The sequence below is a fragment of the Rousettus aegyptiacus genome, unplaced genomic scaffold, assembly GCF_014176215.1.
Source record: "Rousettus aegyptiacus isolate mRouAeg1 unplaced genomic scaffold, mRouAeg1.p scaffold_m13_p_12, whole genome shotgun sequence".
NCBI lineage: Eukaryota > Metazoa > Chordata > Mammalia > Chiroptera > Pteropodidae > Rousettus > Rousettus aegyptiacus.
In genome coordinates, this window is record NW_023416287.1 from 35,511,456 (window position 1) to 35,572,403 (window position 60,948).

The following is a 60,948-nucleotide window of genomic DNA, read 5'->3' on the forward strand; positions in this document are numbered from 1 at the left end:
CTTAAATTCGATTTTCCCACATTGCACCAGGACCGGGCCCAGTGCTCAGGAGCTGGAGAAACGTGGCTTTGCTCCTGGACAACATCTTCACCACTACCTGGTCCCACCTCCACTCTGAGAGGGGAATGATTTACCTATGCTCACAGTGGCCAAGCTGGGCTGGAAAACAAGTCTATTTTTGATTGGTTAATTGGCAGTGGTTGGGGACTCACCTTTTTGATTTCTTGAGGGAAGCAATGCTTTACATTCTTAAATATTTAATAATAGCCACATTGAAGGAATTGAAGAAATCATCTTTCTCCTACTGATAACTGTTCATAACATTATGAACTTTTTTTGGCTGCATATTGGAAATTTTCTATTGTGACATTATTTCCACTCAGAATTTTTGAGTCTCTGGCTTTCTATACTCTTGAGGACAAAACTGTGTTACTCTTCTGATCTTTCTTTGATTGACGTTCCTCAGCAATTCTGGGAAGTTGTTTCTCAGCACCAGGATCAGGTTTTAACAGGGTTGATACATAATCAGTGGAGGAACTCCAGTTGACCTGCAAATGGTTGAAGAAAAATAACAGTGATTCTATTTTATAGGTGGGAAAATTGAGGCAATGGGAAAAGGGTAAACTATAGCACGGTCGAGTTCCAGGTGTCCCATTATGCCTCATGCATAATTCATTACCCCTATTCTTTCTTTCACCACTTCACTTTCTAAGTTATCCCATACTAGCCTTAAAGAGATTAGCATCCTTCAGGCTTTAGCTTTCTGTCTGAGAAAAGCAATGATGATGCTAGTAGGCTCTTCCTTGGACATTTAGTTTCTTCACATTCTATGGTTACTGTTGAGGGATTCTGTGATGAAATGAAAGTCTCTCTTGGTCTTTATTCGGGCTTTCCCTCCTCAACTTTCAGTATCTTTCCCTCTTCAGAAAGGGATCTGGTAAGAGAAATCACAAGGATCTGCCCTCAAACTTCCCAAGCTTATTCCATCATCATTGCCCATCTTCCTGCTCATTACCATCATCCAAATCCCACACATCCTCTAAGGCCTGGATACGTCTTGCTTCATTCATGAATATCGTCTTGACTATTCCTGCTCATACTGACTCATCCATCTATACATTTCTTTAGACTTTACATCTAAGCCAGGAATATTTAATTTATAAAGAATAGACTAACACTCAGATGAGTTCAAGTTAAGAAAAACAAAATAAAGGTGGTATATGTGAAATGGATTTAAGAATACAGAAAAGTCTAGAAGTAGTTGAATAAAAAGGATTCAGAATAGGTGTGAACGGGTCAGTTCTGAAGATGGGGCTGGACTCTACTGCATCTCTAGGGCTCACTCACTCACGTTCTCTCTCTCTCTCTCTCTCTCTCTATCTCTCTCACTTTTTCTCCTTTTCTGTTATTTCTATCCAATCTTTCCTTCCCAATCTTCTTCTGCACTTTACTTTCTCACATCTATGATGTGTAACTGGCCCCAAATAGCTTCCCTGCCTGCAACATTATGCCCATTGGCCTCCACAACCGAACAGAAATCTTCCTCTCAATCTCTTCATTCTAATTCTTAGGACAAGAAGACTTCTGTTGACCCAGATCACGCTCTTGAATTAGACATCTGGCCAGCCAATGGATCACTCCTCTTTGGTCAGGTGTCCACTCTGGCTCAATCAATTGTGACTCAAAAGATGAGGATGACATGATGTGATGTTCATCGATCTCATGTGCATGAATAAAGGCCTCATTAAAGAGATATTTGCAAGGTGAGGGATAAATTAACTCCTTTAATACAACTTATGTTCAGTTCCAGGATATAATAGTTAATGGTGTCCTTGTAATGCTTCATATAGCTTAATTTTGTCTCTTATGAGATGGGCTACTGTTGGCTTATCTTTCAAACAGTCCCTATTTGACCCACATTCTCCACAGTGTTGTTGAGAAGAACAACAGAAACATGATGTACTTTAAATATGAAATGCCAGCCTGAATGAATGTCCAATGAAGGGTGATTACTTAAATAAATTAAGGCACAACTATATAGTGGAAAACCATTCCACCATTAAAATGCAGTACTAATAGAATATGGGACAAGATGTTTAAGACATTGCTAAATAGAAAAAATGATTTCCAAATGGTATACACATCATGATCCTATTTGTGAGCATTTACACACACGTGTACTCTTACTCTCTCTCTCTCTCTCTCTCTCTCTCTCTCTCTCTCTCTCACACATACACACACACTCATATTTGAAAAGATGCTTACCAAAATATCAATAGTGGTACTACTCAGATGTTAAAATTATTGAAGATGTGAATTTTATCATATTTTCTGTGCTATATTTCTAAATTTTCTGCAATAAACATCTATCACTTTTGCAATAAAAAAGAGAAATAAAAGTTACAAAATGAAACTGAAACATAATGCAAGACTGTAATTTCCTTAAGGAGAAACTATTCTTTTAAGATCCCACTGCAATAAACAATTTTGGGCTTATGTGGAAAGCTGTGTATAGATAGATATATGTTTATGCCTGAATATGTGTGCATGTAAAAATGGATTACCTGTCAAATTACACTCAATGACTTTCTTAGGCTGAGCTTCTCAAGAGGTGGCAGTTTATTTCAGGAGTGATCTGTGGAAGCACTGATAGGAGAGTAGAGAAATCAAAGAGAGAGTGAAAAAAAGCCAATGGCATATGTGTTATTTAGCACACTGTTGGGGCACCTAGGGTTCTATCCCACCGGGGACCTCTGGAAGAGTGAGAAACATGCCTCAGAGTTATCCTTCCCGAGGAGCGAGGGAGCTGAGGCATTTGTCCATCGCTCCCATATGCTATTGGTTTAAGGCCTCTCCCAGAGGGTGTTAGCTCCCTGACATGTGCATCCTCCATATGCCCAGGCAGAACAGGATTCAGGTACCAGAGAAGGCTCTTGGTTTGGCAAAGATGCATAAGTGCTTGCAGTTGGAAGACATTGGGTTGACATACACAAGAATGATAAGTGTTGAGGGAATGTGGCCTAGGTACCAACAGTATCCACTGCAATTGCAGTATCTACTGAAATGTTGCCTTCCCTGATGAGCACCACCCACTAGGTCTTACTTGCATTTTTGTCTTGCTGGGCCTGGACTTTGTCAGGAAGACAGCAGGAGCAGTTGAGATGTTGAAGGTCCACAAGTTTGAAATCCTATGACTGGGCTCATTGCTCTTCTATCACCCACCAAATACTTGAGCATTAATTTAAAAGGCTGACTCTTTCTGGTGATGCTGGGGATATTCAAAACAAAATTTGTGAAATTCAGGTTTCAACATTAACTCACCATGGCCAGTGAAATTGAAGAATATACCAAGGAAACAAGATATCAGAACTTAGAGATGTTTATGAGTTTTGCAAGGCCTCTTAATATTTTATGATGCATTTGAACTCTTCTGGGTATAAGGAAAAATTCCATCAACCCAAGTTTATAAACTCCCTCACAATTTGCTTTATGATGTATTTGTGATGCCGCAGGCTCAACATTTTGTTGATGATTTTTCCTTTTTTTTTTTGACACTCTAGCTGGGGATTGTACTCGCAAAAATAGAGTTGCTAACTTTTTAAAGACACGTGACCACTGTTGGTTAAACTTCAGTGTACCAGGAAAAATAAACACTTATTTATTGGGGCTAAGTGGGTAGAAATAGAGTTCTAAACCTTAGAAGTTCTAGGAGGAACATAGACTTTTAAAACTATAATCCCAAACTTTTCATTTTATGGTTGAGAAGACTGAGGCCCAAGGTCACCCAACTAGTGTGAGGTAGAACTAGAGTGAAATCTCACCACCCTCTTCTGTGAAGTAAACTATACATGAGTGTTGATTGGCAGCCCACAGTGATTGTCTGAGAAACAATATGAATTCTATAAATCTGTGATACATCTGAATCAGGCCCTAGTATTAGACTTTGATGGACTCTCTCTCCCCTTGACCTCTGTATCCTTTGGCAGTAGTGTTACCTTCTGCCATTTTCTAAGCTTTTTCCTTTCTTCTTTCTCGCCTTCAGGAAATATTGACTGGTTACTTAAGGAAATTGCCAATTGGTTAGAATGAGTCATTCTGGGTTCCTTATATAATTATTTTAGAAAGTTAGGGACAGAGAGAGAAGAGATGGCTGGAAGCCTGAACACTTATGTTCTGGTCCAGTCTTCTTCCCATTGCAGTGAGGGCAATTTTGAGGATAAATTAGATAATTTGTGTGAGGAAACCACTCTATAGAGTGGTTGAGGTAATCAGAGATCAAATGTTCAGAGGGAAAAAGAGGGAAGTTGGCATTTTTGAGGATTTAAGCAGAACATTAGGTGCAATGTGCCAGGCTACCTGATGACTGGTCTAGGGTTAACACCAGGCAAGGAAAGATAGGTGGATATTCTAGAGCCTGTGCTTTAACAGTACATGAAAAAACAGGGCAAGAACTTGTAGGTTGTTAAGAGAATAACCTTTCTCATCTTCCATGTATTCATTAGTAAAATTAAAATAATTTGCATTGCTTTTTTATTTTTTGGATGTATTAATTAAGAGAACATAGAAAAAACACATAGAACAGTGCTAAGAATGTTGTAGGTGTTCAACAGATGTTATCTATTTATTATCTATCTATTTATCATCTATCATCTATCATCTATTACCATCAACAATAATCACAAAGTCATTACCAACAGACTCAGCTTCCTGTTTCACCTCCTCCCTGAGGCTTTGAATTTTCATCTTCACATCTGGCTCTGTGCTCTTGCTTCCCAGGGAATTTCGAACCAAGTTTTAGCTCACTTTCCATGTCTGCTTTCTTGATCTGCTCAGCACCCTTGTAGACATGGAGCTCAGTCCCTTAATCTGGTTCCTGCCACCCAACCACTTGGACAAGGTTTTTTGATGCCACATTACTGAAGGTTCAGGGAGGGCTTAGAGAGGCCCATGCAGTGGCAAAACTGGGCCAGACTTGCTTAGTTGCTAATTACAGCCGTTCCCTCTCCTTTGTTAATTACAGAACCTCAGTTTTGTTTGTGGTAGTGATATGCTTGAGGAGTGTGACACAGTTCTGTGTAGCAGGATAAGCCCTTGCTTTCCTAATATAAACCTCTTTCTTTGCTCCTACCTAGAAGCTAAATGTGATGCCTGAAGGTACGGCAGTCATTTTCTAACCATAATGAGAAAAAAAAGCACATGATAAAGAAAACAGAAAGACTCTTTGTTCTTGAGGTACTTGCAGGGCAGCCAGACTATCCCTGCATTGCCAACTTTGGACTTACCATCATGTGAGAAAAAAAAACAAAACAAAAAACTTCAATCTATTTAGGCCTGTGTCAAATGCTATCCTAACTTGAAGACAAATGCTGTGCTATATCGAAACTAAATTTTCTGTTTCTTTACACTTGCCTCTGGCTAGTTCTCTCAGTGTGGGATCCCGCTTCTAGGTACTTTTCTCATCTGTTTGCAGCCCCATTCTGACTGATAACTTCAAAATTTCCTCACATTTTGTTATCCAGAAAAATCTAGCACTTTTTACACCTTTATTTCCTAGTTACTTTGCTTCCTTAAAGATTCTGTGAGACTTTCAAGGAAAAGGAGCCATGCTGATATGAATTAGGACCCTTACTTTTGAAGAGAGCATTAATTAAAGCCAGTATGATTCTATATTGTGTACATTATATAAACTGGTAAGACAACTTATTGAATGCATATTTTAAATTTTTAAATAAATTTTTCCCCTGATTGTACAGTTAGTGTGCATAGGGGGAAAGATGGCTCATATTAAAAGAATAAACTAGAGAAGCATTTTAATTTTTGGCTCTGATAAATGACCAAGGGAATCAAAAAGTTTTCTTAAAAGGAAAAGAAAAACCACCACATCCTTAAGCAGAGCCTGGTAATAGTTGTGTTTGAAAGCAGAAACATCTTTTCAGAGGTCCATACTACATTCGATATTGCTTAACTCAGCTCCGTTTTGCATATAATTAGAATTATAATTATCAATATACAGAATTCTTTTAAAACAAAAATATTCAGTTTCTGAAATTCATTATAGATTATATGCCTGCTTCTCTTAGTTTTATAGTTCACAAAAAGTTATCAAATTTCTGGGCTCAGGTGTGGGTTGTAAAGTCCTCTGCTCCCAAAGGTAGAAGAATTCAGGGGCAAAGGTGGGTGGAGGGTGCTGGGCTCCCTCCACAGGACCAGCTTTAGCCCCATTGACTGATGAGTTGCCTACATCGCGATGTCAGAAGACAGGCTCCGTGTGACTCCTGATGGACTCCTAGACCCTGTTTATTAGTAGGAATGTAATGGTAGTAGCTAGCTTTTCCTGAGCACCCAGAGGGGCTAGCTGACTTGTACAGGTCATGCAACCAGTCATTGATAGAGGGGCCTAAACCTAGGTATGTCAGATTCCAAAACTTCTTAATCACTGTGGTGTGATGATCTGTTTCTCTTTTAGTTTTATTATTATTTTTTTTGGCAACCTTTTCATTTTGGAATAATTTTAAATGTGCAGAAAAATATGGGAGAAAATTTCCCATATGTCTCTCCCCACACCTCTTCTTACATTGTCATTGTTTCCCTTTTATTTTATTTCTTTCACCTTTGAATTCTAAGCTTCACTCTTTGGATTGTGAAAAAATTAGTTCTTTCTCTGCTTCTTTTTTTTCCTCTTTAACTGTGGTCTGCCTGGTCCCTTCTTTTGAAGGGGAAGCAGAATTGAAACATGGGGAACTGACCTTTTTTCAAGAGGTAAACTTACTCTGGCCTGATAAGAGGGAAGGGCAATGAGATGACCAAGCAAACCAGACATCCATCCACCTGTGGGCTCTGCCAGCATTGTATGGGCACACATAGGTCTCTTCCATTAGGAGAACCCTGGGAGTTTTCCAGTGAGAATGTTGACAAGAGCCACTTTTTTTTAAACAATTCTGTTTGCTATACACTAGATGTACAAACTTTTCAGCTGAAGACAAAAATGTGTTCATAAAAGCTAAAGTAACACCACTTTGTTCTTGTGTTGTTTATGTAAGATGGCAAAGTTCATCGAGGACATGGGAACCCTAGGTCTTATACTGAGATAAGGATGTAGGTCACTCTGAACAGCATGCCCAAACTTTTGTTTAACAAACTTAGGAAGAATGTAGAAACTAGACCTGTGGACATCATACTGGTGTCTGAAACAACTCATGCACCTCAAGTGGAGAGCCCACTGTATTATTACATTGGTTATTTTCTCCGTTCTACCCCTTTGACATGCATCAGTTACCTTTCCCAAGAAGAGCCTCACTTTTTTGCAAGGTTGTAGTCTCACACAATCCAACATGGGGTGGTAGGGCTGGAAAAGAGAGTGGCTCTGGTTCAGGTACAAATCAAATCTGTCCCATAGCCAAAATAAAATCCATATCCTTACGCCTTTGCCTGGCACCCAAGCTTTGCCAATATTATGGATTGTGCCCCACACCCATGTGTGTGTGTGTTTGTGTGTGTGTATGTGAGTGCACCCATGCACACATGCTGACTCAATAGAGGTAGGGGTCTAATGCCCCCACCATGGCTTGCAAGCGTGATTCCACACAGAAGGGGGTGTAGGTAAAGAATGCAAAAATGTGAAATTTTTAAAAATGTATGAGTTTAAGGCACAAAAACACCTTAATAAAAAATCAAACCTAGGCTTTATGGAACAGTACCCTCCTAGGACATTCGTTTAAGAACAGTAAGAGAAGTAGAGACTGTCCAATGTAATTTCTTCTTCCTAAACACACTGAAACTCTTTCTCTCTTCCGGAGAAATTACAAAGTCTTTTATTTTCTTAAAGTACTGCCAGCGAGGGGATTTCCCTCTCTTTCCTCACCTCATTTTGTGGTATTTAATAGTTCACTAACAGTCGGCTAAAAGCTTTCATTGAACAAACACCAGAAGTCTCCAGCCTCCATGGAGTGCATGGGAAAGCCTTGTGATTTGAAATATATGACAGCTTTGAGCTGGCTCCTTCCACTTCCTTCTGAAAATAGAACTCATCTAGTTAAAAAGTAATGATAATAACCTCAGAGGTCCTCCTACCTGGATTCCCACAGTGCTGCATGTTCACAGATTCCCTAGCAAGATTTAACCTGGAGACAAGTTTGCAAGAGTCACCAGGGAAGGCTGTGGTTGGGTCACTAACAGTCGGCTAAAAGCTTTCATTGAACAAACTGCCTTCCAGTCTCTCAGGTGGCAATGGTGGTAGTGCATGTATTTGTGTATATGCACATGTGCGCATGTGTGCATATGTATGTGCACACACACCTAGCCCTTGTCTCTAAAGGGCATTTGTATTTTATTGAAGCATGTACGGGGGCAACAGGACTCTTGGACTTTACAGAGACCTCCTGGGTTGGGATCATATATGCTAAATATTGGCATCTGCTTGTGGTTCTGTCTTTCAGGTTTGGGAACTTCTCATTTAGTTTATGTTCCTTGTTTTCCCTCCCTCTCTCCTATCTCCTCTCCCAACTCCTCCCTCTCTGTTGTTCACTAAGGGTTTAGGTAGTCTTCTGAAAACCTGTCTCTGAAAAGCAACTATGCTCACAGAGCATATGATCATCTCCTATAGAGCATCTGCCACATGCCAGACACCACCCGTGTGAATCCTCATACAGCTTACATAGTAGGCACTGGTGACAGGTGATGTTTAGGGTATTAATGCTATTATCAGTGCTCCACTAATAACCCCTAAGGTTTCTTCATCAATTTCATGCACACCCAGCTTGCATTCATCTCTAACAGCCGGCCCCTGTGGACCTCAGAGAAAGCAGACAGGACTCAGTGGGGCCACAGGACCAGAAATGAGATAAATATGAGGAAAGAACTGCTCCAGAATCTTGGTTACAAACAGACACTGAGGTCAGCTCAATTAAGCAGCAGAAGAATTCATTGACTGAGAAGATTAAGAGAAAAATCATGGAACTATGGCCAGAAAATAGGAAGAAGCTAAAGTAATTTAGGAAGCTGGACCCTTAGCCAAGATGTCAAAAGAGCAGCCAGTTTGGGATATTTGGTGCTAAGTGTTACAGGTGACACCAAGCCCTTGAATGCATGAACTGACACTACCACCATTGCCACCCGGGAGACTGGAAGGCAGTAGCTGACCTTTGTCATCTGTGTGAACCCTGGATGCAAGAGTTGATGTCACTGCCACTACCATCTTCAAATTCCTAATACTAAAGCTAGCTCCACCACTGCCAGGTGGCATCTTACAGCTACCCTGGCACCTTGGCTGCTGGACTTGACCCAACCACTGCCACCACGGATGCTGGAACTCTCTCATTCCACTGGCATTGGCATAATATTGAATACTTCCTTTTCCTGCCAGAATGGCTTCTAAACAATCCCTGCCTCTCTGAGCTACCAGCTCCAGACTCTAGAAACAGGTTTTCTGAGGTGAGGAACACATTTTACTTACCAGAGAAAGTGAGCATCTGATCTTCTACAATTTACCTTTTGGGAGATAAGTGCTACCACACAATATGGATTTTCATACAGAATGAGGATCACAGATGCTGGTCAGATGAAAGCACCCCAACATATAGGATGGTCACCAGAAGCTGAGGGCAAAAGTCAAATCACTCTTAGAGCAAGTTTAATTTTTTTACTACATAGTATCTGAATAAATATGATTTTAAAAAAACATAACTTCTATACAATGATCACACCTAAAAATGTACAATAATTTCTTTGTATCATGAAAATCTAGTCAGTGTTCAATTTCCATTTATTTCATAAGTATCATAATTTTTAAAAATTGATTTAGGAGCCAAAGAAGGTCCACATGCTGGTTGATAGGTATTTAAAGCCTCTTATTCTGTAGGTTTCCCCACCATACTTATTCCTTGCAATTTATTATTTTTTAATTTTTAATTTTTTTAGTATTTTTTTATGGTGACATTGGCTAATGAAATCCAATGAGTTTCAGCTATACACTTTAACAGTAAGGCATATATGTATTTACACTATGTGTTTACCTCCCATAGTTAGATTTCTTTATGTAACCACATATTTGACTCCCTTTACTGTCTACCTCCCCACTCTCCCACCCCCTACCCTCTGGTAACCACTAGTCTATAGTCCATGTCCATGAGTCTCTGTTTGTTCTGGTCATTTGTTGTTTTTAGGTTTATTTCCCATATATAAGTGATATCACATGATTTTCAACTTTTCCTGTCTGGGTTATTTTGCTTAGCATGATTATATTGAGGTCCATCCATGTTGTTTCAAAAGGCACTATTTCACTTCTTCTTATGGCTGAGTAACATTCCATTGTATATATGTGCCACAGCTTCTTTATCCAATCATCTATCGTAGGACACTTTGGTTTCTTCCATGTCCTGGCTACTGTAAATAATGCTGCTATAAACATTGGTGTGGAAATATCTTTTCGAATATGGGTTTTCAAGTCTTTGGGGTAAACACCCAGTAGAGGGATTGCTGGATCATATGGTAGATCAATTCTTAGTTTTTTGAGGAAACTCCATAATATTTTCTATAGTGGCTGTACCAATTGCAGTCCCTCCAGCAGTGTATGAGCATTCCTTTTTCTCTGCATACTCTCCAACACTTCTTATTACTTGTCCTGTTGATTACAGCTATTCTAACAGATGCGAGATGGTACCTCATTGTAGTTTTGATTTGCATTTCTCTAATAGCTAGCGATGTGGAGCATCTTTTCATATATTTGTTAGCCATTTGTATGTCCTCTGGGGAGAAGTGTCTGTTCAGGTCCTCTGCCCACTTTTTGATTGGATTGTTTGTTCTATTGTTGTTATTGAGTCGTATGGGTTCTTTGGATATTGGGCCCTTATCGAAGGTGTTGCTTGCAAATATATTTTTCCATTTGGATGATTATCTCTTTACCCTGTTGATGATTTCTTTTGCTGAGCAGAAGCTTTTTAGTTTGATGTAGTACCATTGGTTTATTTTTGCTTTCACTTTCCTTGTCTTTGAGGTCAAATTCATAAAATCGTCTTTAAGTCCAAGGTCCTTGAGTTTAGTTCCTGTGTTTTCTTCTATGCATTTTATTGTTTCGGGTCTTAGATTCAGGTCTTTAATCCATTTTGAGTTAATTTTGGTGTGTGATGATATAAACAGTCTAGTTTCATTCTTTTGCAGGTGGCTTTCCAGTTTTCCCAGTACCATTTATTGAAGAGGCTTTCTTTCTCCACTGTATGCTTATGGCTTCCTTGTCAAAAATTATTTGCCCATATAAATATGGGTTTACTTCTGGACTCTCGATTCTGTTCCACTGGTCCGTGTGTCTGTCTTGCTGCCAATACCATGCCATTTTGATTACTGTTGCTTTGTAGTGCAATTTGAAGTCAGGCAGAGTGATGCCCCCAGCCTCATTCTTTTTTCTCAGGAAGGCTTTGGAAATTCAGGGTCTTTTGTGTTTTCATATAATTCTGATGATTTTTTGTTCTATTTCTTTAAAAAAATGCTGATGCTTTAGGTAATAAGGTCATTTTAACTATGTTGATTCTTCCAATCCAATAACATGGAATATCTTTCCATTTCTTTGTATCTTCTTCAATTTCTTTTAATAGGGTCTTGTAGTTTTCATTACATAGGTCCTTCACATGTTTCATTATATTTATTCCTTTGTATTTTATTCCTTTTGTTGCAATTGCAAAAGGAATTATTTTTTCCACTTTTTTTTCTGACAATTCACTATTAGAATATAGGAATGCTGTGGATTTTTGAATGTTAATTTTGCATCCAGAAACTACTGTATTTGCTTATTGTTTTTAGTAGTGTTCTTGTGGAGTTCTTCGGGTTTTATATATAGAGAATCATGACATCTGCACACAGTGACAATTTGACTTCTTTGTTTCCTTTTTTGGAAGCCTTTTATCTCTTTCTCTTGCCTGATTGCACTCGCTAGGACTTCCAATGTTATATTGAACAAGAGTGGTGATAGTGGACAGCCTTGCTTTGTTCCTGATCTTAGAGGGAAGGTTTTTAGTTTTTCACCATTAAGTATAATGTTGGCTGAGGGTTTGTCATATATGGCATCTATTATGTTAAGGTACTTTTCTCCTATACCAATTTTTTAAAGTGTTTTGTTCATAAATGGATGCTGTATCTTGTCAGAGACTTTTTCTGCATCTATTGATATGATCATATGATTCTTATTTTTTAATTTGTTTATATGGCATATCATATTAATTGATTTGCATATGTTGAACCATCCCTGTGCCTCTGAGATGAAGTCCACTTGATCATGGTGTATGATTCTTTTAATATGTTGCTGTATTCGATTCACTAGTATCTTATTTAGGATTTTTGCATCTATGTTCATGAGAGGTATCGGTCTGTAGTTTTTTTTGTATGTGTGTGTTATCTTTACAAAGTTTTTGGTATCAGGCTAATATTGGCCTCATAAAATGTGTTGGAAAGTATTGCCTCCTCTTTGATTATTTGGAAGAGTTTGAGGAGAATAGGTATTAAATCTTTGAATATTTGGTAGAATTCACTGGTGAAGCCATCTGGTCCTGGACTTTTACTTTTTGGTAGGTTTTCCATGATTGTTTCAATTTCCATACTGCTAATTAGTCTATTTAGATCTTCTATTTCTTCTTGATTCAGTCTGGGAAGGTTGTTTTTTTCTAAGTATTGGTCCATTTCTCCTAGATTATTACATTTGGTGTCATATACTTTTTAATAGTATTGTTGTATGATCCTTTGTATTTCTGCAATGTCAATCATAATTTCCCCTCTTTCATCCCTGATTCCGTTTATCTGTGTCCTTTCTCTTTTTTCCTTTAGTGAGTCTAGCCAGGTTGATTTTATTAACTTTCTCGAAGAACCAGCTCTTTGTTGCATTTATCTTTTTCTATTGTTTTTATTTGTTGTTGTTTTCAATTTCATTTAATTCTGCTTTAATTTTGATTATTTCTTCCTTCTGCTGACTTTAGGCTTCATTTATTCTTCCTTTTCTAGTTTTTTAAGATAAAGCATTAGGTTGTCTATTTGGGCACATTCTTGTTTTGGGAGATAGGCCCATAAAGAAAAGAACTTTCCTGTTATGACCCCTTTTGCCATCTTTTAAAAGTTTTGATATGTTGTATTATCATTATCATTCATTTCTATGTATCTCTTAATCTCTCTTTTTATTTCTTCCCTGACCCAGTTATTTTCAGTAGCACGTTATTTAATCTCCATCTATTTGTGGTTCTTTTTGCAGTTGGTCTCTAGTTTCAAAGCATTATGATCAGAGAATATGGTTGGTGTGATTTCAACTCTCTTATATTTGTTAAGGCTATCTCTGTGTCCCAGTATGTGGTCAATCCTTGAGAATGTTTCATGTTCACTAAAGAATGTATGAGCAGTGATTTTGGGATGGAAGGCTCTGTAAATGTCAATTATGTCCAATTGGTCTAATGTGTCATTTAAGGATGGTATTTCCTTATTGATTTTGGATGATCTGTCCATATCCAACAGTGGGGTATTTAGGCCCCTACTACGATAGCGATTTGGTCTGTTTTTCTCCTTAGTTCTGTTAGTAACTTCTTTACATATTTTGGGGCTCCCTGAATGGGAACATGGATGTTAATAACTGTTATGTCTTCTTTGTGTATAATTCCCTTTATCATTATGAAGTGTCCCTCAGTATCTTTTTTTACCTATTTTATTTTAAAGTCTATTTTGTCCAATGTTAGTATTGCTACTCCTATTTTTCTCTGAATGCTATTTTCTTGAAATATTATTTTCCACCCTTTCATTTTATGTCTATATTTGTCTCTGGAGCTAAGATGTGTTTCCTGGATGCAGCATACGGTTGGATTTTGTTTTCTGAACCATTCCGCAAATCTGTTCCTTTTTATTGGTGAGTTCAGTCCATTAATATTTAGGATATTTATTGAAAAATGTGTTTTTTTATAGTCATTTTATCTTTTGCTTTCTGGTAGCTTGATGTTTCCATTCCTTCCTTGTCCTTGCGGTGTGTGTGTGTGTGTGCGTGTGTGTGTGTGTGTGTGTGTGTGTGTGTTTTGTGCATGTGTTGGTGTATGTGTTGTGGGTTTTCCCTCTGGTTCTTCTTCTTTTATGTTATATGCTTCAGTTCTGATTCTTTGGTGTGTGGTTACCATTATGAATATGAAAAGGATAGTTATACCCTTTTCAGTCGCTGTTGTCTCAGTTTGTCCATAAGTTTACTGAACGTTGTGCTATAGCAATTCTCTTATTATTTAAGCTTATAATGCCCTGTTCTCAGTAAAGGTTGCACTTCTCTGCTTCTATTTGCCTAATAGTTACCTTACTCCTAATTATGTATTTTTTTTCTTGTCATTTTGTTTTAGGTGAGCTAACCTCTTTCAATATTTCCTGTAGTGCAGGCCTAATAGTAGAGAATTCCTTCAATTTTTGTATGTGTGGAAACATCTTAATTACTCCTTCAGATCTAAAGGAGAGCTTAGCTGGATACATTACTCTAGGCTGGTAGTTCCTTTCACTTAATAGTTTGAGTATTTGATTCCACTCCTTTCTGGCTTGTAAGGTTAGTGCTGAGAAGTCTGACAACAATCTAATGGATTTTCCTTTATAGGTTATCGTCTTCTTCTCCCTGGCTGCCCTGAGAATTTTGTCTTTGTCTTTGTTTTGATAACTTTAATAGAATGTGTCTTAGTGAAGGCCTTTGGGAGTTGAGATAATTGAGTGTTATGTTGACTTCTTGAATTCCAAGCTCCAGCTCGTTCCTTAGATTTGGGAAATTCTCGTCCACTATTTGTCTGAAAATGCTTTCTAGTCCCTGCTCCTTTTCCTCTCCTTCGAGAATGCCCATTATTCTTATGTTTCCTCTCCTGATGGTATCAGCTAGTTCTTGTATTTCTCTTTCATTATTTTTCTTTCTTCAGTTTCTCTCTTTTTCCTTCTGATTTATTTCTAGATTTCTGTCTTCAATATCACTGATCCTTTCCTCCATTTGATCAACTCTATTTCCCAAGCTTGTTATTTCATTTTTCAACTCTTGCAGTGTGTCTTTATCTCCAGAAGATCTATTCTGTTATTTTTGAGGGTTTCAATATCTTCGCTCTGCTCATCTAGTTGTTTTTTCAGTTCCTGAAATTGTCGATATGACTCATTTGGAAACTCACTGAGTTTTTAAAAAAGTACTGTCTTGAATTCTCTGTCATTTAAGTTGCATATTTCTACGTCTGCAAGCTTATTTTCTGGAGATTTTTCTCTTTCTTTCTGAGCTACCTTGTCACCTTGGTTGTTCATGGTATTTAATGGACTATTTCTCCACCTGGGCATTACTGGAAGTGTATTATGCTTCTTTTTTTCTTCCTAGAAAGAAGATTTATTATATAATGGTCTCAAGCCTGTTGCAAATAGGGTGTTTTTCTTTCAGTTTCCAGTAGGTGGCATCTGCGCCTCTTGGAGCCCTGATTTATATAAGGTGTTAATGTCTTTTTTTCCTTATAAATGTTTAATCATGCTCGCTACCCTCAATCTCAGTTCCTGTCAGTATTAGTGACAGTTTTGGTAGCGTTTGCTCAGATTCCCCTGGGGCTCCAGGGTGCTCTGTCTCAGAGGGTAAGGGGGGAGGGGCCCTGGTGACTGGGAGTAGAAGGCTGCGGCTCAGTGTCGGTTTCGCCACCACAGCAGGTAAAAATCAACTGTTGCTTCTCTGCCATTGGCTTCTCTGCTGTCTGCACTGATGACTGAACCCTGCTGCCAGCCTGGCCGTGTGGAGCTCACAGCACTCCCAGGCTGCCTGTTCAAGGAATTCGCAGCAACTTCTCCCCTCCCTTTCCTTCTACAGGAAGCTCCAGTGGCTATGAGAGGCAGCTTCTTTGTTTCTCCCAGTCCACCACCCAACACCCGGGGTTCTCACCAGTGGTAGTTCTTATGCGCAGATCCCATGCTCAGAGGTGCTGGTGTGCAGTTTGGGTGTTTTTTGTTGAGTTTTAGATGTTCAGCTTATTATCGTTTCAAGGGGATATATCTGGGGACATCTCTCATTCCACCATGTTTCTCCAAACTCTTAAACAGATGGTTTTAAATGCCACAGTGCATTCGACCCTCAGGAGGGCATCATCTTATAGACAGTTACCATGAGCTTCACTGTGAGTTGTGGCTTCCCAAGGTCAGCCAGCAGTCGTGGGGTTCCAACTAGGTCTCAGATGTACACCAAAGAATCTGGCACTCTGGTGGGACAAAGGCCAAATCTGGACAGCCCTTATTCCTTACAATTTAGTTGAAGAAAATTCACCATATAAAATTTGGTAGTCTAGATTTTACTGACTGTATCCTCATGGTGTTGGTTAACATGTTCCTCTGTCCTCCATATTTCTTATAAATTGGTAGCAATTTAAAGGCTCAATCAGATTCTTGTTTGATTGTTTTTTTCTGGGCAAGACTACCTCATATATGGTAATGTGCTTTTCCTGGGCTGCCCTCATTTCTTACACCTCTGTTTTTGTGATATTGTTACCCACCACTGGCATTGCATAGATCTAGTAGTTCATTGTGGTTTAAGAAATGGACCCAGCTCAAATTAACCCTGATCTGGATCAGTAATCAAACAAAACTCATTACTCCTTCAGACTACTGTCTTTTGGTTCCAAAACTCAGGGGCCCTGCATTTCTGCCCACCAAGTTGCTCCTTACTGATTTACTGGGGATAAAGATAAATTCAGTTTTCTTCCTTTACCTCATGGGAAACAGTTTCTCTCCCTTGTCTATGGGCACCTTGACTGCTGCTGAGACATTGATGCCTTCTAGTAACATTTAACACAGTAGGGTAATGGTCCACAGGCCTCTGTCTTTGCTGGAGGCCCCATGAGTTGCTATTTCTGTTTCTAGTACTCCTCTCTTTGCCTGTCTTCCTCAGAGAAACACACAATGGGTCATATTGTAGGCATATGACTTCATTATGTGAAGGGTTAGCAAGATGCTATAACAGGGTATTATAGAAGGAGAGAGTGGGCTCTGTCCCTTCCTCATCCTGCACAAGAGCCTTGATGACTGAGGCTTCAAAGAAGGGCAACCATGACTGCCCCCTCTCCTAACTTCTCTGCCCTCCCTGCAGTCCTATCCATCAGCTTCACAGCCCTTGTGTCCCATCTCCTTCCCTTGGGAAATCTCATCTCCTCCTGGTACCAGGAGGACATTCCATCCCCCAGGCCCTCCTATGATTAAAACCAAGCTCTTCAGCTTCATCTAAAAGTAGATGTGGCTTTTCCTTGGTTTGAGTACTGCCCACTCCATAAGGTAGAAGGTGGGCAGGACAGGCAGTGGGGTGGTGCCTCCACCTCCAGTTTTATACTCCCAGCTGATTTCTTCATTAGTTACCAAAGAGGGAAGTGTACTCACCAAAATGGTCACTATTTTTCACCAAGAGACAACAAAGTCTAGTCCCTTACAAAGAAACGAGCTCCTCCCTGCTTACCAGTATCTGCAGCATCACTGAGCTAAGGATCATTTGGCTCTTTCCAAGCCTGGCTTACATTGTACATGCATCCGCACAGCCACAGTGGCCACACTTATTCATGTGAGATCTGTGGTCCCAACCTCAATGATCTTCTTTTCACTTGGAAGAAAGAGAGTAGTTCTGTCCACCTTACCACACTGATATTTTACAGCTGAGAAACCAAAAATGGAGGGAGGTTAAGCGACTTGAGTAATATTACAGAGCTGGTGAACAGCAGAGTCAGAATTAAAACTCAAGTCTATCTCTTCTCAAAATCCACAGTTTTGACCGCCACAACTTATGTTGTAAGTTATAGATATCTGTAATTAAGAAGGACGGGGGATTGCAGGTCAAAATCTTTGAGTTAGTGGGGTTTTTTAAAATGTATAATTAAAAGATAGACAGGCTCAAGGCACAAGTGCCCTGTGTCAAATAAAATGTAAATAGTTGAACCTGGAGTTGCAGAGAAGATGATTCTCAAGGTGAGTGGGCAATGCAAGGAGGAGCAGGGGTGCAGAGCTTTCCTGAGGACAAAGTAAGTGCTTCCTTGTTCCTTGGTGTCATAATAAAGGAGAGAAGAAGGAGGGGCAGAACTTGAATGATCCAAGCATTTGTCTGTAAGAAACTAGTGTAAACTAAAAAAGAATGCTGCAGCCCAAAGAGACGGAATTATTGTTGATTGTCAAAATTAGTTCTAGTTTACCCTGAGGGATGAGGGAAGGGAAGTTTCCTAAGCAGATTAATTATTTTATTGTTAATAAGAGAGCCATACTTTCTTTCCCCATCTAAATATAAGGTAGGTTAACTTGTGTCCTTGCACATTGTTTTATTCAGCTGAGCTCAAAATCCACACCAAAAAATGATTTTCGAGTGTCCTCTTAGCTGACTTAAAAAATGTACCCACTGAGCTGCTCTTCTTTAAAACTCTAACTGGAATTCCAATGTGGTACTTATGGGGACAGGACCCTTTTGTATCTGAGCTCTGCCAGGGATCACAGATTGAGCTATCCTTGGAGGCAGGAGGGTAGGCCAGATGTCTTTTAGTTTAATGAGTCTACAGTAGATAATATAGGGTGCCTTTTAAAAAAAAAATTGGCTTTCAATATTAGTTTAACTATTAATGAAAAGTCCATATGCGAGTAAGAAACAAGTTGTGTATATTGAGCAGAGTGTGAAATTAGGGACTTGTGGTGATTGTGGCAAACTGAAGACCACATGCCCTGTCCAACAATATTCAGATTCATTTTTTAAAAAATTTAAAAAGACACTGTGCTCACACACACAAAAAAGTGACTGTGGGCAGCGTTCAGACTACCAGTTTTGTAGCCTCACTTTTAACAGTTAATGTTTTTGCATTTTAAAATCACATAATGTAGAAATAATTTTAAAACTATCTACTGGTAGGAAACAACTTATTTTCTTTTTGAATTTGTTATTTCATGAGCCATTTTTGAACTCCAAGTGGTTTACAGGTCATAAGAACCTCAGATTACCTTAAGAAAAAATCAGTTATTTTTAAAAGTCCAGCTGAAAGAGAGATGAGTTCATAGCCTTTGAAATTGCAGTCCAGCATTTTCACTTACCAAGAGATATGGCTGAGAGACATTTTTTACAGGTATTAAATTAGAGTGCTCCCTTGTTGATCCCTGAATGCAGTAAGAAGCAGAACAAGAACAACCAAGAAAAAAAAAGAAATTGTGTAAAAAAGGCTCTCAAACTCAGAGAGGCCACATGGTGAATATGGACATTCTGCTTCCCCACCCAGGCTGCTTTGAGCTTGTGGGCTATCAAGGCCCTGGTTTCAACAAACTACTTAGAGATGGACACAATGACGCTTGGGACTTTGGGTCTCCTCATCTTTTGGAGAGATTTAGAATATGTGAGTTGTCTGAATGATGGTCGCATCTTTTTAGGTGAACATAGAGGTGTTTTGTTGATGTGTAAGATATATGGAGGCTGTATGTATAGGCTGAGTAGACAAAGGGTTGAAATATGCCAGCACAAAGCTATTGCCTCCCCGCTCCCAACTCTCCTTTCTATCCTCTGCTCTGTGGGCTGGGGCTGAGACCCATCTGTGCTTGGCCAGCCATTAGGTTCCATTAATAAAGGCATGAAACAAGAGACCACAGGCTGAAGGGGGAAAGGGCCTGGTCTTCCCTATGTGTTTCCTGCTCCTGTCATCAGTGCCACACCTTGCTTCTCCACAGTGACACCAATGATTTGTTCCTATAGCAGTAGTTAGAGCTAGTTTGCAGTTTTCTCAACACTCACAAAAACAGTCTTATCCCATCCTGCTCAGAGACATAAGCATGGGCCGCCCAGTGCTCTCTCCTCAGAGGTCTTTAGCTAGCCCCACAGGAAAATCCCTCCAAGCTCAGAGACACTAACACCAGCCACCTGATGTCCCCTCCTCAATGTCTAATTCCTAGTTAACAATTTTTTATACTAAGTTGTCTTTATTAAGTGAACCAGTTTGGTTTCTATCTCCTGGTTGGACTGTGACTGATAAGATGAGCACTGAGAGCTAAGGGAAGGATGAGCAATGCAAAGTTACTTATAATTATAATACTGTGCGTGTCTATGCCTAGAGACACCCAGCCCCAGTGTAGGTTAATTGTTAGGGAGTCTTAAAATAAAAATTAAATTAAAATGAAGACTTATTTTGAAAATTCACTAAGTAGATAAAACTATTTAGACCACATAAGTGAAACTTAATTTAACTTATTCTGCAAAACAAGTAAAATTTAACTTGAGCTGCTTCTTGTAAATGCCTTCGATAAGCATAAAATAAACTTAAGTCATCTTCCTAAAAGTAGTATAAGATAATCACTTTTAACCAATTCCCTGTCATCTGGAAACCCCATTGTAATAACCAATCATCGTAAAGGTTAAACAACTTCTTTACTTTCACTTTATAAGCCATCCTGTAGCATCATGCCCAGAGTTTTATAGCAATTTTAAATTTGAAAACTCCCAGTTTGCAAACTGTCCTTATATTCACAGTAAACTTACTAAATACTACTTATTGATTTGGTGGTTTTAATTTCATTTTTTTTTCTGAGTTTTTGACAGGGAGTATCTGATGGATGTTTCCTTGCCTTACTCCCCTTCTGCTGCCAGCCTTAAGGGGCCAACACACTTTCTCCTAATGAGAACACCCTCTATCTTGCTCAGCATGTGGTCATCAGTAACCATATGGCTCCTGAGCAAGAAGGCATTTTCTTTCTCTTCTCACAATAAGACCTATCTTTCCAGGTGATATATTCCATCCAATGTAGACCTCTTCCCAGTGGTGGAGAGTGTGAACACTCTCCAGACAAAATTTTTTTACCCATAAGAGTATGAGTTTGCTGCCTGCCTCTCATAAGACAATTGTGCCAGAACACAGTAGATCAGCATCTGGACTCACTGTGTTATGCAGGCTTTGGGATACCAGGGGAAAGATGGACCACCCAGAGTATGTTGGGTTCTCTCAGCCCAGCTCAGTTAATTCTCAGTTTTCATATAGTATAAAGTAAAAAAAACTTGCATGCCCACATTAAGTCCTCCTGGCCTGCTCATAGAAAATTACACATAACTTCAGAAGCATAGCAATAAATATGGGGCAGTTTAAATCCATGCTGGGAACATATGTATTTCTCATGTACATTAAGCAACAAATCTTACAGACACAGCTCTGCTAGAACACACATCAACTTTACATGCTCAAAAAGAACACGTAACCTCTCACTCCCAGCATCAGCACTCAGGTTAACAGTAATACCCCCTTAGGAACACTGGGAGGGCACTTGATTTACATAAGCCCAATTTACAGTGCTGTGGTGTTGACTTTCTCCTAGGAGTAAAATCACATTCTGCTACTTCTGAGTCAGAGAGTGACAGATACTTTTAAATGACTTTTTTTAGAATTATGGAAAAAACAAGTGTTTTTCTAAAGCTTGGCTACTGTTTGAGCCGCTAAACTTAGGATGAAGGTAGAATTGCTTTCAAGGGAGAGCCATGCTGCAATTCAGTTAAATAATCATAATAGGTAGATATACTGGATTAAATAATGTTCCCTAAAATTCATGCCCACTGGAACCTCAGAATGTGACCTTATTTAGAAACAGAGTCTTTGCAGATACAATTAGTTATGTTAACATAAGATCATACTGAATTAGGGTATGCCTTAATTCAATGACTTTTCTCTTTCTAAGAAGAGAGAACATAGTCACATAGGAAGAATGCACGTGACAGTGAAGTCAAATAGGGGTGATGTGTCTACAAACCGATGAATGCCAAGAATTGCTGGGAATTATCAGAAGCTGGAGGAAGCAAGAAAGGTTCCTCCCCTAGAGTCTGGAGGAAGTACGACCCTTCCCACAACTTGATTTTAGACTTATAGCCTTTAGAACTGTGAAACAATAAATTTTTTGTTGTTTTAAGCCCCATAACTTATGATAATTATTTTCAGCAGCCCCAGAAAACTGATACATTGTGTTTCATTTGGAAAGATGATATCTCTTTGAAAATAGCTGAAAGTTTAAAGAAAGTTTAAAGTTTAAAAGCTTTTAAAAAAGTCGTTTAAAAGTTTAAAGTAAAAAAATCTAGAGCTCTGAAAAATAAAGAAGTAAAAAAAATTAAGGTTTCTTTGGTAGGTGATTCAATGAGGAAGGTGAGAATGAAATCAGGTAGGGGAAAATGTGGAAGGACAGGTGACCATAGGAAGATAAATACTAAGAGAAGATCTTAGGGTTCACTTTCTCCTGGAAGACCCCGTGACATCAGGATATCATTATAGATGTAACAGCTTTTTAGTAAATGAACTAAAAGATGAAGAGCTAGATTTTTGAAAATCATGGTATCATGATCTTTTCCTAATTATCAGAATCATATATATGCTATAGAAAAGATAATAGCAAACCAGATTTGCTAACTCAAGGCATTTTGGGACCACATACTACAAACTCATGTCTAGAGAGGAAATTGTCTGTCCAGACCACTTCATTCCTTCTGTTTGGCTGAGTGTCATTGCTATAGGAGAGAAGCTACCATGTAAGTGTGTATGAAAAAGGGGCACTGTAATAAATCTAACTGAAAGTAACTTCACAGGGTCATCTGATCATGAATTCTTAACTAGGCAGGTCATGGTAGGTAATCATGCCCCAGGCATATAACTTCTTTTGAAAAAGATTTATCTTTGCCTTAAGCAACCCCTATCCATTGTTTTACTGTATCTAGATTAATACGCACTTAAAATGCCTCTTTTTCAGACCCCTCAGAAGAATAATTGCCCTGAAGAAAGCACATAATCTTATTAACTATCCAGTAATCGAATCCCACCCCTTGCTTTTACCCAGCTGCATGTAATATTCTATATGTTCCCTTCCTAATTCCAAATGCATAAAATAAACTGTAAACTGTCATTCTCAGAACCATTTTTTCCCAGTCTTTTGAGATCTTGCTTCCAGGTATAACCTCTGTTTGGCTCAAATAAATTCTAATAAACTCATAAAAATTTTTTACAGGTTTGGACATTCTTACACTGACATAAGTAAATTGGAAATTCGATGCACTACTTTGCCATCTCTCTTCCTATGAACTTCTCAGATGTTTTGCTAGAATCTATGCCCTAATTCCAAATGGACCCCCTTGTACCCTGTGGTAGGCAGAGTAACATCCCCCCAAAGATGTCCTAGTCCCCAAAAACCGAATATTACCTTACTTGGCAAAAGGGATTTTTCAGATGTGATAGGATTGAGGACCTTGACATGGGAAGAGTTCTCTGGGTTATCCAGGTGGGCTCAATCTAATCACATGAGTCCTTAAGAGAAGGGCACTCTTCCCAGCTGTGGTCAGAGAAATGGAGCATTGCTGGCTTTGAAGTTGGAGGAGGAGCTAAGGAAAGAATGAGCCAAGGAATGCAGGCAGCCTTTAGAAGCTGAATAAAACAAAAAACAAACAAACAAACAAAAACTGGAAAAAAAAATTATGCTACTTGTATTGGTCTTCTCAGGCTACCATAACAAAATACTATAGATTAGCACAGAAATTTACTTCCCACAGTTCTCAAGGTTAGAAGTCCAAGATGAAGGTTCCTATCAATTAACTTCCTGATGAGAGTCCTCTTCCTGGATTGCAGGTGGTATATTCTCATTGTGTCCTCACATGGTCTTTCCTTTGTATGTGCACCCAAAGTGAGATCGGCGTTCAGCCTCATACCACGAAATACGAAAAGCAATAGCAAGAAGCAGGTAGAATGCAGAAGACTGTATCGTCGGTCTAGGATTTTCTTCTTTTTTGTTCGATGCTCGCCTTCTTCTTTTTTATTCATCTTCTTCTTCTTCTTCTTTCTTCTTCTTCTTCTTCTTCTTCTTCTTCTTCTTCTTCTTCTTCTTCTTCTTCTTCTTCCTCTTCCTCTTCAGTTACCAATTCTATTGGATTATGGCCCCACACTTATAACCTTATTTAAACTTAATTACCTTCTAGAAGTTCTATCTCCAACTACAGTCACATTGGAGGTTAAAGTTTCAACATATGAATTTTGGGTGAACACGATTCCTTAGCACCTCACCTAGAGTCTACAGGAAGGAATGCAGCCCTATCAGTACCTTGATTTTAGTCATTGAGACCCATGTTAGACTTCTGACCTGTGGAACTATTAGATAATAAAGTTGTGTTCTTTAGCCTTTAAGTTTATGGTTGTTACAATAGCAACAGAAACCTAATACAGACCTTTATTTCTTTTTTGTCACTCTTTCATCTTTCTTGGACTGAATTTGCAATGCAAACTAAACTACTATGTGCCAGGCATTGTGCTACATACAATGTCTCTTGTCCTTTAGCACCTGCAAGAGGCTGTGATTATACCTACTACAGATAAGTACTACAAGCCCTTAGAGGATGGGGCTTGGTCCAGACTCTGCTGGTTTAGTCTAGGGCCTAACAATAAATGCTCAACAAGGATTTGTCAAATGAAACAAAGAAAGGACTCTGAAGTTCAGAGAGGTTACATAACTTTCTTAGGGTCAGGAAATGAATGATCTGTCCATTTAAATGAAGGTCATACACTTCCCTCCATGAAGTGCAAACTCCCCAATTATAGTACTTGCATATAATAGTAAGAGAACATATATTTATTTAGTTTCTACCATCACAGACTCTTTTCATGCACTTTTTTCATTTTCCTCATAGGAAACAGAGAATAATTTTATTCATTGGATGGGTGAGAAAATCAAACTCAGAGTGGTTAAGAAATGTTCTCAAAGTTTTATGAGTACTTGTGGCAAAAATAATTTTAAAACCCAAGTCTGTTTGAATTTGCGAACTCAATATTTTCCCACTGCCTCATACTCTAAATGTATTATTTATTTTCATTTGCTTGTGTTCATGAGTTGCCCTATGAAAGCAGAATCTCCTGTTCTTCTTTGATGTTCTAACTGTTCACTGCAGCCATGATCTTTAGAAAGCAAAAACCATATCTACTGCTTTTCTTTTATTCCCAGTGGTAGCTTACTTTGAGTAGCATATCACACATGCAGATGCTACTAACTGGCAGCAGACTTTCTGAGTTTAACACAGATATCAAAGGTATGCTTACTAATTAAAGCTATTTTAAAATTTTAGAACAGCTGGAAGTATTTTGTGGATGCTTGTTGTACAAAAGACACCATATGGGAGATAGAACAAAGTCCACCTGGAGGCAGTATGGCATGATGTTTGGATGCGTGGGATCTAAAGTCAGCTATGTTTGTTTTGGTTCCGTGGATCACACCATTCACTAGCTGTGGGACTTTGCCAAATTATACCATCTCTCTGAACCTCAGTTCTACATCTCTAACAATAGTTATTTCCCAGATTTTGCTTTATTTTGATTTCCTTTAGCTCTTTTAGGGGGTAAAAATTAATTGAAATAAATCTGAGAATTTTTTTGAATGGAGCCTAGAACATAGCAAATGTTTATTAAGCATTAGCTAGTATTATTATTAGTCCAAAATGTAATATGTGTAAAGTACTTATGAGTATAATGTCTGGTATATAATAAACACTCAAAACTATTATGTGATGTTTCAGGCCTATCTCGTTTTATTGAGTTTCATTTTCTTGCATTTCATAGATATTGTATTTTTTACAAGTTGAAGGTTTGTAGCAACCCTGAATTGAGCAAGTTTGTCAGTGCCATTTTCCCAATAGGCTCAGATGATAGCATTTTTTTAGCAATGAAATATTTTTTAATTAAGGTATGTACATTGTATTTTTAAATATAATGCTATTTCCCACTAAATAGACTACAGCATAGTGTAAACATAACTTTTATATGCACTGGGAAACCAAAAAATTCATGTGACTCACTTTATTGCAACATTCTCTTTATTGCAGTGGTTTGGAACTGAACCCACAATATCTCTGAGGTATGCCTGTATTAATAAGATGAGTTCCCTGGCATTATGAAACATTAATCCAGATAAAAAGAAGAAGAAGAAGAAGAAGAAGAAGAAGAAGAAGAAGAAGAAGAAGAAGAAGAAGAAGAAGAAGAAGAAGAAGAAGAAGAAGAAGAAGAAGAAGAAGAAGAAGAAGAAGAAGACTGACATATATAGATTTAAAAGCCTCCAAGTGATATTTCCACTTTCTGGCTCAGCATGTAAGAAGCTTGGCAGTCATCACTCCCATCTCCAAAACAAGGAAAAGGCTGAATAAGCTGAAAATCAACAACTCTTTTCAGATTTGGGTCGCAGGGCAACACTTCTCCCTCCCCTGCCAATTGGAGAGACAGATAGTTGGATACAGAGAATCATAACTTACTGGGAAGAATCCCAGGAGCACAAAACTCCACAGGAACCAGTCCTGGAATGGAAAACCTAAACTGTAGCAGATGAATTGCTGGAGGCTCAGTGTGGACAGGTCTGAGAGATAAAAACTCCAGGTTTTGGGGAAGCACCCAGACTTTAGTGAGTCTTATTTCCAGGACCCCTACCAGGTTCACATTGCGAAGACCAGAGAAAAATCTCCTCATGCTTTCGGTGTGGGCAAGAGGAGGAGGAACCGTTTTGAAATATATCCAGAGCACACTGTTCTTAACAAGGCTTTCTCTCAAAAGAGACTACCTTACCAGAATTTAATCAACTGGGATTTTATTGGTGCCTAACCCATCTGGGGAAAGGAAAACATCTAACTCCAGCCCCTTCTAGCCTTCTCATCTCACCTAAAGTGGGGTGGGGGTGGGGGTATGAGAATCATGTATGAAGGTCACAGCTCAGAAGCACAGGCTCACTAAAAGACTAGATCTACTATAAAACTATAGAATGCCTCCTCTATTCTCACACCTTACCACCATATCAACAGGACTCCTGTCTGATAATAAGGGACTACAACTAAAAGAATTACCTATCTCTTGACTTTAATTAAGAAGAAACTTGTAGGGAAACCCAAAGAAAATAAGGGAGACAAAAACAAAGACACCTAAGAAAAATTTAGCCTCTGACACTGATAACTATAGCAAACAGTAAACACAGCTTAGCTCCTAGCCATGTAAACATGAAACTTCACACAAAATGTCTATTTACTTCAGTTCCTTTTACCTTTTACATTATGTCAGCTTTCAACAAAAAATTATAAGACATACACATTCATCAAGATAGACAAAATTCTGAGACATAAACACATCTTAACAAACTTTAAAAAAATAATACAAAGAATGCTCTCAGTCACAATGGAATTAAATTAAAAATCAGTAACAGAAATGGCTAGAATAAAATACTTGGAACCCCCGCCAAAAACAAAAACCAAAAAAACAAAAAGAAACTTGGAGGTTAAACACTACACTTGTAAATGACAAACGAGTCAAAGGAGAAATCTCAAGAAAAATGCAAAACTATTTTGAAATAAACAAAAAGAGATTGCAACTTATCAAAACTTGTGAGGTGGTTGCAGTGGAAGTAGTGCTTACAGAGAAAATTAAAGTATTAAATACTTATATTAGAAAAGAAGAACCTAAATTCTCTGTTTCCACCTTAGGAAATCAGAAAAATAAAAGCAAGTTTAATCCAATATTAACAAAATAAAAGAAACTAAATCAGAAGATAAATCAATAATATTGAAAACAGGAATTCAACAGACTATCAACAAAACCCAACATTGGTTCTTTGAAAAAAAAATCAATAAAATTGGTAAAACTTTAACCAGGTTAGCTCAGAAAAAATAGAAAGAAAACAAAAATTATTAATATCAGAAGTGAAAGAGAAGTTATCACTACTGATCCTATGGAAATTTAAAAGATAATAAAGGAATATTATAAATAACTATACTTACAAATTTGATAACCTAGATGAGTGGACCAATTTCTTGAAAAACACAATTGATCACAACTCTCACAAGGAAAAAGAGATAATCTGAACAGGCCTATTAGAGAAATTGGATCAATAACTAATAACCCTCCAAAACAAAAAGCTCCAGGTCCAGATAGTTTTGTTGGGAAATTCTACCAAATATTTAAGAAAGGAATTATACCAATTCTCTATATTTTCCTTTAGGAAATATAAACAGAGTGAATGTTTCCTAACTTATTCTATGAGGCTAATATTACCTTAATATGAAAATTAGACAAAACATTACAAGACAGGAAATCTTAGGTCAATACTTCCCATGAACAAAGATGCAAAAATCCTCATAAAATATGAGAAAATTGAATTTAACAATGTATAAAAAAGAATTATACACCATAACCAGCGAGATTTATTCCAAGTATGGCAAGGCTTGTTCAACATTTGAAAATCAATTAAAATAATTCATCACATTGACAAGTTTTTAAAAAATATGATCATATTGATAGATGTAGAAAAAGCATTTGATAATATCTATTACCCATTATTAGAAAACTAGGAATAGAGGAGAACTTCCTCAACTTTAAAAAGTATATCTACCAAAGATAGCTAACATTATAAACAATGGAGAAAAACTAAATATTTTCCTGAGAAGGTCAGGAACAAGTCAGAGATATCTACACTCCTATTTAACAAAGTACTGGAAGTCTGACTTAATTTAAAAAGACAAAAAAGGAAATAAAAGTTATACATATTGGGATGGACAAAACTAAAACCATCTTTTTATTTATTTATTTATTTATTTATTTATTTATTTTGCAGATAACATAATTGTCTCTAAAAATTCCAATAAATCAACATCAATAAATCAACATCAGCTATAAAGGATTATGGAAAGGTAGTAGAATATAAGGTTAATATATAAAAGTTACTATCTTTCCTATGTAACAGCAATGAAAAACTAGAATTTGAAATTAAAAACACAATAGCATTTATATTAGCACCAAAAGAATAAATACTTAATTACAAATCTAACAAACTGTGCATTGAAAATCTACATGAGAAAAAAAATCTGATGAAAAAAATCAAAGAACTAAAAAGATAGATATATATTTTGTTTATGGATATGGAAACTCAGTATGTTAAGATATCAGTTCTTCCCATTTTCATATATAAATTCAATGCAACCCCAGTCAATACCCCAGGAAAGTATTTTTTGGATATTAGCAAATTTATTTTAAAGTTTATATGGAAAGACAAAAGACCCAGAATATCCAATGTTGAAGGAGAAAAACAATGTTAGAGAACTAACACTACTGACTTCAGCACTTACTATAAAGTAATAGTAATCAAGACAGTGTAGTTTTGGCAAAAGAATAGACACACAGATTAGTGGTATAGAATAGAGAGCTCAGAAATTGACCTTTGACAAAGAAACAAATGCAATTTCAATAGAGAAGTGATTTTTTCAACAAATGGTGTTGGAACAATTGGACACCCATATACAAATAAATTAATCTAGACACCAACTTCACACCCTTCACAAAAATTAACTCAATATGAATCATAGCTCTACATGTGAAAAAGAAAAGCAATGAACTCCTAGTTGATAACATAAGAGAAAATCTAGGTGGCCTCTCATATGACAATGACCCTTTAGATATAATAGCAAAAGTATAATTTATGAAAGAAAAAATTGATAAGTTGTATTTTATTAAATTAAAAATCTTTTGCTCTATGAAAGATACCATTAAGAAAATGAAAAGACAAACTACAGACTTGGAGCAAATCTTTGCACAACATATCTGAGAAAGGACTGGTATACAAAATAATGAAAAAGCTCTTAAAACTCAACTATAAGAAAACAACACAGTGCATGGGCAAAAGATTTGAACAGATACCACACCAAAGAAGATACACAGATGACAAATAAACATGAAAAGGTATACAACATCATATATCATTAGAGAACTTCAAATGAAAACAACAGTTAGATACCACTATGCACCTACAAGATTGACTAAAGTCCAAAACATCGATGACACCAAATGCTGACAAGGATGTGGAGCAACAGGAACTCTCACTCATTGCTGCTAGGAATATAAAAACAGCACACCACTTTGGAAGACAGTTTCAGTTTTTTATAAAACTAAATTTAGTCTTATATTATCCAGCTATCACACTTTGCTGTTTACCCAAATGAGTTAAAAATGTAGGTCTACAAAAATAATAATAATAAAATAAAACAAAATAAATCATATAAATGTCTGTGGCAGCTTTATTCATAATTGCCAATAATTCAGAAGTAATTAAGATGGGTAAATGGATAAACTCTTGTACATGCACATAATAAAATATTAATCAATGATAAAAATAAATGAGCAAACAAACCATGAAAACTATTTATATTGCTAAGTGAAAGAAGACAAAATATAAAGGTTACATACAGCATGGTTTTAATTATATGACATTCTGGAAAAGGCAAAATTATGGAGACAGTAAAAAATCAGTAGTTGCCACATATTCAGGGGGAAGAAGCAATGAATAGGTGGAGCACGGAATTTTTAGGGCAATGAAACGATTCTGGATGATAAAGTGATGATGAATACATGCCATTCTTTGTGAAAATCTGTAGAAGGTACACTACAAAGAGTTAACTGTAATGTTAACTATGGACTTTAGAAACCTATGGACCTTAGTTAATAATAATGTATCAATATTGACTCATTGATTATAATAAATATGCCACATTAATGCATAATTTTTTATTGAGATATAATTGACATATACCACTGTATTAGTTTTAAGTATACAAAATGATGATTTTATATATGTATACGTTGTAAGATGATCACCACAATAACTTTAGTTAACATGCATCACCACGTATAGTTACAGATTTTTACATATTTTTTTCTTATGATAAAAAATTTTAGGTTGTACTTTCTTAGCAACTATCAAATATACAATAATTTATTGTTAACTATAGTCACCATGCTGAACATTACATCTTCAGGACTCATTTATCTTATAACTGGCTACCTTTTGACCCGCTTCACACATTTTGCCTAAACCCCACCTATTGCCTCTGGCAACTATCAATGGGTTTTCTGTACATATGAGGTCTGGGGTTGAGGTTTTTTTTTTTATTTTTTAGATCCCATATACAAGTGAGATCATACAGTATTTGTCTTTCCCTGTCTGGCTTATTTCATCTAGCACAATGCCCTCAAAGTGTATCTGTGTTGCTGCAAATGACAGGATATTCTTATTTTTTATGGCTGAATAATATCCCATTGTATATATACAGCATATTTTCTTTATCTATTCACCTGTTGATGGGCACTTAAGTTGTCCATGTCTTGGCTATTGTAGATAATGCTACAATGAATATGAGGGGAAAGCAGATATTTTTTTGAGATAATAATTTTGTTTTCTTCAGATAAATGTCCAAAAGTGGAATTACTTGATTATATGGTAATTCTATACTTAATTTTGGGGGAACCTCTATACCGTTTTCCATAGCGGCTGCACCAATATACATTCCCACCAACAGTGCACAAGGGTTCTTATTTCTCTATATCTTTGTCAGTGCTTGTTATTTCTTATCTTTTTGATAATAGCCATTATAAAAGGTATGAGCTGATATCTCATTGTGGTTGTAATTGGCATTTCCCTGATGATTTAATGATGTTGAGCTTCTTTCATGAAACTTTTGGCCATGTGTATGTCTTTTTTTTTTTTTTTTTTTTTTTTGGGAAAATGTCTATTCAATTCTGCCCACTTTTTATTTTTTATCAGGAATTTGGATTTTTTTTAAATTGAGTTCTGTGAATTTTTATATATTTTATATGTTAACCCCTCATCAGATATATGACTTGCAAATATTTTCTCCCATTCCATTGGTTGCCTTTTTATTTGGTTGATAAGATGATTTTAACAGTATGGGAAATTGGGGAGGAAGGAGGAGTTTATAGGAATTCTGTACTTTCCACTCTATTTTTCTGCAAATCTAAAACTGTTTTTACAAGTTTGTTAATTATTTTTAAAGGCATATAAAAAAAGATAGCTCTAAAGGCGAAAGTTAAAAGAGAAATATAAATAACTGGTGGTGTAGGAATGCAGGTCGTCAAGAGCTGTGAGAGAGAGAGATTTATGGTATATCTGGAAGCCAGAAGAGATACGGATAAGTGGAATAGGCATCCAGGGAAATGAACCAAACAAATGTTTGGTCTAGACACCTCTTGGATAAATTTGACAATGTTGGAGAAGTATCTTTCACTTAAGTAAATTAGAGAAGTGGGTGGAAATGTAGCTGGATAGTGCTGAATGCTATGTGTGCATGGAAGACACCAGTGTTTTCTTATCTAGCAGTCATTTTCCCCTCTTGTTAACAAATCTCCATTTCGTTCTGTATTGGCTGGCTGGCCAAGTGTCTGGGTAATATCTGTGACTACCTTCAGAACCTTGGGGGTGCATTTACTTTGTTCCAAAACAATTATAGTGATTCATTCTCACTTCTCTCCCTTGAAACTCAGCTATCTTACTGTGAAGAAGTACAGGCCATGTGTTCCAGCCAACAGCCCTAGCTAAAGGTGCTAAATTACCAGACAATAGTCAGCCAACCAGACTGGTAGGTGAATGATCCTTCAGACAATTCCAGCCCCCAGCTTTGGAGTCTTCCTGATGAGGTCCCAGACATTGTGGAGCAGGGACAAGCCATTTTCTCTGTGCTTTGATTGAATTCCTGATCCAGAAACCATGAAGCATAGTAAATAATTATTATTGTTTTAAGCTACTAAGCTTTTGGAGTGATTTGTTTGTTATTCAGTAATAGATAACAAATACATGGGCATTTGCTCGATTTCTCTCCACCAAGTCTGAGATGGACCTCCCTTGGCATCCATCTGACTTGCAGGTCTATACCTGCCTTTGACTCTCTGAGATGGAAGCAGCCCCTGCCATCAACTACTCAGCCGTACAGTTCAATCTTCACCAGCTGGGTTGGTAAGCATTGTTAAATGGGCAGAGAAGTAAAAGTACACTAAGATTTACTTTCAGCTCTTGAGAGTTGTTGGGCATGCTACTGATTCTGCTGTGTCTTTTGCACATATTTTCAAAGCAGCCCAGTGAAGCCGGTGTTATTGTCATAACTGTCTCTAATTTATAGATGAAGAAACTGAGACTCAGAATGGTTTAGCCCTGAAGTCAGAGTGGTTGAGCTGGGATTCCCACCCACATCTTCTAAGTTCAATTCACAGTCTTTTTGTACATTGGGTCAAATCTATATTCATTTTATTCATCTTTGTCTGGGTTCTCACAACTGCTTAAGCATCCTTTATTTTCTCTTGCAGTCCCGCATCTCTTTTCCATCAGGATTCTTAAGATTCTTTTTTATTTTTCTCAAATCCCACCCACATTCTTATCAAATGAACTTACTCATCAGATAAACTTCTAACCATCTGCTCCTTGTATTTGAGATCATAAAGGAGATATCCATCCACTGCTGGAAAACAGTGGGAAAATAGAGAGGGAGAAGTGCACTGGCTATTCTCACTTCTGTTTAGTATCTTCTGTCAGTGCCTCTCATTGGCCAAATTGGTCCAGAATTCTCTTGGTGAGAAAGCTGGGATACTAGCTGGTAGAATGATGGTACTTCACCAGAGTTTCCCTGCCCATATCTGTAACTTTCTATGAATGTTTGGATATACTCATTTTAGATTTTCTAGGTTAAAAATTCAAAAAGTTATCTGAAAATTATTTTAAAAATTATCTGAAGGTAACCTAGCTCAAACTTGTGAACAAATGTTGGGTTATATACCAAAATAATTCCCATCCAATCATATTCTGGGAACTTCTTTCTTCTCTTTCTCTTCTCCCTACATGGTTATATCAGCAATAGGAGCACTTCTGTCTGCATGTTTTATCATGCCACTCTGGTCCAGTCTTCCAAAACAGATGACTAATTCAGCACTGGATACGTTATCCAGAGTTAAATTTTGGACCTAGAGAATTTCCGTCTCTCTTCAGATGGCTGGAAATATAACCTGAAGACAGGATCTATAAGTAACCATTAAAAAAAACCCTATAAAATATATAATACATAAGTATGTAACATGTATGTACATTTTAAAGAATAATATTTATTTGTTAAAAGTCAAAAACCTGTGTCTCGGCCTTCCATGTACCTTTCCTCAGATGCGTCTACACACTTCCTGTCATAGTATCAATCATTTCCTCACTTTTCTTTCTTAGTTTTACCATGTGTGTGTATTTCTAGATAATATATGACTTGATTTCTGAACTTTACATAAATGGAATCATGCCTTGGTCATTCTTCTAAAAATTGATTTCTTTTCTACCTAGCATGATCTTTTTCTGAAATTTATCGATATTGATGTACCTAACTATAATTTTCTCAGTTTTTCCTGCTGCATTGTGGAATGTATTAAATGTATTTTTCGATAAACTTTGACCAGATAGGCTATTTCTAGATTCTGACAATGATGCTATGAAAAAATGTTTTACCTTTTACTTGGTGCATTGTTTTTCTAGGTCAAATATGTTAAATGGAGATTCTAGGTCACAAGAAACATATAGAATATACCATATATATATTACAAATGACATATATGTCTCTCTAATTATATATGTATATATCTATATATTTATATGTATATATATTATTATGATCCAGGATAGATATAGTCAGCTTTTATGCTTAAAACCAAATTATAGTATATCTCCAAGGAATGCAGGGGTTTGGAGCACCAACTCCAACACAGTAAAAAATCCATATATAAATTTTGACTTCCCCAAAACTTAACTAATAATAGCTGACTGCTGACTGGAAGCCTTACCAATAACATAAATGGTCAATTAACACATATTTGTATCTGTATTGTATACCGTATTCTTACAATAATGTAAGTTAGAGAAAAGAAAATGTTATTAAGAAAATTATAAGGAAGAGAAAATATATTTACTGTACTATATGTATTTATATTTTAAGTTCCTCTTATAAGTGGACCCACACAGTTCAAACCCATGTTGTTCAAGGGTCAACTGTATTTACCAAAGTAATTTTTACCAAGTTATACTTCATAATTGAGAAGGAACATTCCCATTCAACATTTGGCGAAGACTTCTTAATATATACTTTTTTCTTTTCCTTAAATTTAATTTATTGGGGTAACATTGGTTAATAACATTATATAAATTTAAGAAATACAACTTTATAATATGACATATGTATACTCTATTGTGTGCTCCCCATTCAAAGTATAGTCTCCTCTCATCACCTTGTATTCAACCCCTTTATCTTCTTCATCACCCCACCCACTTCTCCTCTGTGAACCACCATTCTATTGTCTGCATTTATAAGCCTGTTTTTTCTATTTTTTCGTATGTTTTATTTGTTTATTTATTGATTTTGTTTTATACTCTATATATGAGTGTAACCAAGAAGATACGAACAAATTTATATAATTTATGCTTTTATTTGCATTTTCCTGATTGCTAATGAACATGAGGATGTTTTTGCATGTGAATTGGTCATTTGTTTTTATTCTTCTTTGAAGTGGATGTTCATGTTTACTAATTTTCCTATTTTGCTATTTTTTTTCCTGGATTTATAAGAGATGTTAATACATTCTTGATTTTAATTCTTTACCTTAAATATGAGGCAAATATCTTCTCCCAATTTGTGGTCTTCATTTTCACTTATTGGAATCTTTTATTGAACCTAGTTTTAAATTTTTGAGTAGCTCAATCAAGCAATTTTTTTTCTGAATTTTTCCATTAGGGTTCTATTTAAATAATTTCTGTCCTGTAGAAAATATTTTTTGATGCCCCCAGTTATCAACCACTGGCCTATAGTTTTATTTCAGCACTATTTGGGTTGAAAGGTTCTATATAAACTTAAACTCACTTCAGTAATTTTAGTAGATTTCTATTGTTGATCTAACCTTGTGTTCTAGGAATAAACCCACCATAGTCATATTACATGTATTATTTTCATGTCTACATTCAAAGTGTCAATATTCTATTTAGGACTTTGTACCTCTCTAGTTATGTTTGAAATTGTAATTTTCCCTTCTCATACTGGTCTTGTCTGGCTTTACTGTCAAGGCATTACCTCATTTTTGCTGTGAAGAATTTATACAGGTGTAGAATTATCCATTCTTTGAACACACAGGTGAATTCACCTGCAAAACTGTCTGAGCCTGATATTTTATTTGTACAAAATTTTAAAGTAATAATGAAGTTTTATTATTATTATTATTACACATCAATCATATTTTTCTATTTATTCTTTGAGTAAGCTTTGGTAAATTGTATGTTTCTAATAATTTATCTATTTTATCCATATTTATTGGCATAATCATAATATCCTCTTAATCCTGTTTACTACACTAATGGTGAGGTACCCTTTTTTATTTCTGATATGTTATTGGTTCCTCCCTTTTTCCCTTTCTTCTTTCTTCTTCTCTTTCTTTATTTTTTCTCTCTGATTAATTTTGTTAGAGGTTTGTGAATTTTTAATCTGCTTAAAAATCCCATTTTTGGTATAATTGATTGTCTTGATTTTATCTTTACTTTGTGTTTCATTTCTTTTTGTTCTTATCTTTATTATTTATTTTCTTTACTTCATTTAAGTTCAGTGATCTTCTACTAACTTCTTAAATTGAATGTTAAGCTTATTTCCTTTCAGTATTGCTTATGTAATATGTGTGTTTTTAAGGTCATACATTTATAAATGCCACTCTGCTACTTTTTCAATTGCCCCAGAGTTTTAAATAAGCATTATTTCATTATCATGAAAAATATTTTCTAATTTCCATTATTACTTTTTCTTTTTACTATGTCTAGTAAACATATATTGTCCACAGATCAAGTGTGATAACTGTCTTGTTCAAATCTCCTGTGATCTTAGCAGTTGTGAGTGTACTTGGATTATTAATTGTTGGGAGCAGTGTGATAAAATCTAACAGTCTGACTAAAATATTTTAATTTGAAGTTTTATTTTTAGATGATTAGAAATTTAAAATTATTATATCTTCCTGGTAAATTAAAATTTTTACCTATATTTCATGACTCTTTTATCTCTTATGCCATTAGCTTTTCAGTTACCATGAGAATTACATTTAACATCTTAAATTTATAATGCTCTAATTTGAATTGAAAACAACTCAGCTTAAATAGCACATACAATCTCTGCCTCTAAACAGCTCTGTCTTTCGTATATTATTTTTCTTACAAATTACATCTTTATACATTGTGTGCCCAATAATGTAGATTTATAATTATTTTTACGTATTTGTCTTTTAAATCATGTAAGAAATGAAACATGTAGTTACAATCTAAAGATATAACTATATCATTTTTTTATTTGCACCTGTATTTACCCTGTATTATTTCTTCACTCGTGTTTTAATTACTATTTAGAGTCTATTTATTTCAGCCTGAAGAACTCCCTTTAGTGTTTTGTTGTAGGTTAGATCTAATGATAATAGATTCCATTAACTTTTGTTTATCTTGATATGTTTTAATATCTCATCCATTTTTATAGGAAAATTTTGTCAGATATAGAATTCTTGGTTAGGTTTTTTTTCTTTCAGCACTTTAAAGATATCATCCCATTCATTCTAACTAACTTCCATAGTTTCTCATGAAAATAAGTTGTTAATTTTATTGAGGATCTCTTGTATGTGTAAGTTGCTTCTCTCTTGCCGCTTTCAAAATTCTATCTTTGTCTCTGGCTTTCAATGATTTGAATACAATGTATCTTAGAGTTCACTGAGCTTCTTGGAGTTGGAGATTCATGTTTTTCATCAAACTGGGGGATTTTTCAGCCAAGATTTCTACAAATACTATTTTTCTATCACTTTCTCACTTCTCCATCTGAGAATTTCTTATGTGTATGTTGGTTCACTTGATGCTTTCCATTGGGTCCCTTATACCCGATTCATCTTTTTTTCATTCCTTTTTTAACCTCTGCTTCTTAAACTGGAAAATTTCAGTTATCCTATCTTCAAGTGCTCTATTATTTCATTTGCTTTCTTCAATCTACTGTTGGACCCCTCTAGTAAAATATTTATTTTGGTTATTATACTTTTCAGCTCCAAAATGTCTATTTGGTCTCTTTTTATAATTTCCATTTCTTTATTGGTATTCCCATTTTGTTAAAACATTGTTCTCCTTATTCCCTTAACTTCTTTGTCCATATTTTCCTTTAGCTTTTTGAGCATCTTTAAGACAGTTGTTTTAAAGACTTTGGTAAGTCTGATATCTCAGCTTCCTTGGGGGATTTCTGTTAATTGGTTTTGTTCTTTTGAAAAGTTGATACTGTCCTCTTTCTTTGCATACTTTGAGATTATTTTTTGAAAACTGGACATTTCAATATTACAGTGTGGTAACTCTGGAAATCAGATACTCTCTCTTCCCCAGAATTTGTTACACACGCGTGCACGCATGCGCATGCACACACACACACACACACACAAATAGACTTTTTCAAAACTTTTTTTTTTTCAAAAACTGTATTCTTCATCATGTGTGGTCACTGAAATTTCTGTTCCTTATCTACATTCAGCTAGTTTTCTGACAGTGATCTCTTAAAACTCCAGGAGCTGAAAAAAAAATCCCACCTGTCTTAGTCTTTACAAACTGCTTCTGATTCAGGCATTCCTTCAAAACTTACCTAGACTTGAACTAATACTAGAGGTTAGCCCAAGGTAAAAGCTTAGGGTCTTTTATAAGTGTGAATCTTCCCCCAGACATTTAAATGGCATAGATTTCTAAATAACCCCTATGTCCATGTGCTTTGAATGTCATCATTTTCTAATGAAACACTCCCAAAGCTTTCCATCCTGAGTCTTAGGCAGTCTATAGTATACATCGGTTCATAGTATTTTGCTCCAGGCATGTGTGGGTTGTTAGTTGGCCTTGTAGTGTCTTTGAGCATTCCTACTTTTTTTTTTTTCCAGTCTGAGTTTCCATTTAGATAAAACAGAGGTAAGTGCTATTCTATTCTATTCTATTCTATTCTATTCTATTCTATTCTATTCTATTCTATTCTATTCTATTCTATTCCATTCCATTCCATTCCATTCCATTCCATTCCATTCCATTCCATTCCATTCCATTATACTATATGTAAATATTACATTAGCTGTGATAGTTATCTTTAATACAGTCAAGTTTGTTTAGATTTTCTAACATTGTCTTTCTCACCATTCCATGTTTTAACTCTGGAATCATTTTTATTTACTCTGAAACACATTTGTGGACATCCTTTTCTGAGATTCTCTATATTTTTATTTTTTCAGAATTCCCAACCCCCTATTGTTTTTGTAGTCATTCATGAAAAATAGTTTTATGGGTTATTTCCTATAACATCTTTTTTTTTTAACAACTGATAGTTAATTTAAAAGGTTGATTTAAGCATCTACAATGGTGACTTTTAACATTGACTCCTGGTTGGATACTGGTGGAAGAAAGCTGCTTGACAATCCCAGAAGGATTGTGCAAGTCAATAAGTCACTTATGGATCCTCATCTGAAAATGATCCCAAGTTTTAGAACCTTCCCCACAGGGTGTTTTTCTTGTGATTCTCAGAATCTTGGTAGGCATCTATCAGGTCTGGTTCTTTTACTTTGAGATTATTTTCATTCGTCCTTCTGACCAAGTCAGCAAACGTGTTCTCCAAAGATTTTACCTTAAGGCTGGTTAGAGTAATTCTGACTAGGTGAATCGCCACCTCTCATTTCAGGAGTGCTTCTTTAGTATCTTCAAAAGCCATGGCTACTGGTGCAGCTTCCTGACCAACTTGTTCCTCGGCGAGAGTGAACAGCAGTGAGTCAAGAGCAGAAATGGGCAGAAGAGCTCTGCAGCAGCAGCAACTGCAACTTCTTCAAAGATATAATACAACATCTCGAAGACAAGGTATTAACTAATGTCTACTTTCTTCGTTGCTTGTGATAAGCAAGTTATGAGTTTAATTTCTGTTTCTTCATCATGAATCTGTTTTTTTTTTATTTTTGACTGTTTCACATTTTGTGTATGGGTTATGCCTTTTAGCCTACTACATGTCTAGGTTAGGTTTCTTTTTATTTATTATGATTTAATGTTCTATATGAACCTCTTTATCTCTTTTTTTTCTTTGTGGTTCAGTCTGTATAATTTTTTCAATTCTATCTTCCATTTATCTAATATTTTTTCTCTTTTGCTGTGTCTAATCTGCTGTTTAACATGTCCACTGAGTTTCAAATCTTCATTATTTAAATTTTTCTTTCTCTCAATACTGTTTAATTATTTAAAATTCTTTTTCATTTACTTCTTTCATGTACTCTTTTATATCTTTAAATATATTAAACATGTTTCTTTTATATTTATCCTTATCTAATAATTCCAATATCATCAGCCTTTGTGAGTGTGACTCTGTGGGCTATTGTTTTTGTTGTCTTTTTCCCATGGCAGCTTGTATCCTTTTGGATTTGGTGATGGTGGTAGTGGTGGTGGTGGTGATGGTGATGATAGTGTGTGTGTGTGTGTGTGTGTGTGTGTGTGTGTGTGTGTGTGTATAAGTGAGAGAAACAGAGAGACATACTGTCAGAGAGAGAGAGAGAGAGAGAGAGAGAGAGAGAGAGAGAGAGAGAGAGAGAGAGAGAGAGAGTTTTCCTGGACTTTTGTATGTCCAGAGCCAGTGTTAACCTAAGCATGAATTGCTTGAGGCCAGTTTTTAAGGGGATTCGTTTAGAGAAAAGTTTGTTTTGCTCCTGCAAGGTGTCTAGGTGTAGCCACCAACCTTGGACAATGTTTAACCTAGTATTTTTGGCTTCAGCCAAAATTTTTATCATATCACATAGGAGTATAAATTTAAGCTCTATACTCACAGAAAATGTGAGATTATGGTTGGGAATTCTCAAGGTAGACTTCTTTTTTCTCTACTATGCCCAGAGCCAGTGTTAACCTAAGCATGATATATTCATACTTCTGCAACAGAACCAAGGGAAGAAGTCTTGGATCATTCTTGGAGGAGTCCAGGGTCTTGGCTTTTTCAGAGGTCTCCAGCATAACTTTTCATACTTTTTGGGTCTCTGACTTTCCCTCCTGCCATCATGTACATGACATCATCCTGGGGTATGACCACTGGGATGAGAGGAGCCACCAGAGTACATCTAACTCCAGTGCTTCCTCCTCCTCAATTTGCACATTCATGTCATTTATGGCCTCAGCATTTTTCACTACCAAAATAGCCTGCTGGATATTCCCTCAGCTAAATTCTCAGCCTAAGCCTCAGTCTAGGTTAGATAAAGCAGAATATTTTCTTAGTGCTGATTGCTGCCTTTGGTAAGAACATGTCATCCATCTTGCCACTCATTCTACCAGTTGCAAAGAAACTACTGGGATGGAAGAAATCAGCTGGTGGATCTGGAGAAGCAGGTGGAGAAGAGCAGAACAGGCAGGAAGAAAAGTGGTGTGAGAAAGCAGTTAAAAGTTTGTCAAAGAAGCTAAAGAAAGCAAGATGATAAGATGGGCTTGAGAAACCCATCACTACTCAAAATTCTAATACTAAACATATCATCTTACCGAGCACTTACTCTGAAATTTGGGGACTGAGTACACCAAATGTGATTGATTGGTGGGATACAACAGCCTTTTACAGCTTCTCTGAACCAACCAGGTCTCTCCATGGCCACTTTCATGTATCTCATCAAAAAGGACTCTCATGTGTTATACATTGCTGATTATGGTGTTGGCCTGATCTTCACAGTCATCATGAACTCAAAGCAATCGAAAACTATGAATATGCTTTTAATCTTAAAAAGGATGAAGTATGTGTAAAACCTTACTGCTACCAGAGAGTTGAGACACCAGTTTTGCTACCAGAGAGTTCGAGACACTAGAATTGGTGCCACTGCACACTGACATCTTAACAGAACTACCACATCCGAATGATTATACCCACTTCATTCCAGAAAACAATAATTTTACAGTGGGAATTGAGCCACAGAGTAACTACACCCTAAAAATGCCACCTCTTGTATATAGCAGTGAAGCCAGACATAAGCAATCAACTGTTGAAACAAAGTATGGATACAAGGTCTCCAGCAGAACTATCTCCTACTACTCTCCCCCTATTAATCATAGTTTGGATTTACAGCCAGTTACTTACTCAGAACCTGCATTTTTGTGTTCAATAGCACATTATGAATTAAACTAGAGAGTTGGAGAGAACTTTCATACATCATAGCCCTCATTCACTGTAGATGGCTTCATGGATCCATCAAATTCAGAAAGGTTCTGCTTAGATTTACTCTCCAGTGTCAACCAAAATGCTACAGTAGAAATGAAAAGAAGATATATAGAAATAGGAGTGTGCTTGTATTCCATAGGTGGGAAATTTTTGCTAAGTGCCTAAGTGATAGTGCAATCTTTGTGCAGAGCCCCAATTATGATAAGAGATATGACTGGCGCCCTGCAATAATGTAAAATTCCACTGGTCTATAATCTGAAAATCTTCAACAATCAGAAATTTGCTGGTCTTCTGGCTCAGTCTGTTAATCATGGTTTTAAGCAATATATAAACTACCTAGAATGTTCTCCATAGAATGAGTTTTGTGAAAGGGTGGGGAGCAGAATATCAAAGGCACAGGGTAATAAGCACTTTTTACTGAATTGAACTTCACTTGAATAGACCTCTACAGTGGTTGCACAAAGTATTAATAAACCAGATGGGATCCCTTTCAATGCGTTGCTCAACATGTCATAAAGATTCATCACAAATCATGTACCATCAAAAGACTTAACATAGCAACTCTCCTGTCATAGTATTTGTGTGTGGTCTCCATGGACTGTTTACTATTCAAAAATTCAAGCTAGAAAACAGGACTTGAGGCCTCACCAATTAAAAGACTTTGTGGAATCAGGTGTTTTCTATATTTGAATATTAGATAGGAAAATTAGTGTCTAGAAATACCCTCCTTAAAAGGAGAAAGCGAAGATTTTAAAGACTTGCTGATGTTTTGTTAGGCATAAAACTAAGTGTCCCAGAGGTTTATTAATAACAGTAGTAGTTATATGTACAAGTAATGTATCATGATCCAGTATCAGAATAGTGTACTGTTTATATACATTTTTAGTTTGCATAAATTAGGTTTGTGTGTGCTGCTTCTTGATTTAGGTAAGCCTTAATAAATTTACAGTACCTAATCTGTTATTCCCACTTCTCCATTATTATTTTTGTGTATCATTTTAAGTATATAATATGTAACAAGATTTTCAAATTATTATTTAGAAGCAGATGGCCCTTGTAGAAAAACTTATTTTTCTGTCTTTTACCAAAAATGAACTCTTGGGGGAAGAAAATACTTCACTATTTTGCCTAGCATTTTCAGGTGTGACATATCCAGAAGATTGTTTATCTACATATGAATTGGAAACCAAAAGAGGGCAGGGAGACCAGATAAAAGAGAAAGAATGTAAGAGGAGAAGAATAAAAAGGAGGAAGAGTGGGGGAACAAAAAAGAGGAAAAAGAAAAATGAGAATAAGGCAGAGAAGAAAAGAAGACAAAGAGAAAAAAATAAAGAAGGGTGAAGTAAAGCAGAGAAGTACACAGGTGAGAAATAGAAAGTGATGACTGCTTGAGTTTCCTATGGAATATCAACTCCCTATTCCTGGGGCTTCTCCATTCTTGCCATTGTGATTTGGAAAACATCCTGAATGCTTATGAACATCTTCATATTTATTTGTTTAGGCGCCTCAACTCAGTTCCCATTATTTATCACCCAAATTGCTTTCTGGATACCCCATCAGCTCACTTTTGAGACTAAGTGGGCTAGCCTCCTCTTCAAGTGTGTGGTCTGTCTATTTTGCTGTTAAGACATACGAAACTATATTTAACAGGATATTCAAAAAGGCTGCATTTCATGCCCTGGCCACAGTGTATAATCTCAAAATTATCAGTAGTTTAATTTAGAAAAACAATATTCAGTGAAGATTGTTTGAAAAATGTCTACTCTTTAGGTGTCCTAAATTTTACTCCTGAATTAAAACATAACTAAAGAAAATTGAGGACCCAGATAGCATTACTGTGGTTCCTCCCAATGATGATGTTATGACATATTACTTTGACTTGATGCTACAATCTATTTTGGTCTTTGTTATAAGAAATAGTGTCTCTGTGGTTAATGGATACTTTTCTTATTATTATGGATTCAATTGTGTTTCCCTAAAATTCATATGCTGAGTCCCTAACCTTTAGTATCTCAGAATATGATCCTATTTGGCAATAACGTAGTTGTAGATGTAATTAGTTTAATTAATATGAGATCATTAGGGTGAGCCCTGATCCAATATGACTAGTGTCCTTATAAAAATATAAATTTACACAAAGACACATACATGGAGAATTCCAAGTGAAGATGGAGGCAGAGATTGGGAGATACAAACCAAGGAATGGCAAAGATTGCCAGCAAACCACCAGAAGCTAGGACAGATTCTTCACATTGTAGGAGGAAGCAACCCTGTCAATATCTTGATTATAAACACAATAAATTTCTATTGTCTAAACCACCCAGTCTGTGATGCTTTGCTATAGCAGCTACAACAAACTAATACTGTGAGTCCATCAGCACTTGCACTTTCCCCATGGTGGTTCTTAGTACAGACTACCGCATGGATATTGTGCTCCCCAGTCACAGGTGCTCACACCTATGACTTTTCATGACCTGTTAACTTGAGCCTAACTTAAGTACACCCATGATTATACTGTTGTAATGTTGAATTACTCCTGCTCTCTTATTAGGGAAAGATGGCTCAGGTGTGCCAAGAAAAGCCTCAAATACTCACTTGTAAACTTTGTGTTATTTTAGAGATATCAATAGGAGGTTGTCATCTAGAAAAAAAATCCAGTTATACCTGAAAGAAGGCCTGTTCAAGAAAGTGGCTGAGAGGTCACCAAATTTTTTGGTAGATTATTTCCATTCTTATTGATTTTGATACAATAGTTGGAGTAGTCCTTTTCCATCTTCTCACAAAGATACATGGTAAAATAATTATTTGCACTAAAGAGAGACCTCCAGCAGACTTCAGAGGGTAGGGGACTTGTACTTCCTATAACGGCAGAACACAGCCTTCATCAGGCTCCTGGTGTGGAAGTATACTGCTTTTACATCTTGTGATAAGAGCTGACTCAACCATGTTTCTGGGTGACATATTCTGTGACCTGGGGTGTGGTACCCACAATACTGCTCCCTCAGTCCCTTCCGTGTGGTGGATATTTTTGGTTACTTTTCCTAGGTTGGGTCTTAATCCATTATGACTGGAGTCCTTATAAGAATGTGAAATTGGGACACAGACATGCACAGAGGGAAGACCATGTGAAGACACAGGAAGGAGAAGATGTCCCTATACAGGTTAAGGTAAAAAAATAAATTTCTGTTGTTGCCCAGTTACCCAGCCTGTAGTACTTTGTAGCAAAGTAGTACAGTGTAAATTAATCAGTAGCTCCAGGCCATGGATTTTTACTGGTTCTTGTCAATCGGGCCATTCACAGTCCTGTGAAAACTGGCTGGTGAATTGTGAGGCCACTAGACTGAGTGTTTGACTTTAATCTCCGCCAATGCTTATGCCTTTATCATGGCTTCACTGAGGGCAGAATATACTTTTCTGTCCCTTGAGTCTGGCCTTGGCTGTGTAGCTTCCTTTGAAGAGTAGCACATGGGTAGAATTAATGCTGTGCAAGTTTCAAGCATGAGCTTTAAGAAGCTTTTTGTGTTCCCCTCTTGCACCCCTGTCATTTCTATGACAATAACATGATTCAGTCTCAGATCCAAGGAGAGTGAGAGATAGATAGAGGAGAGCCTTCCTAGCTTGAAGTGAAGCCACCCAGTGCACCCCAGCTTAAATTAGCATAGACTGCTGCACGCACAACCTGAAGCCATGTGAGGGAGCCCAGATGACATTAGCATAGCTTCCTTTAGACAGACTTTAGACACATCAGTGACACTTATTGTGAAATGGCACCAAGGTAATCTGGTTGCAACACAGCTTTTTGTGGCAATAGCTAACTGATGCAATGAACACGACTTAGGATTGTTCAATCAAGATGGAAACCTAGACTTTTTTTCAGCATTGAAAAAGAGTTATTCTTTCTCCCTGAAGGAACATATAGCTGTGGGATTTTTTGACAGCCACCTTGTGCCCAGGTTGTAGATAATACTAAGGAGGCAGAACAGAGAAATGAAATAAGTCTGTGTTTTTATTGGTATTGTTGAGTCATAAGATCAAACCAAACATAAGGCTTGAACTACTTTAGAAATTCCTAGTTATATGAGCAAAGAAATCCCTTTATTATTCAAGCCCATGTGATTTAGGGAGCCCAGACACCAGGCCACAGACTGGTACTGGTCTGTGGCCTGTTAGGAACTGGACCACACAGCAGGAGGTAAGCAGTGGGCCAGAAAGTAATGCTTCATCTGTATTTGCAGCCACTTCTCAACACTAGCATCACTTCCTCAGCTCCACCTCAGATCATCAGGCATTAGAGTCCAATAGAAGCATGAACCCTATTATGAACTATGCGTGTGAGATATCTAGGCTGCATGCTCCTTATGAGAATCTAATGCCTGATGATTTGAGGTGGAGCTGAGGCGGTGATGCTAGTGCTGGGGAGTGTCTGCAAACACAGATTAACATTAGCAGAGAGGTTCAGCTGCACAGAGACCAAAATAAATCAATTGCTTACAGACTCATATCAAAACCCTATCCATGAGTAGCAAGTGACAATTAAGCTGCATCTAGTGACAGGCTTTATAGTGGCAAATGAGTTGATGTACTTTAATTGCAGTGCTGCATCTGGTGGCGTCTGGTTCTACATTGTGGGTATATTTATTTAATTGTATATTACAATGTAATAATAATAGAAATAAAGTGCACAATAAATAATGTGCTTGAATCATCCCAAAACCATGTTCCCACCCAAGTCCATGGAAAAATTGTCTTCCATGAAACCAGTTCCTGGTGCCAAATAGATTGGGAACTGTTAATTTAGATTTCTTCATTATTACAAAAATATGGACTCAGGACTTTTGACTTCAGCTCCAACATGTAAAGAACTTGGAAGTGATTAGTTTGCTCTTAAAACAAGAAAAATAATGAACGAACTGAAAATAAACAAAATTTCTTGGACTCATCAAAGATTTGAGATCAGAGAATGAACTACCACCTCCAAATCTGGAGAGGCAGTGAATGCAGATAATCTGCTTATTTAGAGCAGAAGCTGCTAGAGCCATAAATGAGTAGGATCACTTAAGTGCTAGTTTTGATGAACTGAAGGCTGAGTGTGGACTAGCATGAGAGTGAGAAACTCTTGGAGTCTTTGATCATAGGGGGCTCCCTCACTTTTTTGGATCTACTTTTAGGAAGCCAACTAGATTCTTATAGTGGAAAGCTAAGAAAGATTCCCTCATGTTTGTGGCAGCAGGAGGTGGAAAAGTACCATTTGTAAGCTGTGCCCAGAGAGTTCTTCATTGCAAGCACTTAATTTCTAAGGGGAATGATTTTACCAGAACCTGAGAGGAGGGGGTAAAAGCTAAGAAACACTTATGAAGGTCACGGCCCAGGAAAATTGGCCTATTAAAGACTGAGATTTAATCATGCAGTCATAGAATGTTTCCTGTCCCAGAAAACTTACCACCACATCAATAGAGCTCAGTATAAAAACATTGGATTAGAGCTAAAGAGCTACAAAGTGCAGACTCTATTTAAGCAGCCCAATGGCAACATGAGAGATAAAAACAAAGATGTTAAATGAATTTGAAGCCTCTGACACCTACAGTTATAACGAACACTAAACACAGCTCAACTTGTAGACACATAAAACTTTATACTAAAGACTTTTACTTTCATTCTTATCGCCCAATACATCATGTTCAGCTTTTAATAAAATAGTAAAATACATGCTAAAAAGAAGAAAAAACACAGCTTGAAGACAAAAAGGAAGCATTAGAACCAGACTTAGATATGACAGAGATTTTTAAGTAACTAGACAGGGAATTAAAAATAGCTATGATTAATATGTTAAGGACCATAATCGAAAAAATAGACAACACTCAAGAACAGATAGATAATGTAATCAAAAAAGTAGACAACACTCAAGAACAGATGGATAATGTAACAAAGAATAATTTAAAAAACCCTACAAATCAAAAGCGCTGTAACAGAAATGAAGAAAACCTTTAATAGGCTCCTCAGTACACTCAACACAGCTAAGGAAAGAATCAGAGAATTTAAAGGTATGCCATAGAAAGTCCCCAAACTGAATAAAACAAAATAAATTATAACAAAATATCTTAAAACTGTGGGAAAATTTCAAAAAGTATAACATTCCCACTATTGAAATACCAGAATAAGAAAAAGAAGAAGAAATGTTTGAAGAAGCAATAACAAAAAATTTTCTAAAATTAATGACAGACACAGAACCACAGCCCCAGGAAGCTCAGAAAACACCAAGATAAATACCAAAAAATCTACACTGAGGTATAGCATATTTAAACTACAGAAAACCAATGATGAAGTCTTGAAAGAAGATGGGAGAGGAGGCTTCTATAGAGAGAAATAAAGATAAGAACTGCAGAAAACTTCTCATCAGAAACCATGCAAGCAAGCAGAGAGTGGGTGAAATATTCAAAGTGTTGAAGGAAAGAAATATAGAATTCTATATCCGGAAAAGTTATCTTTCAAAACTGAATGAAAAATAAAGATTTTTCAGTAAAACAAAAACTGAAGAAATACATTGCCAGCACATCAGTCCAGAAAATTGTTTAAAAATTTCTTCAAGGAGGAGGAAAATTATATAGGTCTACATAAAGAAAGAGCATCAGAGAAGGAATAAAAGGAAGGTGAAATAAAATATTTTATTCTTCTTATTTTCAGAATATTTAAGAGAACTGTTCAAAGTAATAATAGTAACAATGTATTGAGTGATTATAGCATATGGATACATGAAATGAAGGACAGCATTATCATGAGAGAGAATAATGGGAATACTCTTGTTATAAAGTAGCCACATTACATGTCAAATGATATAGTGTTATTTGAAAGTGAACTTAGATTAGTTGTAAATAAATGTATACTGCAAACTTTAGGGCAATCACTGAAACTTTTTTAAAAATAAAGTATAATTTATATGCTAAGAGAGGAGAGAAAATGGAATATAAAATGCTCAATTAAAACCAGAAAAGGCAGAAGAAGGAAAGGAAAAAGAAAAGAAAAAAAGAACAAGTGCAATGAATAGAGGACAGTTACAAACATGGCAGATATTAAACTAACTATATTAATAATTAGTAAATACAAAAGGTCTAAATATGCAATTAAAAAACAAAGATCATCAGACTGAATCAAAAACAAGACCCAAATATATGTTGTCTATCAGATAGGTTAAAAGGAAAGGTATAGAAAAAGATATACTATGCTAACATTAATCAAAAGAAAACTGGAGTAACTACATTAATTTCATACAAAACTGACTTCAGAACAAGAAAAGTTATCAGAGACAAAGAAGGGCATTACAAAATGAATAAGAGGTAAGTTCTCCAAGAAGACATAACAATCCTAAGAGTGTATGCACCTAATAATAGAGCATTAAAAAAAAAGTAAAGCAAAAACTAATAGAACTTCAAGGAGAAATAGACAAACCATTATCATAGTTGACACCTTCAACACCCCTTTCAGTAATTGATAGACAAAGCAAGCAGAAAATCAATAAGGATATAGTAGATCTGAATAGCACTATCAATCAACTTGACATTTATAGAATACTCCATCCAACGACAGCAGAATACACATTCCTCATAAGCTCACATGGCACTTTCACTAATATTGACTATATGTTGAGTCATAAATTATACTGTAATAAATTTAAAAGATTAGAAATCATACAAAGTATGTTTATAGGCCACAATAGAATTATTAACAGAAGGATAGCTAGAAATAACAGAAGGATAATTAGAAAATCCTAAAACAGTTACAAATTTAAAAACGAAGTTCTAAATAATACATGGGGCAAAGAAGTGTCAAGAAAAGTATGTATCTAAAAATACACACTGCTCATTGACACACTCATCAGGTTAGTCTCCCAGAATATTGCTGGTGCTCTTCCAGAAACAAGGGTTCTTCTTCAGTGAAGCTATTACCTAATCCCAATGTAAGCATCTGACTCAATCACGGAAATGATGAGTTCCACACCAAGGTGGCTAGGGCATTTAGACAGGCTTCATTAAGTCTCTGTGGCAGCCCACATTGTGATTGAAAGCTTCAGAGAATTAGCTCTTGGAGAATGAAGGAACTCATCCATAGAGATTGTTCCATATAAGATTGTTCAAATGCTGTTGGCTTATTATTATTATTATTATTATTATTATTATTATAGTACCATGAAAGTGAAACTTTTCAGATCATAAATTTATAACGTTCTAAAAATGACATTGCATTCCCAAACAAGATCTGAATCTCTGGTCCGCTAGTTCTCATTTAGATATTTTGAGTTTAATTGGATTTAATGGGAAGTGCTGGCACAAAGTGTAAGGATGCATCAGAGTCTAGCTTTGGCCTCAATATTGTGCTCTACTTTGCATTTCCACTTAAATGTATGGAAACAATGCTGGTAACAGAATGACATGCCTTTTAGATTTATTTTAATATTTGAATATATTTTCCAAATAGAGGCAAGCATTTTAGATGTATCTTGCAGTGAAAAATCTGTAAATGTATATTTATTATTAAAAGAGTAAAGTGTTGTACTAATTAATGATAATTGTGAGTCATTAAATTTATGTATAAAAGTCATTAGTATTTTCAATATTTTAACAGAGAAAGCAATTGATAATTATTGTAAATATTTTACAAGAGGGTACTAGCTGAATAACTTTAATATGACCAACCATCTCACACTTTCTGAGCAAATCAATGTTTATATAAATTTGAAAAATAATTGTATTAGTCTACTCAACCTGCCATAACAGAATACCACAGTCTGGGATGCTTTCACAACAGAATGTATTTGTTACCTCATATTTCTGGAGGCCGAAAGTCCCAGATTAAGGTGCCCAGTTTCTAGTGAGGGCTCTTCCCTAGCTTGTAGATGGACAACTTCTTGCTGTGTCCTCATATGACCTTTCCCCTATGCATGTGCTCCTGATGTCTCTTCCTTTTCTTATAAGGACACCAGGCCTATTGAATTAGGGTCCTACTATTATGACCTCATTTAACTTTATTTACATTAACCTTGAATGCCTCATTTTATTGTGCTTCACTTTATTGTGCCTCTCAGATATTTTGTTTTTTACAATTTTAAGGTTAGGACCTCTACCAGCAAAAAGATTATGACTTGCTGAAACCTCACATGATGGTTAGCATTTTTTAGTAATAAAGTATTTTTTAATTAAGGCATGTATATTTTTTAGACATGATACTATTGCACACTTAATAGACTATACTATAGTACAGTATAAACATAACTTTTATATGCACTGGGAAACCAAAAAATTCTTGTGACTCACTTTATTGCAATATTCACTTCATTGCAATGGTCCCCTTTCTTAAAGGCCAAATCTCCAAATATAGTCATGTTGGAAGTAAGGGTTTCAATTTATGAATTTGGCGGACACAAGTTAGTCCGTAATAATATAGCAGATCGTCAAATGATGTTTTACTCAACATCATTTCATTAGAATGTTGATAAAGAAAAAAAGTCGATTCCTGGCCAGGGCCACTGTCTGTGTCGACTTTGCATGCTCTCCCTACGTCCATGTGGGTTTTCTCCAGGAACTCCAGTTTTTGCCCACATTTCAGTAATGTGCACGTTAGGTGAATTGGCATGTCTAATGGTGTCAGTCTACGTGAGGGTGTGTGTGTGTGTGAGTGGCCCTGCAATGGAAGAATTCTGTTCAGGGTGAGTTTCTGGCATTCTCAATGAGCTGTCTGGAGAGGCTTTAGACACCCAAGGCCTGAAATTGGAATTATCAGGCTGGAAAATCATTATCTGACCTGTTTTTATTACTCTTTCTTATATGTATGCACAGCTAACATTCATTTAAATGTTTAATATTTTAGTGGTTTTGATGTTTATTTAGAAGTTTAGTGATGATTTTGTGACCATAAATATGCCATAGGACCTTAATTTAACACTCATTTGTATCAATTAGCCATCACTAGATGTCGTTTCGCTTGAAGCAGCAGTTTGCAAAAACCTATTGATGATGTTGATGACTTACTTCAATGACAGTGTAAGGTAAAACAGTAATAATATGTGTTTGATATACTAGCATTTATAACATTAAATAAAATCACCTACATGAACTGTATTAATTTTTAGTTACTTATGGCTATATAAGCTATAAGAAAAAGTATTATGTGAGACTTCATATCTTAAGACAAAGTAAAAGCAGAACTTCAACTTTGCTACCTCAAGATTCCACGAGGAAGGAAAAGAGCCAAAAGCACTGTGATAAAACATTTTCCATCCAAATATAACAAAAAGAGAATGAAGAAATACTTTGAAGACTGTGTAAAAGCAAATATTTTGTTCCTACTTCTAAAAATGGAAAACAGCAAAATTCTAAGTGCTTTAAGAATAGAATTCTTCATAATTTCGTGTTAAGAGGAGCTTAAGTTTTAAACAAAAATATGTCAAAATAATGTTTTAAATTGCAATAATTCTCAGTAATTGTGAATGAAGCACCGAATCCTATGTGCAAAGTTCCTTCTAAAAGTATGCTGTAAAAATCTTTTACCGAATTATAAAATGCTACACTCAAAAAGGATACAAATATTTAATGTACTGCTTTGGTTTCATCAGGCATTTGAACATACACAATCACGAGGCCTTTTTTACATTTGATGGCAATGGTTGATGGCTTACTAAGAAATTTTTCAGTTTCTGCAGTTAACATATGAATCTTCTGAAGAACTATTCATAGAATGGAAAGTCAGTACAGGAAAGATGGATAAATTGACAATGGAACGTATATGGCAAAGGCCAGGAGTGGATGAAGAGCTTATAGTCATGCTACGTTTTGTGCATATCCTCTAGTTGTGTGCTCGAAAGTAATAAAGTAGTGGATAATGTAAAAGAATTACTGGTCAGAAGTAGACAAATTGTGGGTGGCCACGTTCATTGTCTTCTTCAATCACAGGCAGACTACAAGACATAAGGAGATCATGGATCTACTTTGTCTTGTGCTTACATAAGACAATAACATCAGATACAAAGCATCTATGACATGTTTAAAAGGCTGCTTGGACAAAAGAAAGCTTTAGCATTGCATTTTGCAATACTCAAAACCAATGTAGAAGAAATCACTAATAACAATGGTCACATACCTAGAATTCATCTTATTAAAATGCACCATTAAGTGATTTCTAGTATATTTACAAAGATATGCAAGCATCACTACAATCTAATTCTAGAACATATCATCATCCCCAAAAGAAACCCACAATTATTAGCACTTGCTCCCCATTCTCCTAGTCTGTGGCAACCACTAATCTTTCTGCCTGTATGGATTTGCTTTTTCTGGACATTTTATGTAAACCACATCATAAAATATGTAGCCTTTTGTGTCTGAATTCTCTCACTTAGCAAATATATTCAAGGTTTATGCATATTGTAGCATGTACCAATATTTCATTACTTTTTATTGCTGATTAATATTTCATTGTAGGGATAAACCACATTTTGTTTATCTAGTTATCAGCTCATGTACAATTGGGTTTCCACTTAGAGCTATTATGAACAGTGCTGCAGTGAGCATTTGTGTAAATGTTTTTGTATATACCTCGGAATGAAACTTCTGAGTCATGTGATAATTCTATGTTTAATATTTGGAAGAAGTGCCAAACTGTTGTCCAAGGCAGCTGCACCATTAAATATTCACATCTACAATGTAATAGAATTCTGATTTCTCTGCATCCTTATCAATATTTATTATTGTTTGTATTTTTTCTTATAGGCATCCTAGTGGATGTGGAGTAATATTTCTTTGTGGTTTTGCACATCCCTAATGATGAATGATGTTAAACATACATATTTTCATGTTCTTATTGGCCATTAGTACATCTTCTTTGGAGAAATTCCTATTCAAAAATGTGCCCATTTTGAAATGGAGTTATTTGTCTTTTTAGTGCTGAGTTGTAAAAGTTTTTTGTATGTTATAGATGCTAGTCTCTTATCTGTTATGATTTGCAAATATTTTTCCTATTCTATAGGTTGTCTTTTTGCTTTCTTGATAGTCTCGAAGCAATTATTTTTCACTTTTATGAAGTTCAAGTAATCAATTTTTTATTGGTTGGGATTTTGTGTCGTATCTAAGACCATTGACTAATACATGGTCATAATGATTTATGACTATAATTTTTTTCTAGGAGTTTTATCATTTTAGCACTTATATTTAGGTATTTAATTCATTTTGAATTAATTCTTGTATAAGCTGTGAAGTTTGGGTTCAAAATCATTCTTCTTCATGTAGATATTCAGTTGTCCTAGTATCTTTTGTTATGAAAGCTGTTCTTTCTCTATTGAAATTTCTTGGCACTCTTTTCAAATAAATTCACTATAATATGTGGGTTTATTTCTGGACTCTCAGTTATATTGTATTGATCTATATGTCTACCATTATGTCAGTACCACACATTATTGATTACTGTAGCTTTGTAGTAAGTTCTGAAACTGGGAAGTGTGAGTTCTCCATTTTTGTTCTTTTTAAGGTTGTTTTGGCTATTTTTGTAGATTTTTTAAAAAATAGGCTCAATGTTTTAATGCAGTTTTAGGTTCACAGTAAAAATGAGCAGAAGGTACAGAGAGTTCCCATAAGCCCTCTGCCACCCCCAACACACACACACACACACACACACACACACACACACACACACACATACACACACACACACACAGCCTCCCTTATTATCAAGATCCTGCGCCAGAGTGGTACATTTCTTAAAATTGACAAAGCTATATTGACACATCATTATCACCCAAGTCCACAGTCTACACTAGTATTCACTCTTGGTGTTGTAATTTCTATGAGTTTTGACAAATGTATAAGGATATGTCTCCACCATTATAGTATCATACAGATCAATTTCATGGCCCTAAAAATCCTCTGTGCTTTGTCTATTTATCCCTCCCTCCCTCTGGCCCCTGTAAACCACTGACGTTTTTGCTGTCTATATAATTTTGTCTTTTCCAGAGTCTAATATAGTTGAAATTATACAGTGTGTAGTCTTCTCAGATTGGCTTCTTCTACTTGGTAGTAACATGCATTTACAGTTCCTCTGTGTTTTCTCCTGGCTTAATAGCTCGTTCTTTTTAGCACTGAATAATATTCCATTGTTTGAATGTGCCAGTTTATCAATACATCTAATGGACATCTTGGTTGCTTCCAAGTATTGGCAATTAAAAAGAAGTTGCTTTAAGCACGTGTGCAGTTTTTTTGTATGGGCATAAGTATTCAACTTTTTGAATAGCAAGGAACGTAATTCCTAGATCAAGTGGTAAGATATGTTTAGTTTTTTAAGAAACTACCAAACTGCCTTCCAAAGTGGTTATTGCCATTTTTGTATTTCCATCAGCAACAAACAACAACAGTTCCTGTTGCTCCACATCATTTGATATTGTCAGTGTTTTGAGTTCTGGCCATTCTAATAAGGGCGTAGTGGTGTCTCATTGGTGTTTAAAACTGCAGTTTCCTTATGATGTATGAAGTGGGACATATTTTTCACATGCTTATTTGCTATCTGTATATCTTCAGCGAGTTGTGAGTTGCTCATTTTTAATTGGGTGATTTGTTTCTTTTTGTGTATGTTTTAAGACTTCATGTGTTTTTTACACAATGGTCCTATACCAGATATATCTTTCTCAAATATTTCCTCCCAATCTGTGGCTTGTTTTCTCATTCTCTTGGCAGTATCTTTTGCAGAGTAGAAGTTTTTAATTTTAATAAAGTCCACCTTATAAATTATTTTTTTTCATGGATTGTGCCTTTGATATTGTATTTAGAAAGGCATAGCCATATCAGGTGCACCTAAATTTTCTCCAAGAGTTTTATAATTTTTCATTTTATATTTAGGTCTATGATCCATTTTGAGTTAATTTTTGTGAACGGTGCGAAGTCTGTGTCTAGATTTTTTTTTTTCATGTGGATCTCCAGTTATTCCAGCAACATTATATCTTTACTTTATTGCCTTTGTTCCTTTGTCAAAGATCAGTTGATTATCTATGTGAGTCTATTTCTGGAATTTCTACTTTTTTCCATTGACATTTTATCTGTTCTTTGCCAATACTACACTGTCAGTTGATAGTAAGCTATCTGGGTCTTTTGCCTCTCCATGAAAATTTTAGAGTCGACTTTTCAATACCATAAAATAACTTGCTGAGGTTTTCTTTTTAATTTTTTTTTAATTTTTATTTTTTATTAGGATTGAACTGAATCTATACATCAGGTTGGAAAGAACTGACATTTTGACCATATTGAGCTTCCTATCCATGGACATGGAATTTATATAGTTTATCTTTGAAATAGTTCATCAGAGTTTTGTAGTTTCCCTCATATAATTTTTATATATATTTTATTAGATTGATACCTAAGTAATTTTTGAGTGCTTTAAATATCATGTTTTTATTTTATTTATTTTTTAAAAAATAGTATTTAACTATTTTATTCTTTTCTTGTTTATTAAGATTATTGGGGTGACATTTGTTAATAAAATCAAATACGTTTCAAGTGTACGATTCAATAATACATCGTTTGTATATTGCATTGTGTGTTCATCACCCAAAGTTAAATCTCCTTCCACCATCAAATATTTGACCCCTTTTACTCCATCTACCTCCCACTCCCTCTTCCCTCTTGTAAACACTAATCCACTCTTCATGACCATGAGTCTCTGTTTGTCATGTATGTTTGTTGCTTCTAGTTTTATATCCCACATATGAGTGAAATCATGGTTCTCAACTTTTTCTGTCTGACTTATTTCACTTCACATGATAATCTCAAGATCCATCTATGTCATTCCAAATGGCAGTATTTCATCTTTTCTTATAACTGAGTAATATTCTATGGTATATATTGTACCATATATTCTTTATCTCATTATCTATTGATGGACACTTTGGTTGTTTCCATGTCTTGGCCACTGAAAACAATGCTGCTATGAACATTGGGTACATATATCTTTGCAGATAAATGCTTTCAAATTTTTTAGGTAAATACCCAGAGGAGGTCGTATGCCGGGTCATATGATAATTCTATTCTTAATTCTTTGAGGCACCTCTATACTATTTTCCATAGTGGCTTTATTAATTTACATTCCCACCAGCAGTACATGAAGGTTCCTTTTCCTGCACAACATTTCCAGCACTTGTTATTACTTGTTTGGTTAGTGATAGCCATTCTAACACATTTGGGATGGTATCTCATTGTGGTTTTGATTTGCATTTCCCTAATAGCTAGTGAAGTCGAGCATCTTTTTATATGTCTGTTGGTTATTTGTATATCTTCTTGGGAGAAGTATCTGCTTAGGTTCTCTGCCCATTTTTTAATAGGATTCTTTGTTTTTCTATTGCTGAGTTTTATGAGTTCTTTATATATTTTACAAATTAAGCCCTTATCAGAGGCACTGTTTGGAAGTATATTTTCCCATTCAGATGGTTGCCTCTTTGTCTTCTTGATGGTTTCTTTTGCTATGCAGACACTTTTTAGTTTATATAGTTCCATTCATTTATTTTTGCTTGATATCATGTTTTTAATTTCATTTCACTTATTCATTGCCACTATGTAGGAAAACAATTAACTTTTGTATATGAATCTTATATTCTGCAACCCCAATGTTGCTTATTAGTTCCAAAAGATATTTTTATTTATTCCTTTAGATTTTATACATCAATCATCATGTCATCTGCAAATAAAAAAAGGAGACGTTTTTATTTCTTCCTTTCCAATCTGTCTACTCTTCCTTTCTTGTTTTATTGCAGTGGTTAGGGCTTCTATGATGTTGAAAACAAGTGGTGAGAGAGAACATCCTTGTCTTTTTCCTGATTATTGTGGAAAAGCTTCTAGTTTCTTATTGTCAAGTATGATGTTAGTTGCAGGATTTTTTGTGACTTTTAAAAATCAAATTGAAGAAGTTCCATCTATTCCTAGTTTGCTGAAAGATTTTATCATGACCGAGTGTTGGATTTTGTCCAATGTTTCCTCTGCATCTATTGATATGATCATGTGACTTTTCTTATTTAGTTTGTTGATATGAAGGATTACATTAATTTATTTTTAAATGATGAACCTGCCTTGCATATCTGGAATAAATCCCATTTGATCATGGTGTATAATTCTTTTTATATGTTCTTGAATTTAATTTGCTACTGCTTTTTGGGCTTTAAAAAAATTTAAATTAAATTTATTGAGGTGACATTGGTTAATAAAATTATGTAGGTTTCAAGTGTACATTTTGATAATATATCATCTGTATATTGCATTATATGTGTTCATGACACAAAGTCAAATCTCCTTCTGCTAATGCTTTTTGAGGATTTTTGCAAGTATGTTCATGAGAGATATTAGCCAATAGTTTTCTTTTCTTATAATATCTTCACCTGGTTTTGGTATCCATAGTAATTCTGGCCTCATAGAATGAGTTAGAAATTACTCTCTCTGTTCCTATTTCTTCAGAAGAGACTTTAGAGAAATGATATAATTTCTTCCTTAAATATTTGATAGAATACATGAGTGAACCCATTCAGGACTGGTGCTTTCTGTTTTGGAAAGTTATTAATTTTGATTCAATTTCTTTAGTAGATATAGGCCTACTCATCTATTTCTTCTTGTGTGAGTTTTGGCATACATGAAGATATTGTTCCACTTTATCTAGGTTATTAAAGTTGTGGGCATAGAGTTGTTCATAATATTCCATTATTATCTTTTTAATATACATAGAATCAGTAGTGATTGATGACCCCTCATTTCTGATATTAGTAATTTGTTTTCTCTCTTTTTTTATTAATCAACTTGACCTGAGGTTTATTGATTTTATTGATCTTTTAAAGGAATTAGTTTATGATTTAGTTGATTTTCTTTATTATGTTTATGCTTTCAAATTCATTGATCTCTGCTCTTATGATTTCTTTTCTTTTGCTTACTTTGGATAATTTCTCTCTCTTTTTTTTTCAGTTTCCTAAGTTGGAAACCAAGATTATTGATTTTAGATCTTTTTCATATATATATATATGAAATGCTCTAAATTTTCCTCTAAGCACAGCTTTCACTGCATCTTCAAAACTTTGATAAGTTACATTTTCATTTTTATTTAGCTCAAAATAGTTTTTTCCCCCTCAAAATTGCTTCTTTGACCTATGTATTATTTGGAAGTATGTTGTTTAATCTCCAAATATTTGGTAGATTCTTCAGTTATCTTTCTGTAATTTATTTCTAGTTTAATTCAGTTGTGGTCTAAAAGCACATTTTGTATGATTTCTATTCTTTTGAATTTGTTAAGGTGTGTATTGTGGCCCAAAATGTGGTCCATCTTGGTGAATGTTCCATGCAATCTTGAGAAGAATGTGTATTCTGCTATCGTTGGATGAAATAATTTATAGATGTCAAATATATCCAGTTGATTAATGATTATATTGAATTCAACTATGTCCTTACTGATTTTCAGCCTGCTAAATCTCTCCATTTCTGAGACAAGGGTGCTGAAGTCTCCAACTATAGTAATGAATTTATTTCTTCCTCCTTGCAATTTCATCAGTTTTTTTCTCTCACATATTTAGACATTGTGATTAGGCACATACACATTAAAGGTTGTTATGTCTTCTTGAAAAATTTACCCCTTTTTTATTTCATAATGTCCCTTTTTATCCTTGATAACTTTCCTTACTCTGAAGCCTGATCTGTTTGAAATTAATATAAATACTTCCACTTTCTTTTTATTAGTATTAGCATGTTATATCTTTCTCCTTGTCTTTATTTTTAGTCTCTGTATATATTTGTTTTATGTAGACTTTTTATAAACAACATATAGTTGAGTCTTGCTTTTTGATCCACTCTGATAACCTCTTTGTTTTAATTGGTATATTTAGACCATTGATATTGAAGGTGATTGATACAGTTGGATTAATATCTACCATATTTGTTATGTTTTTTAAATTCGTTGCCCCTTTTTGTTTTTATTTTTGGTTTCCTTTCTATTTCTGACATTTGTGATTTTGAGTTAGCATTTTATATAATTTCATTTTCTCCTCTTTCTTAGCATATCAGTTATATTTCTTTTTGTCATTGCTCTAGAGTTTGTATTTACAACTAATACAAAATTCACTTTCAAATAATGTTACACTGCTTCACAGTTAGTGAAAATACCATATAACAAAATAATACAAATTGCTCCCTTCCGACCTTTGCATCTTTGGTCATTGCTGTCGTTCTTTCTCTAATGCATAAGTATGCTTAAATATGTGTATGCGTATGTAAATACATTGTTGCTATTATTATTTTACAAACTATTATCTGTTAGATCATTTAAGGATAAGAAAAGAATTTTTATCTTACCTTCACTTAACTCCTTCTCTGATGGTCGTCCTTTCTTTATGGAGATCCAAGTTTTGAATCTATGCCATTTTCTGTCTGTCTGAAAAACTCCTTTTAGCATTTCTTGCAGGGCAGGTCTACTTAGAACAAATTCCCTCAATTTTTATTTGTCTGAGAAAGACTTTCTTCTACACTGTTGAAGGATAATACTGTAGTGTACAGTATTCTAGTTTGGCGTTTTTTCCTCTCAACACTTTAAATATATCACATCACTCTTCTTGCTTGATGGTTTCTGAAGAGAAGTTGGATATAATCCTTATCTAGAAGATGGTATATTTCCTCTGGCTTCTTTCATTATTTTTTTTCTTTACTTTTGATTTTTCTGAAATTTGAATGTGATATGCCCTAGATGTACTCCTTTTCTGAATTTATCCTTCTTGGAGTTCTCGAAGCTTCTTGGATTTGTTGTATGATGTCTAACATTTATTTGGAGGAAATAATGTCATTATTGCCTCAAATATTTTTGTTTCTCTTTATTCTCCTTCTAGTATTCTCATTATGCATATGTATACCTTTCGAAGTACTCCTACCATTCTTGGTTATTTGGTTCTG

General features: G+C 35.7%; 1 pseudogene; it reads left to right on the forward strand.

Annotated features, from left to right (window-relative positions):
* The first annotated feature begins 41,788 nt into the window (after positions 1-41,788).
* LOC107511601 lies at positions 41,789-42,566 on the forward strand (annotated as a pseudogene).
* The last annotated feature ends 18,382 nt before the right edge of the window (positions 42,567-60,948 follow it).